Source organism: Chamaea fasciata, unplaced genomic scaffold (genome assembly GCF_029207755.1).
Source record: "Chamaea fasciata isolate MVZ Bird 193981 ecotype frontalis unplaced genomic scaffold, bChaFas1.0.hap1 SCAF_3, whole genome shotgun sequence".
Lineage (NCBI taxonomy): Eukaryota > Metazoa > Chordata > Aves > Passeriformes > Sylviidae > Chamaea > Chamaea fasciata.
Window position 1 is genome coordinate 18228016 of NW_027094088.1, and position 72089 is coordinate 18300104.

The window sequence follows — 72089 nt, forward strand, 5'->3', positions numbered from 1 at the left end:
CAAGGCTTTCCACCACCGTGGTTTGGTAGGCTTTCAAAAAGTGTCTCATTCTTTGAGAAAGCACTTCTGAGGTTGGTGAAAAACAGCTGCAATTGGGAAGTGTTGTAATTGCTGTGAGATGAAACATGTGAAAGGATGGCTTTGTGCTGAATACGTGATTTGCTGAAAATAGTCAAGTCTGTTCTGGTTGCCAGCACATCATCCTCTCTAGGTCACTGTATCTGCACAGAGTACCTTTGGGGGCCCAGAACTGAAACAGAGTCTAAGGGCTTGTCTGTGCTGGACCTTTGCTAGGGGATGAAATCAGGAAAACTTTGCATTGTGCCAGTAACCACACAGTCTTTTATGTGACCCACAAGTTGTCCTCCTCAGTCCTACCAAGTTAGAACCTTGTTCTTTAAGAGTCTATTTTGGAAAAATCATCCTATGACAATAATCATGTTTCTAGATGGAGATCATTTAAATACTTTTTTCTTTCCTTCCAAGTGCTCTGTTTAACTGTAGTGCCTCCTTGACACTGCAGAGCTCTGCAAAGTCACTTTTCTTACTGCTTTCCTAAGACAATTGCTGACACCATGGGAATGGCCACAGCCATCACTCACTGGTGTTTCAGTTGTGACTGTGCCTGCAAAAGACAGAATGCATCTAACACAGATTCACGTGACACATAAGGGGACTTCCTAATATTTTGGAGGCCAACATGTCTAGCTTTTAGGGACAGATGCAGCTGGAGAGCAAAAACGAGCATATAACAAAATGTTCTGATTTTACCCTTACAAGGGGAAAACAAAGCAGACGTTTACATCTGGAGGTCAAGCTACAAGCACAGCAATTCTCCAGCTGAGAAATATCTAACACTCCTATGGAGATTGGGAGAATGGCTTATAAATCGTGTCTTCAGAGTGACTTGACTCATCAACACAAAGCAGAAAGGCAAAGACTGACATAAGTGAGCATTCAAAACATGCTATTTTTCTCGGGGATGCTCTTCTGAGTGAGATGCACTAATATGGCCAACTGAGCAACCCATCTAAATTAGGCAATTTCCCTTCTATTCAGCGAGAGGAAGAAAGGGAGGAGGAAGAACAGAAGCCCTAAAAATAAGCCCCCACTGTAAACAACATTCAAAACGAATGTTACAGGTTTTATTATTATTTTAAGTGCCTAATTCCTTCCCTTTGCGAACAAACGCAAAGAAAATTCTTAACATAGGCAGAATTCCCTTTCCCTGCATTTCACTTTCTGCACATAAAAGGAAATCAGATGCTAAGAAAAATACATTCAGGATTTTATGACTAGCCTTTCCATAATGCAGTGAAGAACAAGGGATGGGGCAAGCCAGCAAAGAAGAAGAAGAAGGAAAAAAAAAAAAAAAAAAAAAGAAGTGAAAACCTGCATGCTGCTGTGGACACACTATCACAGCACACTACTGGCCCCTGTGCTCACAGCTCTGTGTCTGACCCGGGTCAAGTCACTGCAGCTGCCCAAAAGGACCAAAGAAGCACCAGAAAGCACACAGGCTTGGCTGAGGGGAACTGGGAAAAAGGCAGTAAATGATTCAGATGGCAGAACCGCCCCTTTGGGAATCACTGGAGGTGACAGTGGGCAGCAGCCGTGCCTGGGGAGGGGAAAGCGGGAGTTGCAGGGAGAAAGGACTTATCAAAACCTCCCTGGGGGAGACGAGTGAGCAGCTGCCACGTCCCGCTGCTGAATGTCACCTAAGGAAAGCAGGGCTCGCTGCCGGCCCCGGGCAGTGGCAAAGCCATCTGCGCCCGGTGACCGCTCTGGGCACGGCCCGTGCCCTGCCCGCTCCCCCGCCCGTCTGTGCCACCCGCCCGGCCCACATCCCCCGGCCTCTGCCGCCTGACTCGGAGGACAGCGTGGAAAAGGGGCTTCTCCGTGCCTGTGTGGGGCCTTGGTTCTGCCCACTAATGTTTCATCACTGTTCTCTGGTTCTGGAGGGTTGATGGAGCTCCTGTTCGTCCCTGGGTAGCACCGGGAGGTAACGCAGTGGCTCAGAGGTCATTTGGGGGGTGCTGTGCATCCTAATGTGCTTCAGCCGCTCAACAGCACCTTTCCACCTCTGCAAAGCGAGACAGAGCAGCCCCTGGGTTCACTCACAGGCAGGCATTTGGAAAACATAAAGAATCTCATTGGTCCTCTTTGAAGCAACAACTGAACTCCTTTCTTGTTGGCAAAATGCTTTCTCATGAACTTTCCTTCAAGTGTAGAGGAAGGTCCCTTTAAAGGTATTAAATAAAGGACAGAAAGTGTTCTTTATGCAAAACAGAACAAGGAACTTTACTAGGATCAAAAAAAAATTCCTCTTTGCTGTTTGTGTGAGCTATAAAGTCTCTTTTCTGGCTCTTGATAATCCATTTTCTTTTCACTGGTGTTTTTCATGTGGACTTAGAGAAATATTACAGTTATCTATGCATCCCACAAAGTCAGTTTATATTTATTCACTTTGCCTCCTTCCCCATCCTTTCTAGCAGAAACAGCACAGTAGCCACAGGGGAGAAAATTACCCAGGCAGATTCTCCATCTGTCTCTTTTTCTATTTCCCAGGGTTATTTGACTGTGCATATTTTTGTGAGTCTTGGTGGATCATATTTGAATGATGCAATTTGAAACAAAAGAACCCAAACCCACATCTTCATTTAGACAACTAACCAGATGGTCCTAACAAGGCTAACCTTGACTGTGGCTCTGTTGGGTTGCGTGCCACGGTTTGCTTTATCTGAGGGAAGACACCACAGGCTCTGACATTTTTTCCTCATGGTGTTTGAATTCCTGAGTGTGTCCCTTAGAGGTAGAATAGTACAGTAACCTGAGTTGAAAGGGATCCACAGGGATCAGAGTTGGCTCTGCACAGGACAGCCCCAAAACCCAAACCTTGTGCCTGAGAGCAATGTCCAAACGCTTCTTGAACTCTGGCAGACTTAATGCCATGACCAGAGCTTCCAGGTGATAACGTAACAGAAAAAATAGCATTGTGAGGAACCTGAGTAGACATTGGCCACAGAAATAAAGCAGGAAAATGCAAGATCATCCAGATTGAGGAAGACAGAAATTGGTGATACAAAAGTCAGAGAGTTTGCAGAAATTTGGAACAGAAAAATTCAGGTCAGGAAGACGTTATGCGAGGAGAAGGCAGAGAGATCTGAGAGACCACGCGTTTGAACACAATAAGGGACAGGAATGAAAAGAAAACCCCAAGTTGCAGGGTCTGTAAGGCTGCAGGACCCTTGCTTTTGGTGGCATTTTTTCCTGTAATGACTCTTACTTGCTTCATTATGTGAACTTCTGTGAAGTTTTGGCTTGGAAACAGTTTGCACAAAGCTCCACTCATGGCGCTGCAAGGGCTCTGGTTGGGCTGCTATTTCCCTCTCCCAGTTCATCAGTTTTACCTCTTCTCCTGGACTCTCATTGCCAAGGTCACAACAAGTTTGCCAGGCCCCACCCCAAATATCCAGTATCTTTTCCAGCTCAAAGCTCTTAGCTCCTCTGAGTCAGTGTGCGCCTGTAAAGAACAACCTGAAAGATATGGAAGCGCCCAAGTCACTGCCATAAATCATGGATGTCCTAATGCCATTTTCATCTCTGAGAGTGGTCTGCCCTTTGCATTATGTCCTGACAACATTCCAAGCGCTGGCCATTTGTTTGTAAAGTACGGACTCTCGAGACCCCACCCAACACCAGCGGTATTGTGTGTTCATACTGACAACCTGGCACAACTCATCTCTATTACTCCGTCCCTGCGAAAGAAAATGAGCCTGAAACTGAATCAAAGGGGTTGCAGTTTGCTGCTGGGGAATGCCACTTGAAATTTTACTCATGCTTGATGGTAGATACTTTTCTCTGGTTGCAGTTGCAGCATAATGCAGAGCTGATTAATTTGGCCACTGTGAGTGATACTCATAAATTTACCCTGTTTTTCTCTGGTTGAGCTGTGCATGAAATGGTCTGGGTTTCTTCAAATGTATTTGTTATTCATAAGGATTCTCAGAATAGTTTGGACCAATACTTTTCAGCTTGCAACAAGCTCAGGCTGATGATTTGCAATCCACTTTCCACTTTCCATGGTTTGTGATTTGTCTTCCAAGTCAAACGCCATTACCTCTGTTTGCCAGGGAGTGACAGAAGCTTTATAAATAGAATAGTAATAAGTATTGAATAATGATTTTGTTTTGTATGAGCTTTTGGCACAACTCTGTATAGATCTGGGCGTTCTAGAATACCTTTGTGAATACCTTATTTTCCCCATAGTACCAAGACAAGATCTGGTGTAAATTTGTAAAGCCAGCTGTCTCCAATCCACTTGTCCCTGGAGAATATCTTAATAGCGATGTACTGAATTATGACAAGTTGCCTTGGCCTGTGCCAGCTGCACGTTAATCACTGTTAATGTTTTATGTTCCAAAAGCTGAAAATATGTCAAAGGACAGAGCAAACTAAGACTTTCTGTATAGTTTGCCAACTTGAGACGTCAATTTTGCTTCCCTTCAATCTGATAGGATATTTCCCAAATCATCCCAAGGCTGGGTTCTTAGCTGACTCGTCTGGAAGGTGTTGTGACACCTCAGGACTTGAAAGGTTGTTTTTCTGTTTTAAGAGGTTAGCAAAGTAAATTTCCAATGTTATAACCCAGGCCAAATCCAGGCCATGCCTGGGGCTGCTGCACCATTCCTTTCTCCTGACCTGCAGCAGTGTGTTTGCGAGTCATTTCCCCCCCAGCCTCTTTCAATCCCTGTGACTCTGCAGGCACAAAGAATATATACATTTTAAAATAACTCAAAGCTGACGTGAGTGACTTTATTTAGATTGATATTGGGGTTTGCCATTATATTCCCTGGACTCCTCCCAGAGACATCTTAATTCTGTTCCCACTGACTGAAGGACATGACACATTTCTACATTTGTGGTTCCCGCATTCCTGGGAAAGTCCAGAAAGAGATGACCCCTGTCAAGAGTTTGAGAAAGAGAAAAGGGAAAAGAGGGATATGGCTCATTTTCCATAACCATGGCTTTCCCTAGTTCATTTCTTCGTGCACTTTCCATATGGAGCCAGTAGCAGAAGTCCATAGTCAGAAACAATGTTTTCTCTGGTGTGGTTGTTATTCTGCTTATTAAGTTGTTAGTGACATACAGAGAAAACAATGGGAGAAATCTGTGCAGGGGTAACCAGGGCTCTATCTACACTTCAGTGGCGTCAGATGTTGAATGAATTAATTGCTTGGGTTGAAAGATATTCTGTCTTTTGTTACTATTTTAATGGCATGAACTGGTGTAATAGAATAATTTGGCTGTAATGATGTGGCAAGCCCTTTTTGCTGAAACTCAGTCAGCTTTATAGGGTTCAATGAAAATATCTCCTTCTGACAAAGGACACCCTTTCTTTTGCAAGACCCCCTCTTTGTTTCAGCTGCCATGCTGTGGGTATTATTGGCATTCCTGTAGTATTTAAAGACCCCAGGTTTCTGTGTGGGTGCCGCATGCAAGGCATGTTGCTCACACAGTGCCACAGCTGAAGTGATAATGCCCTCCTGAAAGGACATGAAATGGCACCTCTGGAAAGTGTTGCACTCCCCCAGAGGACAGAAACAGCTTGCGTCTGGTCTAATCTGGAGTTCTCACCATCCTGGCTCTTTGTGGGGCATTAATATGCCTTCAGCATGACAAGGAATTCATGGATGTTATGGAACAGCATGGGACAGATGCAGAACAACTTTTTCTCTTCCTGGTACCACCTAACTGTGCTCAGGCAAATAATTTCCTTGTATTCCTTTCCTTAAAATGGAGGCTGAGATAACGCAGTCCTTTGGTGGAGTCCTTGAAGATGCTCTGGTGCTTGTTATTGATGCACTGGGTGGGGTTTTTTAACTAGTGGATCTGGCAGCATCAGTGTTAATTTTGCTTCAGCTTCTCTATGCATTGCTCCTGGCCACAGGAAGGTCCCTTGCTGCACCACTGTGTTTGTTCTTCTGCTGGAGTAATGCAGTTTTGAGATGGCTCTCAGATCAGAGTTTGCTGGTTAAGTTGCCTTACCCAGTCACTAAAGGCATTAGCTCCAACTTTCTGAAGTACTGTGAAATTACCATAGATTTTTCTTTGAACCTGCTGCAGTCAGAGAATGGGAGTCCTTTTCATCAAGAGCCTTTGGATATGCTCAGAATAATTCCAGCACAGCCGCAATTCATTACTCTTTTAAAAATAGTTTTTTAAAGTCTTTTTAAAATACTCTTTTAAACAGAATTTTTTTCAGTTTAAAATTATTTTAAAGTGGAGGAACCTTCTAAAAGATAAAATAGAGGCATTTCATTGTCCAGATTCTGCAATAAGGATAAATTATAAGTAATGATAGATAGACAAGTACTGCAATATTACACAACATGGATTCACAAGATTTTTCCATATATTTTGAAACTACCACTTTCTCTCCATGATTTAAGAACCAGCTATCTAAGAATATAATTGGGTTGTATTAGAGTTAATGTCAGGTATTTGGGTGAGTAACATGTGTGTTCATTCTAGAGTTTTCCCATTCTATGGCTAAGGCAGGCTGTTGCTGTGTTGGTACAATACCATGTGGTAAGACAGGAAAGATAGCAACCACTGGAAAGGAATGAAGTAACTTGGATGAAGCAGGAGGCAGCTCACTCTGGGACTTTCATTCAGTCGCAGTATTTTTCAAGGCTTAGGATCATCTTCTAGTTTCTATTTCATGTTAGTATCAAAGACATCGAGTCAAACAAATCATAGTTATAACAAAGCAGTTATAACTACTGCTTTCTACCTGGAGTCAGTCTGAAAATACAAATTTTAGATTATTTTGAATAGAATTGTCTCCCAAACCCTCTCTGACATCTTGTATCCAACCATTCCTAGGCTGACAAAGCTTAGAGTCACATATAGTTTTTACTGATCAAAGGTATTTCATTTGCCTGGTCAAATTACCATTTTCCCTGAATAAAGGTGTATCTTGCTTTGCTCAGAAACCCCCAAAATTCAGAAATCTTGCAAATCAGAGGATTTCCAAAACATTTTGATTGTCTACTGAAACTTGACATGGACTTGGTGAGTGACATGTGATATGCTCTTCCACGTATACTGCTACTTCCTTAAAAATTTCCTTCCACTTCTAAGAGTGAACTCAGAGGGAGAGAGAGAACGAACATGGCATGTGCCTTTAAATGCAAAGCAAGATACTCTCCAATGTATTTTCACCTCAGCAGAGGTGATAAGACCTCTGTGCCTTGCAAGGAAAACTTCACAGGGAGAGGAATGATGAGCAAGGAGAAGAGAAACTTCCTCATCAGGACCTTTAGTTTAGATTAACCTATTGCTCGAACTGGGAATAAATGACAATTTATCAAGATGGCTAACCAGGATTTAAAGCCTGAGTTTGGACATGCTGAGCTTATTATTCAGCTCTGGTCTGCTGTGCATGGCAAATGGTCTTCACCCTGCACTCCAACATGTTTTCCAAGGCAATCTGCTTGCTGGCATTCAGCCTCACAGAACCATCGTAAATGGCTCTGAGTTGTCATTGTGAATCGGGACAAAAGTGGTCCAGCTCCTGCACAGAAAATGGAGATGTGCATTTTGTCCTGATGCGTGTGTTAAGCTTTTCTTGGGCTCGGGCTCACAGTAGCTTTTATCCTTCAGACTGTTCATTATCAGTGTGCTGCAGCAAACTGAATGGGCAGGGATTATGCAACCACCACCGCCCATTATCTTTTCCCATCTTCTTCTATCCCTTCAGAAGCACTAGTGCAGAATTAATTATCATTCCTTTGAAAAGATATCTGAGAACATCATGTGGAACCTCCTTCTGCACAGCTTTCTTTCTAGTCAAAAGTGATTATGTAAAAACATAATTCCATTGTTTCAATTTTGATTGATTCAGACACACTAGGCTTACAGCAATTAAGCTAATATAATGAACAAATCATCAGCAGTTATATGGCAAGTTAACAGGCTATAGCCAAATTGTTAAACTGCAAATGCATAATGCTGAACTTTTTGCTTTTTGAGGACCTTCTGGTTTAAAATCATGCCTGAAACCAGATCACTTGTGCCCTTGCAACTGATTCAGTTCATGTCTCTTCATCCTGACACCATCCTGCCCCTCAGCTTTGAATACCAAGACAGAAAACCAGCCTGAGTGTGGATGGCTTTCCATCGGGCTTTGTTGGGGAGAACGTGTTCCTGGTACCCCCTCCTGATGGGGAGTGCTCAGGTTGCAAACTGATCTCCTGCCTTCCCATCCTTGTCACTGCCTCATCTGGAACAGAAACCAAAGCTCAGTCAAAGCACCCACAGGAGCACAATTCTGTGAGAGCACATGGGAACAGCTGAGCCTGAGGCTATGCTGAAGGCATAGGCATGAAGTGGTAAGCTTATAAATTTTGGCCTTTTGCCTTCAGACCATCAGGCAGGGCAGTCAAGCACAGACACATTTATATGTAACAGAACTAGGTAGAAATGCAGGTTCCTAAATTATAACCTTGACTTTTCCCAGCAACTACCTGGAGACACTTCCTAAATATATACTCTAGTGATGTAACTTCAAATGCTGGTGGACACAGTTGTTAACATTGGCTGCATCCATGTGAAGTTCTCTCCACACCTGCTAACAAAGGTGTTTTGTTACACCCACACATACATCAGCTGATCTTGACAAACAGATAACCTCAACAAACAGAGATACTGTCAAGCTTGAGCTCTTAATTTTGTATTTCATACTTGTTGGATGTTAGAAAAATACAGATGACAGCTGTAGATCAGAGACTTTTAGTTACCCTCTCAGGTTTCTTCCCTGGCAACTATTCCTCTTTTGGGATCTACCTCATTACTCACCAACACTCTCTAGATGCACTTTGGATTTTTGCTCAGATTTTGTCTACTCAGCTGTTCCTTTCCACCAGCTTCCTTTCATTTCTTGATAGTTCATGCCATTTTGCAGATGGGGGTGAGAGTCATTTTGAGGATCCGGAAAGGACTTATGCTTTCAGCTCCTCACTTCCAAAGGCACACTGGGGACACTCAGATGGAGCCAAAATATGTGTGTTTCAGTCCATCTCCTTTCCAGAAGAAGCTAGGCATTGTTTTCAGGAATTTGATAAAACTAGCTTCTATCCACAAACACTTAAGTCTCTAATGTTGTTAGGCACTTTGGCAAAGTTAGACATTTCCCTGGTCATGCTGGGTTTGTCCACAGTTTGTCTTGCAAGCAGAATCTCAAAGTGTAATGGGGTTTCCATCCTGTCTTAGCTCTCAGCTCAGTTGGTGCCATGCCATATCTGGCTGTACTTGGGAATCAGTGGATTTGTACTGGAAGATGCAGAGGACTCTGAAAGTGGTTGAATAACACCTTCATGCCTGATCAGTTTTCTTTTTCTTCTTTTTTTTTTTTTTTTCTTTTTTTAAAATGAAGAATAACATTTGGTGAACAATGAAACTATTGCCTACAATTGCTGTGGACTACACACAAGAATCAATGTGAACTTCTTTCCCTGCCCCATTACTCACTTTTGGGGAAAAAACTGTGAGTTTGATAAACAGCAGTGATGCTTCTGGGGTTGATGGCTTTGTGTCACTGCTCTGGATTCACGGGGCCACTGCACATGGAAGTTTAATGATCACATAAATTCCAGGTGCTGTCTCACACTTGCTACAGAACCCATCAAATAAATTCCTCTCAATCCTCTACTGTCTCCATAGGTATGCTGCAGGCTTTTCCATGCTGCTTTTTCCCCCCTCTCTTTTACTGCTTCATTTAAATCACTGCTCACACCCACGGCTGAGAAAGGGAGGTCATGCACCCGAGCACAAGTAACAAAAGGGGTTTGCTACCACTGGACACCAGAGTTTACTTTTACTGGGAGGGTGCTGTGGCACTAAACTGCTCCGGTGGAGGCACCCCATGCCAAGCTGCAGAAAGACTGCCTGGGCAAGCGTTGCAGTCCACTCCCACACTTGAGCAGGTGTTCCCATATTAGGAAAGGAGTTTAAGCCTCACCCCTGAACTTATAAAGAAAATGAACCAGAAACTTCTATGCTCTTATTGCCATAATTGGCCCAGTGCCAAGACAAAAGCACCTGTTGGACCATTGAGCTGCTCCTCAAGGAATGTAGCCCTTTTCTATTGGGCAGCATGCCAAAAAAATTTCCTAGATCGTGGAATACTTAAGAGAGAGCACTGAGATTCTTGGAGCATTTTCGGGGTGTCTGAGCAGGTGCAAGGGACCTCCCTGCACTGTGCATGGATTTTGTTCTTTTGTTTTGTATAGTTCCTTATTTTTGCTTTAATTAAAACCTTTTTGCCTTTTCAAAACACCTCCGTTCATGCTGTCCGGCTAATTATTCTTAAGCTATTTCTGGGAGGTTGCTGGCAGCCCTCAGAGTGTGATGAACCTTTATGGGGCTAATAACAGGCTAGCCTCACACAGATACTCATCAGGCATGGATGAGCAGGGTCTGTGATGTCCTTCCTTTCCTCTCCTTGCCTGGCTGCCACCATTTTGACAGCCTGCTTAAAAAGCATCAGCTGAGGATGTGAGCACCTGCTTAGTCACTTTAGGTGGAAAACATCCTAGAGCCTGATTTAAACAAAACCCAGTGGGCAAATTGACCTATTTCATGGTCAATGTTTAGGTCAGTGTGTGGAGTGTCCATGCTGCTCATCAGGTAGCAATTCCTACCATACATATATGTTTTTCCCAAACCTTGATCGATTCTGCTACACCTGACTGACCACTCTTTCCCTGGGCTGAGCCTCAGCCCTAGTGCAGAGCATAGCAGGAGACTCCCTGTTTCAGCACTTTGATAGAAAACAGAGGTGCACTAGACTGCAAGACAAGACCTGACACCCATGAAAACATCAGTGCTTTGTCTGGCCTTCCTTGTAGCAAAACCAAAACACTTCATTGGCCCACTCTGCTCCTTGTCCTGCCATTTGTAGCCAGTGCCTGAGGAGAGCAACACCCTGAGGACATACCCACCTCAGAAGAGACCCTCTGGATCTTCAATGGGATGTGTAGATGGATCAAATGGGGGAAATTAACATGTAAGACTGCATTGCAGCCCCCAGTGTGCAAGGGGGCTCTGAAGAGCCCTGGTTGTAGTTGGAAGGGCAGAAGCGACTTTGTAGTTGTGGTTAATGTTGTGTACCCTAGCCTTCTGTGGTCTGAGGACAGGTTTGCTTTACAAAGAAAACACTGCCTGCAAGTTCAGCAGCAGGAACTCAGTCACTGCAAAGCGTCAGAAAGCAGAGGGAAGAGGCAAGTGCTGCAACACAAGGGGATAAGCAGCATAAAGGTACATGGGAATAGTGAACAGGTTCAGGAAGCAGAATTCCTCCTTCCCAAGGTCAGGATGGGAGCATGACAGGAGGGAGTTGGTGACAGCAGAGCAAGGTCTGATCAGTTCTACTTTTAATGACTGTTGCTTTCAGCCCTCATGGCCTTGCAGTAGTGAGGACATGTGATCCCTCCTCTGCTCTGGGATCACAGCTCTTGTAAAAACTAGAATTGCCAGTAGTTTGTTTCTTAGGCTCATCCAGGACCATGTTGTTTGGGAATGTGGAACTCAGCGGTACAATGCCACCTCTTTCTCTTCAGGAGAAGGACATGTAAGAAAAAAATATTTTAAAATGGCACCTGAATGCCTGTGCTGGAGGGGAACTGCAGGGAACAGAGACAAAAGTCACAGAAACAGAGAGAGCAGATGAGAATTTGATGGACAAATCCTGTTTCTAGGACAGAAAAAAATGCATCAAAACTGACCATCTGTGCAGGAGTTTCTAACATTTGGTTTGCTGTGAAAGAAAGCAAAGTAACTGCCATCTTAAAAAAAAAAAATCCCACTATGCCTCTCTCATTGCAAACATTTTTTAATAGCTTTTACATAACCTCCAGACTTGGCCCATTCAAGCAGCCTTGGTTTCGTTGAGGGAAGGTAGTCAGGCACAAACTGTGCTCACTGAGTTGATGAACTGTGTAAAAGGCTCCTGAGACATTTTCACTCCTAACTGATCTCAGAAAGCTTCTGTGACATGTGTCACTATCCACCTTGAGGAGAGCTTGACCCAAGGGGAACGTGAAACAGCAAACTGTGTAGCCCCTTGAAAAATCAGTTTGCTTGGGGATAGCACAAAATCCTCAGCACTCCCCTCATGCTGCTCTCCCTCCTCACCTTTCTACCTCCCAAGTGCTTTGTAAGAGGAGACTGGAAGAAGAGCACAGGATCTCAAATGTAACTGAATTATTCAGAGGCTATGGAGCAAAAAGCTTTCTAGCTATATAACCATCCTAGAGGACTTTCACCAAATTCTTCCTGGTTGTTACAGGGCAGCTGCTCTGGTCTCAGCATGCAGCCACCTCTTGAGCATCCCTCTTGGTTTGAGTGGATCTTGGGCATTCTTTGAGAAATATGGGGTTATAGCCTTCATCAAGAGTCCCTGTGAATTCCTCTGTGCCTGACCTGTGTCCTTTTTCATCCTGATTTTTCGGAACTTGTTTTAATATTTCAGCTGGATAATTTTCCCATTGATTTACTATGATGTGAAAGGGGACATCAGCATTTTCCTATTGGTACTGGTAAAAGTCATGGTCATTCTTCTAGGAAGTCCTCACTAGCTGTGACAGTGCTGAGGAGCAGCAAGGGAAGAAGTAGATTTTCTTTTCTTTTTCCCCTCAGCATTCTGTTTTTCTCTCCTCCCTAGCTTTGGATGGTATTGATGGCACATCACTGCCCAGTGCTCATGTGCACCTGCAAGATGCACAAGAGCAGCTGCAGGTGCCAGACCTGCCTATTGCCATCTCAAAGAGAGAGGAGTGAGAGTCAGAAGAGGTGGGGAGAGGGAATGTTTGTTCATTTTGCTCAGTCTCACAGGGCCTCAGATGCAGGCATGTTTCTCTTTTTGACTGCTGAGATTAGTCTTGGGAGAGGACATCTGAAACAAAGACAGAAAAGCAGAAAATCTGAACTCTGCAGTGCACTTGGCAAAGGCTTTGAAACAGAAGGGGGAAAAAAAGAAAAGTATGGGAAAGGATTTTTCTTTTCTGTCTTGTTCCTTAATCCCTCCCTGTTTTTCTTTTATTTTGATTTTGTCCCTGTTTGCCATCTCAGTTTTTGTTATCACGCCCACAGAAGCAGGTTTTGGACAGAAGCCCTTCACAGCTCCTGCTTCACATCAAACTATCAGCATAAAAATGTGACCAAAGCCACCCAGCTTACTAAGGCATGGTCACAGCCCCATGTGTCTAATTCACTAAGGTCATGATGGGACTCCATCAGGAAGTTTCTGATGGATCATGGCCCCATTCAGGCACAGGAATAAGTTAGCTGCAGTAATGCCAAGCATTGGTACTCATTGCCAGAGCTTCAAAGAGTCACAGAATTGTGCTGTCCAAGGCCACCCTGCCATCAGCCAGCCAGCTCAGGTGTTAGGCATAGAAAAGCCTCTCTTCACCCCACAAATTCATGTGCAGTTCAAGTCCCATCCTCCAAGTCTGAGAACTTTCCTCCGTCATACCCTAGAACATGGACCCTGTGCTAAATAGGTGTCACAACCCCAAATCTCAGAAGATACTTGGGGAATGAGGGGAGACTTCAGCTCACCTTGATATTAAAGGAAAATAATCTACATACTGATGTTTTTCCTAGTGTTGTAACCAAGTGACATAGGAAGGGACCACTTCTGCTAAATAAACTAGATTTCTTTCTAATGTTTTCTCATCCTTTTGGGGGTCAGGGAGACCAATGCAGCGTCAACAATGCTGTGAGCTTATGATGTTGGCTATAGCCTCCTCCAGTGATAGGTGTTTTCCTTTTTCAGTGACAGAGTTTACCATTCTCAGCTTCCAAAGTGCCAATTCTTGGAGCTGGCTCCTTGAAGAAGATCAGGCTGTGCAAACAAGTATTTGCCAGGCAGTCTTAATAGATTGTGAATAAGTATGGACAACAGACCTCTCTAGAACTGATGTCCTTTATTTCACTCCTAAGGATGGGTAGCCTTTTTGATGCTACACCTTGCAAAAAACAGCTTTGAAAGCCTGTCTTTTGTTGCTGCTGGTTTGGAGCAGGATTTTGAAGCTTCGTCAAAGGCATCAAGGGGCCAGACCTCACCTTTCACTGCAATGTAATTAAATACACGGTATCTGCCTTCCAGATTTTACATATAACTGTCTCTGCTGTCAGCTTGTGCTTGATGAGCTGCCTCTAGAAGACCATGTTTGAGGTAAGTGCTGCCTTTCTGATAAAACACTGAGGTGCTTTGCCCCAGCAGAGGTACTTAAGCCAACTCAGTCTAGCACAAATGGTAGATGACTTCAAATGTCATCTCAGTAGCTGGTCAAGATGCACATGAAAATATTTCTTGGAACCCTGTTCTCCACTGGTTTTATGGAAATACATACCCACTCTAAAATAACTTTGTTTTTATTATGATCTGCTCCCCTGTTCCCAAATGCTTGTAACAGGTAGTACATCATTAAAGCTAGAAGCTGATAGAGCTTTCAAGTAATTACTAGTGACAAGTATAAATAGGTAAAATAGAATTTGGTTTCCAATACTGAAAGCTTACTTTCAAGAGGATTGCTAAGCAGCTCCTTTGTAGCTTTCTCCTCTGGCTGCAGAAAACCTTCTACTTTAAAGCTGATTATGCAGTCAGAAAGCAAGCCCCAGTTAGTGTGTAGCTGATGTTTAACTCAAGATGTGCTTTATATTCAAAGATATTAGCCTGGGAGGGATGTAGTGCCTGAGGAGAGTGATGTAACCACTGGTGGATGCACGGGGGAGAAAGTCGATGAGCAGCACAAAGGAATGAATGACAAATATGCCTCGTTGTTCCAGACTGCTCATTTCTCTGGCAATTGTAGTAGTAGAACTGCAAGGGAATGTTGGAAGAGGGCAGGTACGACACACACTGGGGAACTGGAGCGTGATTCAGAGATTGAAGGGAATGGTAGCTCCTGCTGAAGGCTCTCTCTCAGTAATGTACTGCTGGTAATTTCAGAAATGCCTTCCTTAGAAAGGTCCTTGTTGTAAACTCCGAGCTCTGTGAACAGGCTTGGGCAGCTTTGTTAATTTGTGTCTTTTACATGAAAAAGCTTTTAATTCCTTTTCCTTGAGGGAAAAAAGAAAGAGCACCATTTTGCACACAACATGTACCACATATTGTAGCAGGGTTTAGCAACTGTATACAGGGGAAAGAGGTTTTGATAGGAACTTTTGAAGTTTAATTGTGCAGTTTGGATTGTGCTTTTGCTGTGAATTCTTTGGAATTTCTTTATATGATATCTGGGACAAGTCAGTACATCCCAGACTGAATCAGCACTGGGAACTGCTGTGGGATCTGAAGGGGATCTGGTTTTGGCAGAGGGTTCAGCTGGGACCTGTGATTCCATGGAACTCCCCTCAGCTGAACAAGCCTATTCATGAGGTCTTCCCCGGTATCCCCTTCCAGCTCACCAGCATTTTTCCTCTAGCTTTCTCTTCATGACACTGCAGTTTGTTTGCAGCAGTGTGTGTATTAGTGTGACACATGGAGCCTCAAAATAGCTGTAAAAGTTCACATAGGGTAGAAAAGAAGGGGGAGTGCAAGGTCTCGTCTTCTTTCTTGGGGGAATCTGCTTGCAGATTGTGAAAGAGAGAGGATCTAGCAAAAGAGCAATAAAGGGCAGAAATCAGAGTTGCTGACTGCATTGTTGGCCTGGGACCTGTTTTATAACGCTTTCTCTGTCCATGGTATGTCCTTCCAGGGTGTTGTGAGACGGATGGGACCCACAAAATGTTTTATGTGTCTGTCTCAAGAGGCAACACTAAAGTTTCTCAGCACATGGTGACGGTTTCATGGATGTGACTTGTCAAATGGACTAGAGTATCAAATGAGAGGAAAAGGAAAGTGAGAGGAATGGTCTAGCTGACTTCTGCCTCTCCTGACCGTGTTGCACTCCTCATCTGCCCTTTGTGTAAAATTGAAATGGGGATTACTGCAATCTAAGTAAGTCCAAGAAAGAAGCATAGAGTATGTCTTTTCCTCACACTCATTAAGCTTTCAAGATATAATGAAATACAAAATAACAAACTGCAGGAATCTTGGGTAGAGAAACTGGGTGTGTGTTAATAAAGTAATGCAGCCAACCTGTAAATTTTTGTTACACTTGTAGCTTTGAGAATCCAGTCTGGTTTATGTTCAGTGTATGGGGAAGAAAGGAGAAAATAGACAGCTTTATTTATTTTATCAATAAAAGAAATGGTTTTGAGTGAGACTTATTATTGCTCAGACTAGAGTAAGGAGGAAATATCTTTAGTCCTATAGAAGTGAAGGAGTAAAATTTTCTAATTATGTTCTTATAGTATGCTGCAGAGACTTGCTGGAAGCAACCCAGAGACAAATAGGCTTCTTTAATAAGTCTGTTTTTCTATTTGCTCCAATCCATCACTCCAGAATTAGCACCAGTGTAGTAAGGATTTGTGACGCTTTTTAATCTGTTAATGCTGCAAGAAAACAAATGCTTTCCTGACTATCGTACTTCAGCTAGGAAAATGTGAATAAGTCAGTTTGGTTTCTCTTGTACCTCTCTCCTCCTTTCTTACCCATCTTTATTCATATTTTCTCTGATTCCCATGCTGGGGCATGTGCATTTCTATACATGCAGTGTGTTCCATGGTTTTTTGTCCAAAGGAAGGTGTTCCGTAATCCCCTCAGGTAATCTTTGAAAGAAGCTTGTGGAATAGCCTTGGGATAAGTGCTCATGAAGTCATGAAGTTCCTGAGTCATGACATTGCTGGACTACTGGAGACCTGCACCCTCGTACTGCTGGAGAGCAGGACTTGGGGACAACCCAGACACTGGTGCTGGCCATGGCAAGATTTTCCAAGGGGTGCTACAGTGCCTGTTTGCTTGGTGGTAGAAGCAAAGCTCTGAGGAAAGGAGAGGAGCTCTGTAAAACCTTCACGTGTCAGTCCTCAGCCATGGCATCAGCTACCCCAGTCCCCTTCTGGCTCTTCTGAGGTTGTCCTCAGCTTCTCTCTTCTCTTTCTGGTCTCTTCTAAACTTTCTTTTCATTGCATAGTTTGTTTGAATCCCACTTGGAGGAAACACTGGGGGAATTGGAACATATTGAAAATTAATACCTTGTGGCTGAGACTTCCTGTTGCCTTGGAATTTTTTTAACATTTTCTCAGGTAATTGCCTTAGTCAAATGCTGAAGGAGTGCTCCACCTCTAGGTAAGACAGTTTAGTGCACATATCTCCAGGCTCTTTGTCTTTCTGCTAAAGAATAAACTTCAGTCCATTCTGTCCAATGATTAGTTGTTATGTAAGGGTGGAGAAATGGAAGGATGCACAGCAAGCTTGCACAAATAGTACAGAATCTTCTCAGGTTCCCTGTGCATTGAGCAAGGAGCTACATGGTGTCAGGGTTTTCTCCTTTCCTCTCACAATACCATGCCCATTTCACTCTGAGCAGTGGGGCAAAAGAGGGAAGGAGTGAGAAGCTTCTTAGTTTAACTGCACCAAATGGGGCCTCTTCCGTGATTCAGTTCTTTAAGATGCAAAAGCTTCCACAGGGCATTAGGATGATGTAGACATTTCTATCTGTGCATACTCAGCTTCAGATATCCTACAGAAGTCAGTTTTTTAAAGGTTTCCAATCTTTTCTGTTCTACCAGGTAATCTCCATAAGGATGTCTCTGTGTGCACCCCAAAGTCACTGTGGGGAGCACAGACTGCCATTGTGCATTCCACAGCCTGTGCATAGCCAGGCCTTTCCCTTCAGAACACCTTTTCAACAGCATAGAAAGCTTGGACGTTTTTGTTTTGTAATCCAGAGGCTCCAGTCTGATGTTTAACAGAGACGTGTTAAAATCTTGTGGAAATTGCCTGGGAGTTATTGTTCCTTTTTTATTAAAAAAGGTAAACAAACCCTGAGAGATGTAAGTGAGGTAGCACCATGCGTGACTATTTAATAACAAGGCTTGTGAGGTTGTGATTCCCATGGTAGCACCTAGCTTCTGCCTGCTATTGGTGGTTAATTATAGCATCCACAGGGCTCCCAGCAGTGGAGCACAGGGACACAGCGTGGCCTCTTTCTGTTAGACTTTTCCCCTGCCTCAGCCTCCTCCTCCCCTTCTTCCTGGAAAATAAAGAAACAAATCCCAATTTAGTCATCAAGGTCTGAGACATGCAGTGAATAATTCAATTCCTCATCTTCACACATGGACTCAGCTGCATAAACAAACTCAGCTGTTTCTGCAAAGTGGACAAATACATTTCCCCTTGTTTTTTGGGAATGGGATATATTGCTGTGGTTGAAAGACGTGAGACTTACAGAGAGAAGGGTCAGGAAATCTGTGTTGGTGAAGCAGCAGGGTGAAAAGCCAGTGAGTCCAGGCTGCCAGACCTGGAACTGGAGCACCAGGAGACACCCAAGCTATCGATCAGGTAATCATGTCAGCAGGAGCTCTGAGCTGTGTGGCTGAGAGGCGCATATGGGACCTAGGGAAATGCTGACATTTACCTCCCACAAGTCTTCCTGACACTCTCTTCAATGTGTCTGCTTTGTAAAAGCCACCAGACCCCAAAAGGTGTGAAATTAGTCAGGTTTGTGGCGTGAAGGTACAGTTCCAAGAGCCTCATGGCCACAACAGAGGTTTCAGTACGTGTGAGAATGTTGCCGGACCCCTGAGTCAGCACAGCTGCAGAGTGGGGTCAGAACGATCTCTATTTCCAGTAAAGAAGACCAGCTCCAGTGTGCAAAGGCTGTCTGATCAGCAAGGGCAGTCACAGTGTCATTTACAGGCTGTTGGCTTACTCAGCTGCGACAGTGGGTGAGTGCAGAAATGCCTTGGCACTTCCCTGTGCCTCAGGAAGGGGGTCTTTGGGTGAGAGTGCTCTCTTTGTGGAATTAATTCTTTCCTATCTGCAGAATTGTCTGGGATGTGTGCACACACATGAATTTGGCTCTAACTCGGCCTCTGTTGAACCTTTTCTCTATTATTGCCATTCATCTGTTACGCACTAGTATGTGTGTCTTGATGCTGCCTACATTTATCAGATACTAAGTGCTGTGAATCATCTTCCACCTCCTGAAAGGAAAACTGCAATATTAATGGAGGGCAGCATCCCATGTGAAATCACAAGTGAGCTGGAAGGAATGACCATCCCATAGGTATCAGTCAGACACTGGAATTAAAATTTACACAGGCTAAGTACACATCTCCAGGCTCTGCTGGGGTTAACCTGCCAGCTCTTGTGGATTTTAAATTTAATCTTTATTCTGGACACTATGAGATTTCTTCTTGGCTTGAATTCTGCAGAACAATGTAACCAGCAAGATGAGCCAAGGCTTTGATACAAAAGGGAGATGCTGTCTCCCTCTACTTATTTTATTTCAAGAAGTAGGATTTGGTTCTTAATATCAATACACCCTGTGGGTCTTGCTACAAGGGTTTGAAAAAAAAATAATTATGCTCAGAATGTGTAATAATCAAAATTGGGAACAGTTTGAATTTCAGGCTGGGTAGGTTGCCACCTTTCCTGGCACGGGGTTTCCTTGTGCTGCCTTTTATTGCTTGTTGCAAAACATGTCAACTCATTGCCTGGCAGACACCAAGAGATGAGCTCTGTCAAAGCATTAGCCTACAAGGTAGGGAAGCCTCAACTAAAGGAGTTTATTTGCAGTGTTCAAACATGAAAGAACCAATTCCTAAGCAGAGATTATTTAAACAGACAATCAGTCACATCCAGAAATAGATCTCAGGCCTGGGGAGTGCAGTAGCAGAGAGGTTTGGTGGTGATGGAGGTGTATCTGCAGGAGAGCTGTGTCACACCGCTGAGGCAGTGAGCCCAGACAGGACAGTCATAACACCCAGTGGTCCTGAGCTATCAGAGGGTCACAGTTCAGAGTGGCTCCTCTGCCTGTCATTTCATGGGGCAGGTGTGTCCCATGGCATCCTTGCAGCATGCACAGCCTGGCTGCACCAGGCAGTAGGTTCAGTGAGCTCCTTAGCGTGCCCAGCTGTAGGGACAAGCTTCAACAGTCACCAACAGGGGACCTGTGGGAGCATCTCACACCTCCTTCCCTGCCTGTGCATCTTCCACAGGAGCTGGGAAAATCCAAAATGTGCAGTCAGACTGCAGCCAGCGCCTCAAGGCCCTTGTCACTAGTCCCACAGGTACCACCTGTGAGTGTCTCAGGGTATCTCCTGTATTTTCCACAGTATTTTCCTGCTCACTGCACTTCACAAAGGGGAATCCTTTGTGTCTGGCTGAAAATCACTCAGAGAACAAGTCCTCTGAAGGTGCTAAATAGGAGTCATCAGTGGATGCTGATAATCTCCCGGTTAATGTCCCAGGGGACAGAGGTCTGGGACAGGCACTTGAAATCTCCTGCGCTCGGTTAAATTGCTCTGAGCTTTGGGGGCCGAGAAACTGGGTTGGCTGTCCCCTGGGAAGTGTTTCACATTAGTGTCCTGTAATTGCTCTGGAAACAAAACTGGGTGTTTGCACAAGGCTAAGGCCAGGGGGGGCACGAATGGGTTAACTCACAGCAGCTCAAAAGTCGTTCCAGTTTCAAAAAAGTTGTGAGTACACAATTCAATTTCCAGGAGCCATTCAGCCCACCCAGCAACAACAGATTTACTCCTGGCTTCCTTGTGGGCCGTTCTCTCACATGATGAAACACCTACCCTTTTGATATACAGCCTGCACCTTTCTCACACCTCTCTGTGAAGGCTCTGCTTATTGGGCTGCTCCTGCTGCTGTGCACTTTGCTCCAAGGTTTTACCTCAAGCTCAGTGTCTCCCTGTGTGTGGCAAAAGCCTTTGCTGTGTATAGTGCACGTAAAGGTAAAAGCCACCCACCCAGCTGAAAGGCAAATGTCATCTGGTGTTAGGTGTTCATTGCACAAAATAAGACAGAGTCCTTATATGCCTGGTGTCTCCCTCTGAAATAAATGTCTTTCTTCTCCTCTCTCCTTAAACTGAAGGAAGGTGTATGGTTTGCTCTTTGCCTGTGTATTGGGAGAGACAATAGATGAAAGAGGGCTCTCACATTAGTGCTGGGTCATGCTTGGGCAAGGTTTTCCTTCTCCTTACTAACTGGAAGACTAGAGAAATAGAGCAACCTGATAGTCATTCACTTACTCTTGCCTCCCCCCCCCCCCCCCCTTTCATGTTCTGTGGGCCGAATTTGTCCCTTCTTGCCCCAGTTTCTCCACTCCTTGTGGGCCTTACAGCCAGCATGGGAAGGCAGGGCTGAGCCACTGTTTGCTGTATGATGGGGGCACCCTCCCCCACATCACCTGGCACAGGATTTCACTGCTGGGTCTCCCAGCCCTGCTTCTTTCTGGTGACTTGGAAGTATTTGCTAACAGCAGTGACAAAATTCCTGATCCAACCCCAAGCACTACTTCCCAAACAATTATTCAGCACCATATCAGCTCTTCACAGCCCTGATTTTCCTGACTGAGAGACAGCTAATTAAAGCAACAGGCACAACATAATTTGTTGCTGAACAGGTAAAACTTAATAAACAGCAATGACATTGATTCATTACTATCTCCCTCTGTTATGTTCCTCTTTTCTTCCCTGAAACAAGGGGGAACTGGCAAGAAAGACTGAAGAGAAGGGAATTAAAGAGACAAGGAAGCCATTCAAAGCAGGTGGGATACTCGCCCTGTGGAGGTGGTAGCTCAGTTGAACCAAGGAGCTGCAGCAGCCTCCCAATCGTGTGGCTCCTGATGATGCTCAGCTGTGGCCCCGAAGCAGTGGGAGCTGGCAGTTGCAGCCATTGCCTTCCCCACTTCTTCCTGCATCCTCTGCCCACCCCTCCAAGGAAAGAGCTGCTGCTTTTTCATCCCTGGAGCCAGCCCGGGATGTAGGTAGATGGAAACTGCCCAGAGAAAGAGGTGTGTGGGCTGTGAGCCCTGCCCACGCCGTGGGCTGCCTGGAGCCAGTGACCCGTTTGGTGGCTCCGAGTGCGAGCTGGCTGTGGCAGGCAGGGGAGCGACCTTTTCCCACACAGAGTTCTGCCCTGCATTTTTGTCTCCTTCCCTCATCCCGGCTGTCATCACCTTCCTCTGCAGAAAGGAACATCTTGTTGTAAGCAGGATTTTCCTCCTTCCCGCACCAGCAGGCAGGATTGCTGAGACTTTTTCAAAGGTCTTGTGCCACATCTGCTCCCTTGGAGGATATTCATCCTTGTATCGGAGCCCTTCACCTACCACATCACCCATGAAAGTCTGGGATTCCTGATCTCTTCTTCAGGAAGCTGAAGGGCCATAATCTCCATGTGTGGGTAGCCCAGAGATGTTCCTGCCTACCTAAATCCATTTGCATGAATAATTATTTCTGTGGAAGTGTGAACAATGTCAAGAGACTGATCTCCAGAACCAGAGGAGAGGTGTCTGACCAGGTCAGAGAGCTCAAGATGAGCAAATTTTGAATGGCAAATTTTTAGTGTGAAAAGGGTGTAAGTTCATGTCCCACTCTCAGCTAATGAGCTCCAAGAGAGCAGGGACAGTGGTGTTCAAGGGGGCATCTCAGACACCTTTGGCCAAGCTTCCCCGCAAGTGTTCTATCCCAGGGATACCACACCCGCATTTTTGGGCAGGATACTGCTTTCAGGCTTTGTTTCCCATCCCATCATAAGGAAAATAACTCTTGTTTCAGGAAGGAAAAGAGAAGCATATGGGGTCCTAGCAGCCCAGGAGAAAAGTCTGCCAATACCGAATGGAGGCACAGTGTGTTTGTAGGGACAGGCAGTGCATGTACAGAGATAACCCAATGCCTTTCTCACAAGTCTCACAGCTTAACTGTTACCAACACACAGTAGTGTGGGGAACACTTGTTTTTTTTCAAATAGCTTTAGTGGGAGGGTAGTTAAGGGATCATTTTGTTCCTAAGAAAGTCATCCAACACCTGCTGTGCTATCAGAGAGATGTTTCTCATGGAGAGGGAAGAAGACCCATTCCATAGGTACAATCAGGAAAAAGCTCAAGATAGAGAAGTATGCTGTTTGGAGAGGGAAGCCAGCTGGATTTTATGATATGGGTCACAAGACAGAGATAGGTGTGTCCTAAACAAAACACCTGAGAGAAAATTGATGCTATATGAGGATGGCTGGTTGCTGCTGTTTCTTTTTCACTGCTGTTCAGGAGGTTTTTCAGGCTCCTGAGATTCAAAGAGTTGGTCTCCTGTGTCTTTCTTTGGAGAAGCTGTTCCTGACTGTAGAGTTTGGAGGAGTACTCTTTATCAGGTTTGGCTCTTACTGGAGAAGTTGTACGTTAGGGTGGAGTACAATGTAATAATCTGCCTCATTTTATAGACTATGATTAGGATTCATCTTGTTTTTTCTGCTGTTATAAAGGGAAATTATTAAGTTACTTCCAATCCAAGAGAGTGTTAACTTGACTTTTATACCCAAAAGGTATTAGGTGGTGGCAGGAAGGAGGGGTTGCTATCAAATCAAGCTGTTCAGGGTAACTTTGGGATCAATGTGTATGGGCTAGAAGAGTACCCCTGTGGCTCTTTCTGGCGGGCTAATAGTAACCAGAGCTCAGGCAGAGTTTAGGCAAGTTAAAAGTGGAAACTTTTTAACTTGTATTATGCAGGGGGTCATGGAAGGCTGTGACAGTTCATACTAATGCTCCTCTCTAGTCTTGAAATACAGTCTCAAAGTTGTTAATAACAAGCTGATCTTGGTAAAGTTAAAAAAAGGCTGTGTTGTTTTCAAGCTCCCCAAGAATGTGAGTAAAGGAATATAGAACTTATGAAAAATTCAGCAAAACTATTGAGATGACATCTCTAATGTACTTGTACTCTCCATTTATTGATGTGGACAAATATAAAACAGTCTGAAAACACAGAAACGTGTACTGGCATTAGTCTTCTCTTGGATATTTTTTTAAAAGCATACTAGATTCCTAGAAAGGACGTAGAAACCTCCAAGGAAACTGTTTTGACTGCCACTAATGATAATAGTATTAAAGAAAATCATCCACAGGCATTGCCAAGACAAGTGAAAGGGTTTAAACACAGTATCAGCAGTCAGTGTGCAAAACATGGCCAGTTTGGGGGTTCTGGAGCACTAATACTCACTTACTGTCCTTCACTGGACCCTGAGCTGCTCCTTGAGTTATTCTGAATGTATTCCAATGCAGCAATACTTTTCTGAGGGTTGAGACAGGTTTGTGACCTCCACTTCTTTAAAAATCGCAGGGGGAACCTATCCAGTAGAGAAGAAAGTGATCTTCCTCTGTGGGGGATCCTCATGAGGTTGAGGAGCCTGTAAACCCTTTGAGACGAGGTAAGAACTTGTGTTTGGGCAGGTTCCTGCTTGTCTGATGTTTCAGGTGGTGACTTGTGCCACAGCAAAACCTGCAAACCAGCAAATCCTGATGAAGATGCTGCTTCTACCACTGCACCGAGCAGTGCTACATGGCTGCATGAGCAATGTTCTTGATCTAATTATAGTTTTGGGACCAGAAAGAGGTGTTCCCACGTGTATTCACACAGCCCTTGCTTGCTTGTCTAACACAGCAGCTCGTCAGGGAAGATCGTTTCAGTGGCTGTTTTTTGCCAACTCAGTAGTTCTTGAGTTATTAAATAGTAAATAATTTCAATCAATAATGACACAAATAAGAGAAATCTAAAGACAAGAAAAGAAAAGGCCACGAATTTGTACCATCTGTCCCTGGAAATGGAAAATGGTAGGGGCAGATACAAAGCCATCTAATTTACTCCAAGGAAAAATTTATATCTTTTATGGTCTTAAGCATGTATGAAAAATGATAAAAATTAGTTTTGCTTCAGTGCACAGCATTTTCTGCTTGGTTCAGAGACTGGTTCTTCAAAATGAGAGCAGAAAACTAACCATATCGACATGAATATTTCTCAGTAGCTTTTGTTTTTTTCCTTTAATAAAGCTCTTTTCAAGTACTGGAATAGCTGGGTCCCGCTCAGGTGCAAATCGCGGCTGTCCAGGGGCTGTAGTGACAAAATTTTAATAAACACTGTCACCTTCTGGGCACGCCGCTGCAGTGCAGCTTCCAACCAGCTATCCTGCATGTAAGGCAATTTCTCCCCGCCCGAGAGAGTCACTGATTCTCCTGACTTGGAAACTTTTCTGTTATTCTGCCAAGCCTAGATCCCTAGGTTTGATCACTCTAGAAAAAAAGAGCTTTGTGTCTTCGGGTGAACTTAGTACTGAGGGACTTTTGTTTCTGTTTGTTTGCAGTTTCATGCTTAGAAACCCTGTATGAGTGGGAATTGCACAAAATCTTTTTTTTTTTTCTTTTTTCTTTTTTTTTTTTTTTTTTTTTTTTCTTTTTTTTTTTTTTTTTTTCACTTCTTGGTACATTTTTCTACTTCAAAATATAAGCAATATGTGGTGCCCAGTGTGTTGAGCTCACAGCTAATCCTACAGCCTGCCTTGATCATGCAACCTGAGCAGGAAGATCTGTTGTTTCAGCCCCACTGCACCTACTGGAGATGCTTGGGGTGCAGTGGCAGGGTAGCCTTCTGCTATGGGAGGACACCTCCCATCAGTCCTGTCAGTGCCATATATAGTTGAGCTTGGTCATGGGTCAGAGCTGGTTAAAAAAGCCCACTAGAATTCAGTTTTTATTCTCCTCCCTCACCTAAGCTAGAATTTGGAGGTTTAGCAGAGGCTAACTATTCATTTATAAGTCTTGTGAACATCTGGTTTCTCAGTGGCTGGTTGGTGAACAAACAGGATATCAGCATGCTGGGCATTCCCTCCATGGAGCAGAGCTCCTTGGTATCTGTAGCTCTGCAGCCATTGCTAGTTTATAAATAATTCTTTATATTGTGGTTGACTTCCCCAGCCTTGTGTTGTCTAAAGCCAAGCCAAAAGGGCAAGTGGGAGGAACAGCTGTCCTCCTCCTTGGGCTAAAGGGAGTTGCTGAATGCTCTTTTGTTTTGTAATATTCACAATAATAGAGCTTGGTGCTCAAGAGGTGGACCTTCAAGACCTGGCTGACCAAGAAAGGCCTTGCTGGGACTCCTGGGATGAGTGAATGGCAGGACACTCTCCGTGGTATCTATTCTGAGGGAATGGCAGCAGTAGTCAACAGCTAAGAGAGGATAAGGAGGGGAAATGGTGTGGCAATGCGTGTGGGTTTGTCTCTCATTCTTTTGATTCTTGGTTTGTCAAACTTTATGCTTGCTTACAAAGACACAGCATTTGCAAATCTGACATTATCCTCCTGATTGGAAGAGCCCCCCCAGTGTTTTGAATTTAGGCTGACTGCTGACTCCTGACTCCAGCAGGGATAGGAGAGGACAGAAAGAAACTGGTCAGGGAAACTGGTCTTGCCTCTGTGCTGCTCCAGGTATTTGATTTGTGTCTTTACTCAGCATGCTTTTCCTTGTGCAGGGATTTTTTGCCTGTGTTCCTGTGGTGGCTGGTGTTTATCACCAGCTATGCTGCAGCGGTACAGGGGGAAAGGTCTGGATCTTCTGTATGAGCACCTATTTCCATGGAACAGTGCCTCTGGCAAGAATGTTGAGCCCATTCCAGCAATGTTATGTTTTTCCTCTCCTTTTCCAACAATGCTTTATTTAAATCATGGCTACTTTTGAAAGATATGTAGAAGACATTCTCGATTTTGTAAGGATTCTAGCTGAAAGCCAGTTTACAGCACTTAAAAGCCTCATTTTCCACGACTGTATGAAGCCTCACAGGACTACTCAAACTCATGGGCTCCTCCTATTTAGAAACACTAGAAACAGCTCCTGGCCCAAAGTAGTACTTCACAGAAAACTTGCGTGTGGTTTTTTTCCTCCTTGTCCCCACAAAGATTATTTTGCCTGCTCTAAGAGCCCAGACCAAGCAGCCACCCCTCTGTGTGGGGCTACCTCCCCCTGTGACCACCCAGCACCAGGCTGATTATGTTTGGCAATTTAAATGGCTATAAACCCCCTCCAGGAGTAGAAGAGGTGTGATGGGCAGCAAAGCTGCCAGATTTGGGGGTTGACATCTGGGAGCCTTGAGGAGCTATTTTATGGACACAGTTTGGATCTGAGTAAGTGAATTTTGGCCATCTTTGCTGTACTGGGGGCGCTGCAGTGGAACCAGGTGGTGTGACCCCACACCTGCCTGTCCCTCCCCTGCCCAGCAGTGGTCCTTCATCTTTGTCCTTTGCCAGTCTGGAGCAATCCCTCCTGGTCTTGTGGAGCAATCCTGCTGTCCAGTGCTCACTCTGTGGCCAAATCATAAGGTATTTTTCCACCTCTAGAGGACACTGTGTCCTTCCATATGCTCACTTCTCTGCTGCGCTCTGGAGGCAGCCCTGATCAGTGGCAGCCTGCCAGCGGTTGCACAAGTTTCTAGTGGGCTGGGACCATCATTCCCAAGTTGGGAAGGCTGGTCATGAAGGCTTGAGTGGCTCTGTCACCAGCTGCTGTGTGTTGGGGGCACTTATCCCTCTTCACCTGCTCTGTCCATAGTTCTATGAACCCAGCAGGCCCTGCTGGCTTCTGGGCTTGGACCAGGTAAGGCAGGGACTTGGAAGGGCTTTGTAGGTGTGGGAAAACATTTTCTTGCTCTCAGCACACATCTGTCCAGAGGTCACCTGGATTTTGCCTTTTCAGTGCCTCGTGGGGACCTTCATCCATAGGGAACCTTCTTCAATATGGGTCTGTGATTTTGATCCCACTGCTGTTCCCCACACCCAGGATAGCTGGCAAATGAGGAGCTGTCAGGCAGAAAGCAAGCCTAGGGAGGTTGTCTCTTACTGGAAGACTACACAGGTTTTCATCTGCTTTCTTGTCTGTTCCTAAGACTTGCTGGCTTAGACTTGACTTTTTCTTTTTTCCCACTCTTCTCTCATTCCGGTATTTTGCATTACAGTAGGGAAACTACATCATAAAGATGCCTTGTGCTAGTCAAAAAACTTATGGAGTACATTAACAGAATGACTTTTAAAATGTATTGGTGGTTGATCAAGAGGTGATAGTTTACTTGGAAGTAGCCAGTGAAGTGTGTCATAATACAGCTGCAGTGCTGCTGAGGGAGGTGCTAAACAGCTTCAAGTTTTTGATGCCATAGGTCTCATGCAGTCACATTGCTCGTGCTTGCAAGTCCCTTCCAGATGTTTTGTTCTGTCAGACTCCTCTGAAGGACTCACCAGCAGAGCCAGACTGTGATGTTCTGGGCTGGGCACACTGGGGTGCCCTTGGAAGACCCCTCTGCCATGATGATAAGCTCCAGTGGCAGTTTTGGACATAGCAGTGGTCCCCTCTCAGGTGTATAAGCACCATTAGATGCCCAGATGCATGGTTCATGTTTTTGAGTCCTGTGGAGCCTATTGCAGCTGAAGACATGTCCTGGCATTGAATCTGAAGACACAACATAGCTGACAGGAGAGCAAGGTTGTTTCATTTTAATTGAACCAGAAATTAGGCCATTTTGGAGGAGGATTCCTCCTCCAATCCAAAGTTTGGGGATGGTTTGTGTATCCATGGATAAAAAAGGGCTGGGTTCTTCCTGCCAACTGTCCTTCCCATGAAATACATTTCCATCTTTAAGTCAAATATGAACTATTTTGGGTCTTTCACAGAAATCCACTGAAACCTGCCCCTGAGAGGAAAATCAGACAAGATTCAAAAGTTGAATCCTGATAGGCCCTCAGGTTGCTACTGAATTTTGTGTTTGACATGTTGCTGGTGTCAATCCATGGGTTGCAGAGCAGGGAACTAGATGGGGGTTTGGGGGTGAGAAGTCATACAAAGGGAATGATTTTTTTTACATGCAAGGGAGGATGAAAATTTTCTTCAAATCATCCAGCTTTTCTTTCTGGGAGAAAATGGGAAGAGGCGAATGTGCAAAGCAATGGATTACTGTGCAAAACTGCTTTTTGTAGTTACCGAAGTTGGGCAAATTTTTATTTTCCTAGCATTTTATGAGGAGCAGGAGTGTAAAAACTGTGCAAGTGGTAAACCTGTGCAAGACAGCAGTGGTGAAAGCAGAAACTGATTGTATTGCTCCAGCTTTGGAACCACAAAAGCCATCTGCAGAAGTCCTTATGGAGCAGGAAGGGATGGGGGTCACTGTTTCCTACTAAATGAAGACGCTCAGATGTATTAGTGTGTTGTCACAGACATACCCAGTTTTCCAGTGCTACTTTGCTCTCCTGTGCCTCTGATCCAGCTCCTTTCTGCCTCCCAGGGAGGTGGACGTGGCGTGGAGGCAGCAGCCTCGGTGTGTAACGCAGGCACTGACCTTTCCCACAAACACTTTTCTCCGCAGCCCTCGGGACATCTGCTGGCCCTGGAGAGCCTTGAAACAATGCGGGTTTCCTGGCCCTCTGTGTGGTTTTTCCTCTTATAGGAAAATATATGCTAGAGTATTCGTTTTCCAGTGGGTTTTTTTCCCCAGTGTTAGCATGTGTGCGTTGTCTGCAAGGGTGCCTGCAAGGCTGGAAAGTCATGGTGAAAATAAGACCATTCAGATAGGGATTTGTGGGGACAAGCTCTCTTGTTTCAAGGGCAATGCCCTGCATGGAGGGAGTCCCTACACAGCAGGAATTTGCCCAGCTGTGCTTCTCACAGGAGATGGGCAGGTTTCTCTCACCAGTGGGATTCCTCAGGGTGTTTTTTTTCCTTCTCTTGCTGTTCTCTGCCCTTGTACCATACCCCATTCAATAGCACTCCTAGTCTGACTTGCTGCAGACCCACTGCCTTTCATCCACATCTTTTCCTGAGCTCAATAACTTATTTGGGGAAACCATATCTCTGAGACAGACATCTGTTTTGAAAATGATACTGGCTGAGCTATTTCTTTGCTTGCTAGCCTGTGCCCATCATGGTATACCCCTGAGTCAGCCTGACTTGAGTGTCATGGGTAATTTTTCACTGCTGTTCATCACATTTTTTAGACCACTTTCCTCCTGTGAAGACATACGTATTCTGTGATCTTGTTACTTCTTACTGAAATAAGCAAATAAAACACTTTAAATTCCACTATAAGGCAGCTGCTGAAACACATTTGTGGGTTGTGGGGTTTTTTTTTTACACCCTCTCCATTTTTTTTCAGTAGCTTTTTCTTTTTTTACAAGTGTAAACCAGGACTGGACAAAACCTTTCAGTATTTTGACTTGCCAAAACTGTGTACAGAGTCAAACTAATGATGGGATATTTTAAAATTGTTTTTAACACTCACGGCTTATGAATGGTAACACTTAGCATTCTTTTTAGTATGGTTCCTTCTCCCAGCTCAAGTGTACTGACTAAATCCTTTCCCCTAAAATATTATTGCCTAAGGTTTGATTAAAGCTGTGAGGAATGTGTGTGAAAGCGCTTCTGGTAAGTCATTGTTCATGGGAGCTGGGAATCATCACTGTTTACATTTTTTAAAATTTTCCCAAAAGATCTGAGGTGCAGTATGGAGAACTTTAGTTTCTACAGGAGCCAGTTGAGTCAAGCAGCTGTGGGGAGGAGGGACAGCCTGGAGTTTTGGAGCAGTGTTCTCTAGAACTGCAAGAGGGAATATTTTTAAAGGCAGACGCTTGTCCGTGCACTGATGCTCCCCGACACAAGTAAGAGAGGTTAAACGCAGCCACGCTGTTTCTTTGTGGCTGCTGTCTCACGGGGCATCCTCTGGCTGGCATTTGATTGACTGGGAGGAAGCAGGATTTCGTGTTCACTGCTACAAGCCCATTTCATTTGGTAACACTATCTGTGGTCCTCTTTGAAATCCCCCAAGCAACTGTTAATAGCTGGGTCCCAGGAAAAGCGATCTGGCAGGACGGCCTGTGGGGAGGCCAGTTGCCTAGCGCTGGGCTCAGTGTTGTGAAACAGTTGGCCGAGCCATCAGACTGGCTCAGCTAAATGAATTAAGTAATTGCACAGCCCTGCAGAGAATATCAGTGAGGAATTTCCATATTGCAGCTCTTGATATTCCCGCCTCACAGCCCTGTTACCACAAGTGCGAGGCCTTGGCTGAGCAGGCAGTAATTTGATATTAAATGAGGTTCTTATTAAGCAGATGCAATGAAATAGGGCAGAGTTTTATGTTGCGTTAGTCATCTAAATGCTTTTTATTAGCATTCATTAGGATGAGGCATAACTGAGTGCAGGGTATCCTTTAGCCAAAGCCTGACCCCTTCGGAAGGAGGGTAATTAAGGAACTAAGAGCTTGGGAATAGGAGCTAGGCCACACACAGTAAGTGTGCATCGGCTCAATCTCTCCCTCTTCTGGGAACCGCCTCTGCAAAAGAGGTCGTGAGGAAACTTGGGGCATGGCCCACTCTGCCTGGGGATGAAACTCCTCCTTGTCTCATTCTCCAGGTGTTAATTTGACAAATCACAAAGCCCTCTTGGAAAGCAAACCATCTGCACAGGCACACGTTGCTCTTTCCTTTCGACTGAGTGTATCAGGCCGTGGGAATAATGTTGGGGGGTTTGTTGGTTTATTTTTAGAGGATCATGGAGCTTCATAGGAAAGCTGGTATAAAGCTCTGACTCTTAATTCTGACCACTTCAGAAATGTGTACAAACATATGTGACTGTCAGAGCTGGCTCACCAAGGTGGCAGTAGCCATGTTGGTGGCTTCCCTACAGGGATGCCTTTGCTTCATCAGGGAAATGGATCCTCAAATTAGTGGAAAAGCCACCCATAAGTCAGCAGTACCTCTCTGCAGGCCCAGGCTCATTTTGTAAACTGTGGGCTGTGTTGTCCAGCTTGCTTTTGTCCTGTTTAGGTTTCTCTGTTTTAGGCTTTGTCTCCATTTCTCCTTAGCCTGTGCACTGTGATCAATGAATTATTCTGCCTCCTCTCTGCACACTTTAGTCCTCTCTCTGTATTAAATGCCTTAGGCATTTTACTCATGAGATGGTCCTTCAAGCTGCATTTTTTCTCTTGGTTTTCTATCATCTGGCAGGATTCAGCAATAAGTAAAGTGATAATTTTATTAGAATTCCCAGTGCTTGGTGTTCATGTGAGTTTGTGGTGGATGGCTTATGTCTTGTTTGCAGTGAACTGAGCACTTGTGCCCTCTGTCCTGAACATGCTCTGGTCCTCTTGGGTTTGAAAACATCCCCAAAGCCTAATTGGTTTGGATGGGATAGAATTTGGCCAGTGCTGAGGCCTTGGCAAAGCTCCCCTCCTAAATAAATGTGGTGATAAGTGACCACTGCAAGCTCTTGTGAGTCATCATGAAGACTCAGAGGTACCCTCTTGTCCAGACCACTCCCTAGCTCTGTGAAGCCAGCCCACAGGCAGACATTTGGGTCCTCTGTCTCTCCAAAACTGAAGAGTGGGTTTCACCTACGAAAGGAGACTAGAGATCTGGGTATATTCCCTTTTTTGTAAAAGGAGAAATGAAGGGTTTGAGTCGAGCAAACTGCACTAACAAGCTGTCAGTTCTGCCTGCAACACTGGTTCTTGCAACAGCATCCACAAGGCAGCTGTCACTTTGGGGGAGGAAAGGAATCAGAGGGAAGAAATCATTCAGTGGGAGGTGCCTTTTTGGTTGGAGTAGAAGCAGCCCATTCTTTCCCCAAACTATGGGAAAGGAAATGTCTTGATTTTTGAAGATGAAAAAGGCTGCACCTGCAGCGGAGATGTGAGAGGAGTTGAGGGGGGTCAAAACAAAACAACCCCCTCAGCAACCTTGGCCCCGGAAGAGTCCCTGGGCTTTATTTGGCACTTCTGCTTCTCATAAACCACTTGCAGTTGCTGGGACATGGCAGTGGTGGCTGCCTGCATCCCGACAGCCAGCATGTGAGAATCTGGAGGAGACCTGGCTTTCTCACAGCCCTGGTACTGCCTGGCCTTCCAGCAGTGTGTGTAGGACTGGCTGTGTCTCTCTGGCACCGAATGTACAGACACTGATCTGGGAACACAGATATTTGAAGACTGTTTCCTTGAGGGAAAGGGTTTCTTTATTTTTTCTGCTCTAATACACTAATGAAAATCAAACTTCGCTGTACTTACAGGGGGAGCTTGGAGTGTGCACAAAGATCTGAAGGTAGGTGTGAGAGAGGCAATGAACCAAATCCAAGCATGGAAAACTTAGTCTTCAGGGGTAAATTACTGAAACCATACAGTATGCTGGCTGCAAGGGTTTTCTTGGATTGCAGTAGTCTTAGTTCTGGCAAATGCAAGGAGCTGTTCAAGTATTTCCTTTTTATTCCTCTTCAGCAATTGTTCTTCAAGCCCTGGCTTGTTCAAAGTCTCTTAGTACCACTGTTGTCTTTGGATAAAATAAACAAGTTTTATTCAATGCAAGGTGTTTTCTATTAGATATTTATGTTTGAGCTGTGTTGGTTGCCTCGTTGTCGGTGACATGTGGCCAGTTGTCTTCATTTTGGACCATATAACCCGTAATCAGTGTAATTCTCGCAATCAGGAGGTACTTGAAGACACTGAGCCTTTCCAAAGGGAAAGGAGAAAAAAATAGCAGACGAACCTGGAAAGATAATCTTGAAAAACAAATGGGGAAAAGTATTACTTAAGCCATGGAGCTTTTGTAGGTGATGAGCATTCCTAGGAAACTTGGGCATATGGTTACTATCTTATAGCTAAATAAATTAGGATAATTTCAATTTAATGTTCGGTTGTGGGCAACTCTCTGTGAAGCTTTAGACAGATTGATTTTATCTGCCTGAGACCTCTGATTTCCCATCATCCTCCTTTTCATTGCTTAAAAAATTTATCGATCTCAAAGCAGCCACGGACAGTTTCAAGTGCTATCATAGCAAATAGCACAGAGCAGAAACATATTTGGCAAACCCCATGAGTAAGGTTCCCATTACAAACTTGTGCGATATGTTTCATTTGGTCCAGAGCTGAAAGACTCCTTATCAAACTTTAAAATAAATAAAATTTAAAAATACCATCTTTCTGGCATCAGTACTCCAGAACAGGAGGTTAAAGTTCTTTTTCCCCCGTTATGCGTGCCAACGAATATTTGATTTCTGAAAGTTCTTAGAGAGTGAAAACCAAAGGGTCAAGATCACATCTGAACTGAATTCTGTCTTAAAGGTGGATGGTTATCCATGGAAATAAGTTTGTGGTATTTTTCTAGCTGCTAGAATAATAATAATAAAAAGTCTTAAATTCATCATCAATTTGCTTTTTAATATTTCTCTTTCTGCACGTGATTTCTCTACTGCCTTTCTCCTTGGTACCTCTCCTAAAGCTTTGTCCTCATCTGTGACAGTGGTGCTTAAATACCGAGGTGACAAAACTGGACAGCCCTTGGTTTTCCACTTCCAAGTGCTCTCTGTGGGTAGTGCAGCCTGTGGCATTGCCTGTTTGGATAGCTGTTAGATCACATTACCTGTCTATCCTCTGGCATTGTAGCAGTAACCTGGCACGGCAGCTATTTCAGTGCTATTTCCCTTCGCTACCTGGCACCAGTCATACAACATTTTTATATACTGAATTATTTATGGACTCATAATTATTTAGCATCAATATGTCAATGTTACAATGCCCCTGTTGGCCATAAAGGAGCAAAATCTTTCTTTAATTAAAATTACATGGTCTGTGTCAGCTTTCCTTGGACCTAACTTTTTAAAACTGAGTTGGGAGTTTGAATTCCATCCTACCAAATACCTGTGTTTTAAGCAAAGACTACATACAGAGCTTTCTTTCAGTGAGACTGGTCTTGGAAGCCAATAATTTTATGTGTTTTAGGGAGGTTTATGTTATACTGGGGAGTTTACAATGGACTTCATTGAACTGTAGACCACAGTGGCAGTATTTTTTTTATAAGTAACTTCTAATAAGGAGGAAGCAGTGTATAATTCAGACTGTCAGTGCTCCTGTCTAAAGACAAAAGCTTAAGATACCTCAATGATGGTTTGAAAATCTCCTGAATATCGAGGGCAAACTGGTAATAAAGATAATCAATTGGTTTGTTTTAAATAATGTAGAGCTGTTCTCTTTGAAAAAATATTGCATCATTTGGCATTGTAGAAACACACCGAACCACCACGTAATTTAATTACACGACCACCCTGCAAGCTCCATGAGCCATACTCAGTCCTGGCATAAGCGGGTGCAAATCCCTCTGGGAATTGCACCCGCTTATGCCAAAGCTAAATTTGATCCAGTGTTGTTTTCCCTCTTCCCTGAAAGCTGGAAGGAATGGAGATCCACTTCATACTGTGCTGTTCTTGGAGGTATTAGCTTTTTTCTGCACACAGAGCAAGTCTATACCTGATGTTGAACTGACTTTCGCTCTAATTGTCAGAAGAAAACCAAAAAAGGTTCCTGAACGCAGTGTACAAAAGCAGTTGTTGAGTGTTTGAAGTTATCATAACCAGAAAGCAAACTCCATCATTTTCTAAGTCACATCTGCCATGGAAACAGCACTGACCCTTTGTAGAGAGGGACCAGAATAGAGCAACCATTACATGCTTATCAAGACTGCTCCCTTGATGACATGCCTGTGATACACAGCTTTCATCTGATGCTCAAAGAAGTAATTAATTCTGTATTTGTCGAGTATCTTTGCTTCATTCAAGGTGTGAGGCTGCCACTCTCACTTCAAGCTGGCTTTTACTTCTTGAGCAGTCTCCTCTGACAGAGTGAAAAATGTTTTGTAAGAAACGTTCCACGTGCTCCATGCCTGTGCCACACAGCTACCCCAGCAACTTTTTTCTTCCTACCTTGTAATACCTGCAGGTTAATTAACACTTTTAGATTTATCTTGAAATCCAGAGACCTTCTTTCCAGATGGAGAAAAAGACATCTCAGAATGGATAAGAATCTTGGGAGATGGCTCTTCTGAGGGGGAATACTTTTCTTGACTTTACTTCAAAATAAAACCCTCTACCTGCTCCAAGTTAACCTCTTGCTGTACACATGTGGTGTCTGAAGCTCCATGGAGCCCAGAGGTGGCACAGAGTAGTGTAGAAAGTACAGGGAAGATGGTTCAAAGTATTCAGTCTTGCAGGACATCTTGAATAGCTTTGGCTCACTCCAGTCAGCCACAGTCAGCCAACATGTGCATGCCAGGCAGAGGGACATGGCCCTGGACCTTTTCATTTCTAGGACTTGATTTTAAACATTTGGTTGAGATGGAAATCAAGCAAGAATTCCATATGATGTATTCTGTGAGGAATAGCTAGTGTCAGGAGAAGCCTTGTTCTTTCCAAACACTGAGAAACAAGAATCTCTATGGAGTACAGAGACAATGAAAGGCAAAAAACACATCAAACAAGTAGCCCAAGTTTATGAAATAGGCACGTAGTCATGACCTTCCTCCAGTTACAAAGACATGTGCACACACACACACCAGCCTTTAACTTCAAGAGGAGTTGCTCACATGTGTCTTTGGACAGATCTTGTCCCTAAACTGATTTATGGCCAAAGGAAACTTGGGCTCTGATTCAGGTTCAAGTCAGGTTCAGCGTGGAAAATCTTGAACTTGGAGTCAGACCCTAAAGCAGCCCTTTAGAGAGGCAAACAAACAGCTCAGACCAGTTTTTCTCCCTAGCTGGAGCTCTAGCCTTGTGCTCGGGTCTAGCACGCCCTTCTGCCTCCCTCCTCACTGAAACACAATTATTTTTAAGGGGATCTTTATTCCACCCAGGAGAATACAGCACAGGCAATTGGCTAGCAATGGTGCCTTGGAGCTCAGCCACCTGGGGCAAGTGTGAGACTGCGCATGGAGGGAAAAGGAGAGAGCAGCAAGTGACAGAGAGACCCTTTTGCTGCAAGAGCCTGGGAGATTCAACCCAGAGACTCCCAGAGGCTCAAATCTCATCTCCTTAAAGGGGCCAATACCATGATGTTTAAACTAAACAGGCTGCTGTTGCTGTTTAATTTGGGGGTTTTTTGTTTATTTTGTTTTGCTATTTTTAACACGAGTAGATGTCATCATGCACTTATTTCTGTATTGTCTCTTGCTGACAGTGAGGAATGGATTTCTGCGATGATTGTGCATGACTGGGCAAAGATTGGACTTTGACCTTTTATTCCCAAACAATGGTGACCTGTCCTTTTCCTGACAAAACAAGGAAGGTACTTAAATTAGATTTATCTGCTTCTCTTCCTACAACATGTTGCTCACTCTTGGTGAAAGCTTCTAAGTAACCAAATTAAAATGCAGTATGCTGCTACAACTAAGGACATCCAGTTAAAATTCACTCTAGAGTAAATCCCAGCCCAATCAATTTAGGGGTGGAACCAAATATCTGTAAGCAGTCCATCCCACTGCCTGTCATTGAGAAGTAGTGGGCATCCCGAACCTGGATTCACAGAGTTTCTCTTGTGTTTCAGAGCCCGCCCTGCTCCAGCACAACCACCAGACTGATATCCCCACCAAGGTATTGGCAAATGCAATCTCATTTTGGATAATATATTTTCATATTTATTGAGCAAAATCTTGTACGGCTCCTATTGAACTGTTTGCTGGGGCTTTGTTTTGTTTTGATTTGGTTTTGTTTTTTTCATTTTTACTTCTCTTTATAAGCACTGTGCAGGCTTAAAAACACTTTTGGGAACTCAACCAAAAAGTTCTTTCTTTTCTACAGATTTGAATTCCCATCAAATACAGATGTGTATCTCATTTGGGAGCATATCCCTCCTGTACTTCTCAATGCAGGTAGAATCACTCTATCGCTTGATTTCCAAACACTTGCACCCCTCAAAACTGACCTGTTTTCAAAGAGGACAACCACCTGTAATGCTTATTTGGCAACAGGTCTGGAATGATTTCTTATGACCAAACTGCTTTTCCCAGCTGCTACCAATGCCATGGAGCCAAATATTTGTTAAAGATCACTCTTTCTAACATAGTCGTGTTTTTTAAAAGGCTCTCAGTTCATCTGTGAAAAGCATATGAGCAGCTTGACTAAGTATTACTCCCGAACTTTCCATGTTCCTGTCATGTTCCTGTCATTGAATTCAAACCCAACAAACTCCTTTGTTGGGTTTCCATGTCTCTATACCCCTATTTAAGCTAAAATCTGATCACCACCTATTATGCAGGAATGAATTCAGTTGTCTCCTCAATAGGAAGTATTTTATTCTTGCACATCTTACTCTATACTTCTTGATTTCAAGGAGTAGGTGACCATTAAAATTTTTGAAGTGAGTTTACTTTTGCTTCCTGTGCTTTCAGGAAGTTGCTCGGTTTTGTTTTTCTTTTATTTCCTCTCTGCTCACTCTGCAAATAAAGCCCAGAAGTTGCAGGAGGAAAACAAGCATATGAGTATATAGACTGTGCAATAGATAGCACCATTGTAATCTGTCCCAAGAAAGAGTTACCTATTGCTGTGTTTCTGCAGGCCCTGCCCTGCTTATTTTCCTCTGCCAGGAACTAACATAACTGAGGTTCTTGCTATGTCCTGGCTTGGACCAGAGTTGTAACTTGTTTGCAACTTCTTTTGAGCAAATCACTTTCAGAGTTTTACAAATGGCTGTATATCAACCCTGAATACTTGCTGTCATGAAAAAAGTTGAAGATATGAGATCAAGGAAGAAAGGTGAACTCAACTTAATAGGAAAAGCTTCCTGTGGATATGTGATAGTTTGAGAATATGCTTGTTTCTTGTTGATTTTCTGCCTGGCCTCCCCATTATCCCCACCATATTCCCTTTCTCTGTTTCCTGTTCTGAGCCTTGCTTGTTGCCTCCTTTTGAGTCAACCCCAAAGGTTTTTGAAGAACAAGGTGGTGAGTTAACACAGCACTTTTTGTAGCATTCAGAGACATGTCAGGTGTCATAATTTCCAAATAAATTTTTTAGACTCGCAGGACAACTGACTTTACTGCAGTACCTGTGAGCTTCAGTGTCTAGAGGTGATAGAGTAAGGGGAAATCTTGTTATCCCTCTGGCTCAGGCATGGACCTTTCTTCAGGGAGATACTGCCAGAAAGGTACTAATGAGAGCCAATTGTGTGGGATAGAGTTGTGTTGCTGGTGTCCACCCGTCAGGAATGATGACAGTTCCATCAACTTGTCTTATTTTAGTCATTAACAGGAAGAGCGCCTTCTTTAAATAGCCTTATAGTAGCAATTAAAACTATTGCCTAAATCAAAAGCGATTGCCCAAGTGTTTATTTATACAGCTGGAATGCTCAGTGTCAGTGCTGCATAGCTGTGTAATTACCAAACTTTATCTTTAATTGGCGGGTTAGCGGGAATGACTTGGTAAAAATAGTAGGGCAAACTCAAGCTGTAGACTAGCAGAAGATCATTAGTTTCATTGGGTCAAGCAGTCAGTGTCTTCAACTGAAACTGTTTGTTTTAACTTCACTGGGTTTAAATCTTGGTGTCTTCGGCTGAAAATCATTTGTGTACTGTAACAATCATTTTCATTATCCTGGAGCCTTGTCTACTGGCTGCCTTTTACTGCTGTGGTTGGATTCACCTAAAAACAGAGTTCTGCCAAGGCTGGTGTTGTCCAAAAGTGTAAGAAGGTGTTATCCTGAAGCCTAAGTTCTCGCAGTCCAAATATTTGGCATGGAAATGAGAGGTAAATAGTCCTTCTGCAGGTAATGCCCAGCAAAAAGCAGGGCTAGGGGCAAGCTGTAACCTTTGACTCCCAATCCTGTGTCCTATCCGCTTGTACAGTCAGCTCCCAAGGCAATGTGCTACTTTTTCTTAAGAACTACTGCAAGGATGGCCAAGTGTCCAAATAAAAAAAGGCTCATTCCCATTTAAGAGCAAGGGGAAGAGAGGAAAAGAAACATTAGGCATTTGCAGCCAACCCATGGGAAGTTCTGGGCAACATGGAGAAAAAGGATCTTGGGGCTGGTTCTAGACCTTTTGGCAAGATATCCTCTAAGAGAGGATGTGCGGAAGTCTTCTGGTAGCTGCCCACACATGGTGCAAAGCTGTCTCAGCCTGAGAGCATGCCCAGAAAAGTGTGTGGATGCAGACACAGGAGCTCCTGGCACCGCTTTTAGTCTTAAACATTTAACCAGGGCGCCACTTTGCCTGAGCAGCGTAAAGGGGCTGGACCTGTGAACTGGTTCATAAAGGAGAAGAGGTTTTCAAAAGCACTAAGGGGCATTTAAGTTGTTACCTTTCAGCAACACCTCTGAAAAATCTCTCTTAAGTAAACCCTAACTTCACAAAAGCACAAGGTGATTTTCAGTTTGGGATCTGCCCCCCACTCAGCAGCAAAGGGTGTTTGCTAAAAAGCCACCCACCATTCCAGGCGTAATACTGCAACCTCTCAGCTTGATGAATAATATTTAACAGTGTGAATTTTATTATTTTGGCTTTGAGGGCCCCACAAGGCTCCAAGTTCATAGACAAAACCTCCCAAAATACCCAGGGAAAGAGCAAAACCAGAATTATCTTTGCATTCAGTGCACCCCTGAAATTTACTGGCTGTTTATATTGCTAGCTGCTACTGCCGGGAGAAGTCCTATAAATAACCTGGACAATGTGTGGGTTTTAGGAAGAAAAGCATTGTGTAGATAATGATCCATTTGTAGCCTAGAGGCTATGTGAGATCTCTGCTTTCTATTTCTTCCTGTGTTTATCCAGGAGAAACTACCTCTGACAGCTGGGTAAAAGACGGTGGGGTATCTTCTTGCTAATGTTGAAGTGAAGGATGGTCAATTGTTTTTTCTTATATAGGCAAGGGTTGAATGTAAATAAATTTTATGTAAATAAATAATGAATGCAAATAAATCATCCAAGTCAGCAAACTTCACTTCTAAAACCCTGGAAGATTATTTGTGCCATTTTGGAGGAATACAGGGCAGAGAGGGACACCAATTTATCCATGTACAGTAGATCCTTCACTCCAGCAGCTCACATAGTTCCCTGAAATAGTCCCATGTGGTTTTGACTATACTTGTGTTACTTCTGGTTAAAGACTCGCTTGTCAACATGACCAGGCCACCTCAAACAGATCTTATTGAAATTTTTTTTTCTGGTAAGAGAGGCAGCCAAGGGAGAAAAAAGATGATACAGAGGAATACTGTGGGTTTTTTGAGGTTTTTTGCTTTACCTTTGAGAAAAGAGACCAGAGTAAGGAAGACAACTTGAAGTTAAAATAAAATACAGATGGAAAATTAAAGGATTCCCTACTGAATTTACATATTTTTAACTGCTTAAAAAAACCCCAAAAAAACCCCAACATAAAGTCCATGTTCTTGTTCGCTCACTTGGTTCAATATTCAGTCTTTTTTTAGTGGCACTTCATTAATCTCCCTTTCTCAAACCAGAATTATTATTAATTTTTTTTCATCTGGCACAAAATACTTTTTTTAACCTTCTTAGCAGAACTATTAGTGATGTGGTATAGCAAGCTTTTGTACTCCTGATGTCTCAGGATCTGCAAGCGTGACCTCAGTGAACACTGAAGCGGGATGAGTGACCTGAAGGTGCAGTCATGAAATAAGCATATGCCCATAGTGCCACAATATCTCTTGGGGTTTAGTTGGTTCACTTTGCACTGGGGTTTAGTTGCAGACATTTCCAGCTGTTTCCCAGGGTTAATCTCCATTAATGAGTTATTTCTATGTAGAAAAGTTGCTTGGAAACATTTTTTTCCAATAAAACAGCTCCCTCTAACCACAAACATGTAATATGATGGCTTACAAGAGCTGAGCCAAACAATGTGTTTATCCCTTTTCTTTCACGTGCTTCCAGTGATCTCCTGTCTTTTTCCAGATTCTTCTTTGTTTATGGAAATGGACTCAAGGAACCCAACTTGCCTAGAATACTGTTGTGACTGCAGTTATAGGCCACCTTTTGATTTTTCAGATCCAGTATCAGTCAGCTTTTCACCCCTTGAAACACTGCAGACAGAGATAACTTGCTCATCAAATCCTGCCCAGTGCTAATAGGAGAAGTGACTGCTCAAAAGGGCAGGGGGACCTTTTGCACCCCTACAGCCACACGGTCAGTTTTGTCTGATGGGGAGAGGAGGGGCATGCACATGGGAACAAAACACTATTGACCCTAATTCACCTTCTGGCTCCATCACAGTGTATGGAGCACCTGTGAAGCTGCCTGCTAAGTTCCGGCTGTGTATTCTCCCTTTCTGTGCAGTTGACAAAGAGTTGGGCAGTGCTCAGCAGATCTTTGCTGGAAACTGCCCTGATGCTGTGGGTAGCCACTGAACAGCACAAAATGAACAGCTGACTGGCCGTGGGTGTTCTGGCCTCTGAATCACACGCACACGATGGAACTGGAGGGTCCCAAAATGTAGGGGATGGTCTGCCTTTAAATGTTGAGCAACCACTGAGAAGCCATCACACACTGGCCTGTCTTATTTCTTTCTGCTGCTGAAATAGGAGTGCTTATTACAGTCCAGGCTCTGGATCCACTGGGAAGCCTGGGAAGGATCCCAGAGCCTGGGAAGCTGGATGTTGAACATCTTCACCGCCTAACTCCTATTTTAAGCTACTTCCTTTTTATAGCATTATTTCCAGGTGGGGGGGATGTATTTCTGTGCATTGAGTCTCCTGTTTTTCTTCCTTGATAGGAGTTTTAAATAGCATGCAAGAATTGTCAGGGAGTAGGTCTTTTAACTATTTAGAAGTTATTTTTTGCATAACTTGCAGAATTTGTGACCTTTTTGCACCTGGTGGGATCATAGGCTGAGATGGGTAGTGACACTTGGTCACAGCCCCATGGTGGTCCCCCAGTCCCTTGCTGTCACCTTGTTCTAATGCCATGTCCCCATGCTTTCCCAAGCTGGAAGGAGTTGCGTTCTTCAAGGGTGGTCTCATGGGTATAATCAAGCAAACCTGAGCAGAAGGCTGGGCCCTTGCAACGCCCCATGAGAACAATAGTGATCTTTACCCTATCTCTTGTTTTCAAAACATTAAAAAGGACTGGGAGTTTACGAGAGCTGTGCTAAGGCAAAAGACAATCTGTATGGTTGGATTAAATCCTTTCTTTACTCCTCTTTGGAAAGGAGAACTTGTAGTGTGTTATTTCAGCTTAGACTTCAACACCGTCAGGTCTTTACAAAGAAGTAAAGCTGCGATGGAAAATAGGCTGGGCTCTGAATTTGGCCTGATGCAGACCGTATCATCTCCCTCGGGCTGTTGAGGTGATGGTGTCATTTGACTTGGATATATGCTGTGTCTCACTGTTGCCTCCATCAGTCCATCCATCTCTTAATCATCACCACCTTTTCTGTCTTGGAATGATTTTTATCTAATGACACTGTCAGCCAAAGCTCATCCCTTCTTCTGCCGTATCCACCCAGAGGCCTTGCACAAACAGGCAAGTAATGTCTTTTTTCTTTCTCTCTGTTTTTATTCTTACCCAAACATGCCTTTTCTTTTTTCCGTTTCACTGCAGATGGGCAAATCAGTGGCAGAGTTGTTTCAGAAGGTCTTTGCTCTGCTCTAGTTATTGGCTACTTTGGACAGTGTCCTTATTATTTAGACTCTTTTTCAAGATGTATTCCACACTGCATCCCAGTCCAACAGTTGATTTAATTGTTGAGGGGTTTTTTTAAATTTTTGACTGGTTTTTTTTGACACACATTTCCTTTTCCAGCTTTCAACAAAGATGTCATAGGTATTTCATAGAATCATGGAACCATCTAATATTTGGGTCGGAAGCGACCTTAAAGATCTTCTAATTCCAACCTCTGCCATGGGCAGAGATTTCTGTGTTTCTCTATGTTTTCAGCTGTGTGTTGGTTCCCCGTTTGACTGGCTATACTTCAACCCAAAAGTTGTAACTTTTGCACAAACTTAATTTGTGAAGTCAGCATGGAAAGCAGCCCTGAACTTGGTCTTTGCTGAGGAACAGATTCTCATGGTATTCTTTTCTTTATTTGCCAAAGACAACCACAAGATCTGTGCCTGCAGTGTGTTTCCCCCTTCCCCCCTCTCTTTTCAGCTCCACAGTGAGACTTTTGTGAGCCAAAAACTTCTGGTAAGAGTAGCTCAGCTGAACATTTTAATGAGAAATGTCGTTTGCCCTGACAAGTACTAATGAAACAGATTAAGCATGATCAGTTGCCAGAAAAGCACTGGAGATAGTGGTGGTTCTTTGTACAGGTGGCACATCAGAAAACGTCCTCTGCCATGCAAAGTAGGTTACATTCTGCTGTAGACCTACAGGGCTAGAGGTTGAGTATTCGTGGACCATTACGGAGCTCAAGTTGTATGTCATTTATCTGGGATGTTGTCCTGGGTAATTTTGCTTTGGTAGAAGCAGAGAAGCTGATTATGTGCTTTGCATTTGTTGTGGGGGCGATGTGCTTATTGTGCACACGTGAATTGTGCCAAAGAGGGACACTGGATATCTTGGAATTAGTTGTTGCTACTTGTCTTTGAACTACAGGTTTATAAACTGGTGCTGAAAAAGTCCTAGCATGTGTGGGTGTCTGGGAGTCATAAAGCAGCTTTTCTGTTCTTGAGTGCACCCTCTTCTTGGCATCTTTTTGCAATGTGCTGAGGAACTACTCTACACTATCCGGTAATGTGCTTGTCAGTACTACCAGTTGGGATGGGGGAAGAGAAGTTAGCTGCAAGCCCAAGAGCCTTGTGTTTGAAGCCCTTTCATTTTGCATCTTCTGAACCACCAGCTGACCCTACGTGCCCTGGCAAGTTGGTCTTCCAGGAGACCTAAGTGACAATCATGATCAGCTAGAAAGGAGAGAGAAAGGGCAATTCTGGCTTTCAAATAGGACCTAAGTGGGACAAGGACACAGAAGTATCCCTCCTGGAGAGCTGAGCCAAACTCACCATGTAGCTGTGAGGTGGGCAGCCACCCTCTTCCCTCTCTTCCCTCCCTAGACTGTGAAGAAGAGGGTGGTGGCAGCTCTGGGTGTTTTCATCTCCCAACTTTTGGCCACCCAAAAGTCGGGGGATGAAAAGCCAGACCTGCTTGTGAGCAAGGCCATGAGGAATACTCCTGTCTCCTGCCTTTTGTGAGATGTGGAGGTGGGAGCTCTCAGTGCCTGCTTTGCATCTGCAGGACTTCTTCATCCCATTGGACATATAATGGCCCCAGTCCCTGAGGTTTTGCATGGGAAGGTAAATTGTTCCTTTCAGTTTCTGCCTTGCCCAGATGAAGGGTGTGGACAGCCCATCACTGGGCACAGGAGGCATGCAGAGAAGATGCTTTTTCCCTCTGGCCAGCTCTGTGTGGCTCCATAGGGAGATGGTGCTGGGATACCATGCCCAGGATTCTGTGAGTGCTTTGATCAGACCCCAGGCAGTGGGGTGATGGTGGGAAGATCTCCTAGCAGGATCCATGTGGACATTGCTGGCTTTGATTTAATGTCAGTGAGGATGGGTCAGGGCCTGAGTGTCACTGTGATCTGTGATGTTGGTATGGGTTATGTCTTGCAGTAGAGACATTTCATGTGATTTTATTCAGGCTCTACCCTCAGGGTCTCATTCGTCTCGGTGCTGTGTGTAGAAACTCTCTTCTTTACTTTGAAGCCATGAAAACAGGAATCAAATACTACCAACCAAATTTCTCAGTTCAAAATATCTTTAATCCAGGACACTATATATATATATATATATATATATATATATATATAAATCTTATTTTAGACTACTTCTCTTGGGAAGAGAAAGATGAAGGTTTTATTGTGGGTTTTCCACTTTTATGTCTGAGGAATTAAAATAATATTATAGAGACTTTCTATAAAGAATACGAAAAAGTCTGAGAGTGGAAAATACCAATTGCTGGACCAGGACAGGGGATATGGAAGGAAAAATTGCAAATATAGTACTCTGACTATTTCTTTGAAGTCTGACCCATATCTATGACAAAGAATGATCGCAGGAAAATATTTCAGCTGTATAAAAGTAGCCGTGCAAGAAAAGAAATGCAGCAGACAAGACTTATTGCTTGGAATATGGAAGAAACTGCCAAAGTCATAAAGCCAAGAAAGGTACATGAATTCTGCAGGGGTTGAAAAATTCTTTTATGGTAGAATTAGCAAACTCTAGGTAGGGTCATATTTCCTGAGTGTGCCTGTGCAGGTCCTGTAGGTGATGTGGTTTTTCCTTTGAGCTAGGCAGAGAGGAGATTTCTTGTCCTGCAAAACTTTGAGATTTCAGAATATGCTCCTTTTCTACCCAAGGAAAAAAGCTGTAACTTTCCATGTGCTTCGTTGAGGATAAAAATAAAAGAGAGATGGAGATAGAGAGAAAAGAGATAAATGGTCTGCGATCTCATGTCTTCCCCACCAACCCTTTTTAAGGACTTCCAACAGTACCACAAGAATACCTTGTGCTTGCAGGGTCTCAAACCTGCCCCTTCCCTGCCTTTCTTCCACATTTATGGGAATTTCTCAAAATGCTGCTTGATTCTTCAACAGCAAGTCTCTCATTGAGGTGGAGCTTAAAGGCAGCCCCTTCTGTCCCTGGTTAGTGCCCAAAACCTCAGTTCTCTTCTTTTGACTTGCTGTTTCACTCCTGGAAATAAGATGGTTTTGCTGCCAAAATTGATTGAAACTGCTACTTAGATGTAAAAATGTTAAGGTTTCAATCATTTGCCTTTTTTCTTAAAAAAAAATTAAAAATCACCTTTTAAAATAAATATCTGGACCTGTTTCAATTTTTTTTTCTCTTTTCTGATGTTTCCCTCTGTACCTTTTCTTGAGTGGCCCACATGAAAAGAGATTCCAAATGTGTGTGGTCCACTTTCAGCAAGAGTAGTTTTTTAGTTGAAGGAGTCAAGGACAGGTCATAAATGAATTCTTGCCATGTAGATGTGATTTATACCTTTTATACCTCTTGAGCCAAGCTTGCTTTTGTGCTGTGTAGCAATACACAACAAAACCACCACCCCTTCCTTCCTTCCTTCCTTCCTTCCTTCCTTCCTTCCTTCCTTCCTTCCTTCCTTCCTTCCTTCCTTCCTTCCTTCCTTCCTTCCTTCCTTCCTTCCTTCCTTCCTTCCTTCCTTCCTTCCTTCCTTCCTTCCTTCCTTCCTTCCTTCCTTCCTTCCTTCCTTCCTTCCTTCCTTCCTTCCTTCCTTCCTTCCTTCCTTCCTTCCTTCCTTCCTTCCTTCCTTCCTTCCTTCCTTCCTTCCTTCCTTCCTTCCTTCCTTCCTTCCTTCCTTCCTTCCTTCCTTCCTTCCTTCCTTCCTTCCTTCCTTCCTTCCTTCCTTCCTTCCTTCCTTCCTTCCTTCCTTCCTTCCTTCCTTCCTTCCTTCCTTCCTTCCTTCCTTCCTTCCTTCCTTCCTTCCTTCCTTCCTTCCTTCCTTTTTTTTGAGTGCTAAATCTCACGGTCTGGTGGCCAAGTGCAGAAACCAGTCTAAGGCATCAAGACAACCTGTGGCAAGTAGTTTTTTGGATCAAGAGCCACCAGTCTGGTGTTGCATTGGTTCTGGTGACATCTTATAATCCTCTGGTTTCTTCTAAGCTTTTACTATGACCTTGCTGCTGTGTCCTTATTTCTCAGAGCTGTGGGCTTTTTGCAGTCACAGAGGCTCTTCTGTACAGGTGGATGAGTGTGTGATCACAGGCTGGCCACCAGAGCCCTGCCCAGGGAACACCTCTGTATGACTTTTTGCCTATGATCCCAAGGGTTTTTTCTTCTCATGTCACTGTCTTCTCATCTCCTTGAGTTCTCCTTCTCTACGTACAGTTTTGGGTTGGGTTTTTTGCCATGGGAAATACTGGGAGTGGTAAAGATTCACAATTTGGTTAGCAGCCACTTGAATTTCACTACAGGCTAGTGTGCAGCTATGTTTTAAAGAGGTATTGCTTTTCTTAACATTGCAACCTGCTTATCCCACTTTATATCCTGTTACATGACCCTGCTCCAATATTCTTCCCCCTGAAAAGAGGAGACAGTATAGAACATAAATTGAGGGAATGTTTTCTCTTTGCCATATTTAATGTTGAACTTACATGTCTAGGTGTGAGGTTCCTGCACAGCCTTAGAGAAAGGCATGTATTTGCTCAAGAAATCTTCTTTCTTCTCCATGGAATTTTCTAGATTACTCTAATCAGAGATGACTGTAGAAGAAGGGACAGATCATCTGCCTGAAATGCTGCCCAGGTGATGGTGCTGGGGTGTGCAGAAGAGTAATGGCATCCATAGGAAACTGCTGTAGTTGTATGCCAGGGTTTGAATCATTTCTTACAAGTCATTCCCGCTGGTCAGGAGGAGGGAGGACCACAGGAGGAATGATTAGCTAGGGGGGACAGGGTGTTTGAGGGCAGGCTTTGAAGACTGGTCTTAATGGATGGTTTAAGTGGTTTTAATGGATGTTGAGGATTTGCTTCAGAGGAGAAGGATTACAAGTGACATTAACTGTGAGTCCAACCGTGTGTTTGGTATGGCTCATTTAGGGGAGTCATTGAGGAGTTTTATTTAAGTATGTAAATATAGGGAAGTGTCAAGAAGGGAGACATTTGCCATAGGTCCATCATATAAATATTTGCACTGAGAGGATGAACTTCACTAGCTGCTGTGTAAATGATGACATTCACTGCTGCAAGAGCACTCTGATAACTGATTTTGGCACTGGGCTCGGGCTGCAAACACTGCTTTCTCTGCTTTACACTGACTTGGTAGCAAAGACCTGGGAGTGTTGGACAGGGTGCCAAAGCAGGCTGGCCTCTGTGAGTGCATGAAACCAAGGGGAGTTTTCACTGGTGATGCTTGGGCTATGTGCTGCTTGTTGCTGGTGACTGCACATGGCTTCTTAAGCATCCTCTTCTGGCATGTCTTGGGGCATTTCATTGCACCATGCCTGGTTTTTGTGCTGCCCTGGGTACAGCTGGTGAGAGGCATGGTCAGGGAGGTGCCTGTGCAGATGAAGTGGACACCTCTGTACCATCTCTGCCTATGGATACTCTGATGTGCATCAGCAGCTGGATGATCACAGCACCAGGAGATCCCAAAAGGCAGCACAGAGGATGGGAGAGGAGCTTCTAGAGGGAGAGAGGACTCTGTCTTATGCAGACACCAGGTCACTTGTGGTCACCTCAGGCAAAGATGGCACAAGGGTGACACCTGGGCCACCATCAGGCACAGTGTGAGCCAAGCTGCTCGGGTGTCCAGCCTCATGACCCTGCTGCAAGCAGGGGGCAGTGGTCACACCAGTGGGGGGGACATCCCAGTGCCACCAGCCCATGGACAAACAGAAGTGTCACTGCAGGCACCCAGAGAAGCCAGGCAGTGAGGGCACAGCACATGAGGGAATCGCAAATAAAACAGCTGGGGCTGCTGGGAAGCAGTGGCTGCTGCTGTCATTCCTCTGCTGAATATGAAATTTGAATTCTGGTCCTTGTGTGACAAATGACCGTGAAGACTCTGACTGTCACAACACTTGTGGTGCAGATGGGGGGAGCAGTCACATAGTAAAACTTCCTTGAATTCATTCATACTCTTTCTTTTAGTAGCTATTTCATAAACAGATTTAGGTTAAGGCTTTCCTTTTTATTAAGCTTTAAAATTGTAGTTTTCTTTTAAATACTGTTTCATGTTATCATTTGAGTAAATTAGGGTTACTTTTGGAAACACCTGAACTTCTACAGTGAAGAGTCATAACCCCCAGGAGGACACCCTGACTTTTTCTGAATGGTGGCCAGACACATGGTGGCTTACCTGGTTTTGTCAGCAGATGGCCACAAGATGAGATGATTTGTGTCCACAGGAAATTTTAGCCTCCTCTGGGCATAAATCGCCAAACTACTGACCAAAAGTCAACATGTTCTTTTAGTGATAAATGGATTGTCATGAAGCTGGACTGACAGTCAGTCTGAATGCTGCCACAAGCCTCCTCCTGGCTTCCCCAGGAAGCTCCCTGGTAGGCTGAAGAAGTCAAATATTGTGAGTTAACACTCTAGTTGCAATAGCTTTTCAAGCAGAGATGGGAAAGACTGTTTATTCATCACATTTAATCCCTCAAAAATGTGCTGGCCTCTGAAATAAAGGAACAGTATCCATGACATTGCATTATTCTTCCACTAATTTGTACCTTTACCTACTCCAAGAGAGACAAGTTTAAGTCATGACTTGCATTTTTTCCTTTTTTTTCCCCCCTACTTCTGCAAATATAACATGAGTAGTTCATTGCTCAGAGTAATGAAAATAATATCACTAATCATCTGACACTGAATATTTTTTTCCCTAAAGACTTGGCTAGTCTGTGCTTAAGAATATCCTGTAGATCATTTCTGATTCAGTCCCTGCATGTTTTCCATTGTGGTGCTGTAAATGCAAGCAGAACTCTGATGAGCAAATCAGCAGGAAAAAGTCAGACTGTCTGAAAGGAAGCAGAATTGAGGAGTGCAGGCATTAAGCTTCAGAAAAGTCTGTCAGGCACGTGCAGTGTGTCTTGTTCCAAATGCATTTCATAACAATTTTATTACTCACCTAATTCAGGAGACATATGAGTGACTTGCTAAGCTATAAAACCACCACCCTTTGTTTTTTTCCTAATACCTGCAAGAGAAAACCTGTGCATTATTGATGTGATAAATCAAAGGTACTTCCATCAGATTTCTACGTATTTCTCCTTTTTTCATGTATTCCTTTAGGAACCTATGTTGCTCTGATGCTGTGTAACAAATTACTCTTTTCTGGGCAAGCAAGTAATGGGTATAAGCATGAAAAGAGGACACAGTATAGAATATAAAGTGAGGGAATGTTTTCTCTTTGCCATATTTAATGTTGGACTTAGATGTTTAGGTGTAAGGTTCCTGCATAGCCTTAGAGAAAGGCATATGTTTGCTCAAGTGAAAAAAAAGAAGCCATCATGGATAACTTAGGTATCCAGAAAAACATGTTTTTTCTCTTTCTGCTTGTAAATGGAAGATTTTTCCTCTGCTATTGTCTCATGCAGGTAAACAGAGCAGGCTTTTGCTGAGCTGGGTCATCCTTTAACAAGGTGTCTGGATCTGTTCATCCCGTTTCTATACCTCATAGTGCTGTGCAGAGTCCGCCCAAAATGTCCTGTATTGCTTCAGTGGATGATGTAGTATTTCTGGAATACCTAAAGCTGAACAGAACAGCCAGTCCCATCCTGAGCACGTGCAGAGCAGCCATAGAGCCAGCAATTACTTTGTTTTCCTGCTCCAGCAACCTCTGCCTGTAATGCTTTCACAAAGGGCCAGCTGTGAAAATGAGATTCTTTGATAAATTATGCTATTTGTCTCTTTTTTTCTTGACAACTGGTTAACTGGGTGTCTTTTTTGCCCTAAACTTTTCCACTGGAGAAGGCTTTGCCAGGGCACAGGAAGGTGCTCTTGGCTTGGTGTCAGAAGTGTGAGCAAACTTCCCTGCAGACTTTTTCTTCTCGCTGAACTTCTTAGTATTTAGATGCATCACTCTTTCATTTATCCTCTGCTTTGTGGCAAAGTCTGGAAATACATTAAAGCAACCGATTTTTTTCTGGGAAATTATTAGTTCTGGAATGAATGTGACAGATTTCATCATGTGTTTGGCTGAACTCTGCCTGAGTGACTAACTGCTCTGGGAGAATTTTCCAATTGTCCCTCGTGAAAGTCAACCTCCTTGAATTAATTCAGCATCCTCTATTTTGATTAAGTATGTGTCAGCTCATTGTTAGTGTGACAGAGATATGGGGCTGCTTGTTTTCCTTTTATTATTATACAAACAAACTAATTATGAGTCACACACAATACGTGCCCTCAGGGCATGATAAGGGACATGAATGATAAAGCATTAGCTGCTCTATGTGCAGGTTTCTCTGGTGAGTTAAACAAACAGGGAATGAGTAAATGAAAGACAATACTTTCTTTCTCTAACATCTTAACAATTCCTCCCTTCCAAGGAAAACTGTGGTCTTTCAAACCTCATGTTATACTGAAATAGCAGGTGAAAGAGAAAGATGAATCCTCTGTGCAGTAGGCATCACAAGCTCAGTCTGTTATCTCATCCTGACTCTGATGTCTTCTTATAGATTCCCTGTTTTCAATTTGTTTGCAGTGTGGTTCCTTCCTGTCTTCAGTACTAAGATTTATTTGACAGCACTTGGAACAAATGTGTATTCATGCTATCCTACCACCCTGAAACATGCTGCCATGGCTCTTTCTAATGGGCCAGAAGTTAAGCCTTTCCTGCTGTACCCTCGTAAAAGGGAAAACATCAAGACGCACGATAAGCAGAATATCTTGGGAGCCACAAAAGCATATGTTGTCTGTTCTGGAAAAAGTGTTGTTACTTGGTGCTAATTTCTCTGCTTTTTCTTGCATCTGTTGGACAAACACTTTGTCCATGGCAATCCGTGTAAGATAACAAACTCACTGCAGGGTGTCTGAGTATATGGAAGAAAAATAACACAGGAACTTGCAGAAAGAACAACCAGGTGCAGATGGAGCTGAAGCAGAAATATTGGTGACAGATGTTCTTCCTGGCCCGCTGGAGGAGTATGCACCAGACAGCATCTTCATCATGCTGTGTGACATCTCCTGCCTCGGAGAAGTGAGATGTTACATGATGACTTTTACAACTGCCTCACGCTGCCAGAGGAGGGGAAGTGCTGCAGCACCTCTGCCTGTAAACACCTTCTCTTGAGCCACTTGGTGACAGAGGGACCATAAAGGGAGGGAAGGCCCTTGGGAGAAAACAAGCACCAACAGATTATGTTGTTGACTTGTGAAGCTTGGCAATGCCTTCCTTACAAACACCTCTACAGGGTGGAGCACTGTAAATAATGGAGGAACCCATGGTTTTTTGACCGGAGTGGAAAATGAGACAGATGTCCACACCTGCAAGAAAGGAGCTCTTCTATTTCACATGAGGTTGTGGAAGGTGTGCTTTACCTTCCTAGAGAGTCAGGACTTGATGAGTTTGTCCACACCTTCATTAGTAAATAGTGTAAATGCCTTAAGAAATGGTTAAAACGGGTGACATGCACCTTTTTAAACTCACAAACCTTTCTTCCTCACTTCCAACTGTCTCTGGAGGAGAAGGCAAGAGAAGGAAAGCCTTAGGCTCTAAGAAACTTTTGCTGCCCTAACTGCTCTAGATTTTTCTATTCCCTGTAAAGTTATTGCAGGATATGTACAGAATCGTTTGGTGGGTGCTGAAGACAAAACAAAGATTTTTTTTTTTTAATTATTTTTTTCGGTATAAAAAAAAAGAGTCTGACTTTACAGATTGAAAGTTAGCATTTTGAGCATTTGTAGCATGTAGCCCTCTGTTCTTTTGTGGATCTCAATATTAGATGAAATCTTTCCAAAGGATGATTGTAAATTTATATTTGCATAGCAATCAAGAGGCAGAGCTCCGTTCTACATGCAGTTTCTTTTCTGGCCTCAAAACTCCTCTTACTGTTGGAAAATCTCCTTTCACTAATGACCCCTCAGTTCTTTTGCAGGGAACAGACTGCAGAATGGGTGGACTCTCTCTAAAAAAAAAAAAAAAAAAAAAAAAAGAGTAAGAAGTAAAAAATCAAGGTTAAATTTACAAAAGTTGGCAATGGAGAGGGCAACATGATTCAGACTGCCTTTGCTTGGAGCTGGAGCTGAGAACTAAACAAGAAGTTGATGCTTCCACCTCTTCCTATTGCTATTTCAGAACAGGAAAGCCTTTATCAGTGTGCAGCCCTTTGCAGAGCAGCCTTCACCACAAAGACTGTGTTTGGAGTTTTCATTTTTCATTGGGATTTTCCCTTTTTAATGAATTTTCAAATTTTAAAAATACTAAGAAAGCAGGCTTCATGCATCTAAAAATATGACATAAGGTGTTGAGGGCTTTCTTACGCTTTTCAGCAATGTTATTTAAAAATCTAACAGTAGTTTTTATAAGTAAATATTAACAGGATTGTGAGAAATTGACAAAACATTTATTAAATGTCAGAGAAAAACATGAAACAGATTGTCACAGGTGTTGGACAATTTTGCAAAACTGCTTCTCTAGACCAAGCAACCTCTGGTAAGGTGAAAGCTCCTTGGTTGTTAAAGAATGAAAAACAATTTTCCTTGCTCCAAAACAAAAACATTATGATAATCAAAATGTTGCCATTTCACCTCACTGTTAAAAAGGTCACAGTTTTGGCTGGAGGCCATGCTGCAAAGCAATCTGCTTTGTCACTTGAATAGGTTGGCTTGGATCATGAAAAATCCTAAACTGGGACAGTAGAGAGAAAAAGGGAAAGAGCATTGCTGCCTGAGGAAGGAACAGAGATTTAATAACACTCATTGCTCATTTGTACAGCATTAGGGCAAGAAGGAGAAAACAAAGCCCCTTCCAGGATCCCCACAATAGTTTCAAAGGCCTTTTGAAGGGGCTGATTGTTCTTTTTCATATCACCAGTTGTGACCAGCGTGAACCATGTGGCAATGGCGTCACCCTCGCTTGCCAAGAACAACGGAAGGGATGTGCAACACCACACTAAAATTTACACCAGGCTGGCAGGCACATTCATGCTTGGCTGTTCTTTGGGGGCTGTTCGTGCAGTTTAATTTGTCTCATTGTTTTACCAAAAAAACCCCAAACAACCTAAAACACAAAATGAACTCTTTGGCAGGTGAAGGGAGGTGTCAGGAGCATAGAGCAAGAAATGTGTGTATGAATATCAGTGTGTGTGGAGCAGAAGGGGATAATCTCTGGTGTGCTTAGTGATATGTAGCTGCAACTGAGGGAGGAGGACAGTGTTATTTCCGAGTTGGAAGCTGCTGGGATTTGTGTTGCAGATGACTTTACCTGCCACTGTTGGTGGTGGTGACAGAGCTAGGTCTGGGTCATGACAGAGCCACATGGAGTTCAACTCACCTCCACCTTTTTGGGAAAGAGAATGAGAGGCTGTGCCTCCTCTGACAAGGAGAGGTGTGCCAGAGGAGGGAGAGTGACCCAGATCTCCTGGTAGATGAGCAGGGTGCACTGTCATCCAGATAATTTCTTCATATGTGAACTCTGAGCTGGGGAACAACAACAACAGATAGCAACTGGCCTGAGAGAAGTGCTGAGAAAAATTGGGACTGCAAGAAAGAAGGAAGATTTGCACTGTCATGGTTGTGCGAGGCTCTCTCTTGGTGCTCTGGTTCAATCAGCACCAGTTTTTTCTTGAGCCAGTAGTACTGTCCTGAGTAAGGAAACTTGTGCTTGAAAGGGGGCTCCAAAACACCAGAGCTGAGGGGACTGATCAGGGAATGTACAAGGACTGGGAACAATGTGGCCCCTCCAGCTGGGAGTCGTCAGGTGGGAGCAAGGGGAAAAGGACAGATCTGCACGTGAGGGGAAGAGAGAAAGAATAGACCAAGAGCTGGGGGCTGCAGGTGGCAGAAGGAGTTCTGATAGTGGGACTCAAAGGTGTAAGTAGTTCTCATGTCAACTCTTTTTTAAGGGCATTGCATTTTCTTGGACACATTTGTTCAAGAAATTTGTTCCCATTCTTTTCGTAGGGATCTCCTAGCTGTTCTGTAGTCCAAGCAGATCCGGAAAGTTGGTGGGGTTGTTTTACCTGGTAAAGAGAGACCTTTCTTGGGTTTTACCTTTATGTCTGTCTTCAGGGAAAATACAAGGGTTTTTTTCTTTGCATTCCTCCTCTGAAATGTACTAAGCTTTTCCTCCTGTTCTCTAAGCAGCTGCCCCTTGGGATAGAAAAAGGAAATTAAACAGCTAATGGTTATACTTTAATTAGGCTTTATTGGAGTTAACACAGCTTATGTTCTGCATATGTGCTGCAGAGAGTTAGACACTTAAAAAATCCTGTCTTTGCTATTATGAGTTTATGAGAAAGGAAGGCCAAGGAAGATCAATACATCCTCTGTGTAGATTACAAATGGCTCATGACGTATGTCCACAGGAGCTGTTTTTAGTGAGGGTAGTCTAGTTATTATGGATTTGACATGAACTTGGCCTGGTGCCCTGAGGGAATGCAATGTAGGCATAATTTGGTCTTCCTGTAATTGTCTATTTAACTTGGCAATCCAGAGTAATTTTTTCCTGTGAAATGAGACCGAGACGTCACTAAAGCGGCGCTCAGATTAATTAATGAGACATAATAATGCTCCTAATAAAAGCTCATGAGCTGAGTCCTCCTCCCTCCCCTTTCCTGTCCTTCCCTGCTATCCTCCCCCTGCTGAGAATGCAGCTTCCCAGGAATCCATGAGTCACACTTCGTAAAGGAGTTTCTTCTTTAGTTGACGCAAACAATACAGCGGAGAAAAATAATAAGTGCAGAACCATCTGTTTGATGAAGTCCTTGACATTTTATTTCATTTCCCCCTATTGCATATTAAAGGAAGTAAATAGAAAAACATTTGCTAATTATACCACTGTTTACTGATTGCTGGGGCGGCTTTTATCATATTTATCAGAAGCAATAGCTTGTTGTGCAGTCCCAGCTTCAGCATTCTACTTTCTGCTTTGGGCAAGAGCAGTACAACAGGAGTCGTGGGTGCTCAGCCAGGTTTTTGAGCCCTTCACCTCTGAGCAGTTCACAAAGGGGTGGAAATGTGCTGCTTCCCTGCAGGTTGGAAACCTGGGAAAAGTAGTGGGACCTGCTGGTTTGAGGTAATTTGCTGAGTTAATGAAAGAGCCTGAAGCCAAAACTTTGCCTCTGAGGTTGGATATTGGGAGGGAATGGTTGCCACTTCCTTTCTTGGGCCCGGGATTTTGTGCTCAGTGCCTTGGCTTTGTGTTAGTGCTCAGTAAAACTTGCCAGGGAGGCCAAATGGCAGCCCTTTGCTGTGACTTTGGTAGGGTGAGCAGCAGCTGCCATCTGATGTTATGAAGGAGATTTCCTGAACATGTCGCTCCCCTGATCTCCTTCCCAATATGTTTGATCACGCTCTTGTTACTCCATCTGGGTCCCTTTGTAAGGTATAGTCTTATGGCTGAAGAGTGGTCCATGGACAATACAAGGTTTGAACAGTGAAATACAGAGCCTCATCTCTCCTTCAGATTGGGATTTGGATTTGGCCAATGGACAAAGCAAGCCAGCACTCTTTGAAAACAAAGTGGTGGCCAATGGCCAGTTATACTAGGCAGCTATTTCCTTTGCAAAATGTGAGCTATTAGTGCTCATTAAAAGTGACAACAATGAATCAAATGTCTGTGATCTAAAGCACTTTTTCTCCCACCACACCATGTAAGGCCAGCAGAAGAGCTGCTTGGCCTAGCCTGTTGCTAGGAAGGGAAAAATTGCAGCGCCAAGGAGGACATGATGACCTTATCTAGGGATGAGGACACCAGGAATTTCAAAACCACCACTTTGCCTTTGGATGAGAATTCAGAGATGATGAAAGAATCTATTTCTGTATTTTTCCTTGGGTACAACAGACTTGATGAATTTTCCAGTCCACCATTTGGACTGATTTAGGGGATTTTTAAACTTATAATTCCATGAAGATTCTATCAGTAGTGCTGGTCATCTTGATGGGCTGGATGTTTTGACTCTCCTCTCTAACATCCACCCATTCAGACAGGTTTATATTCCCAGTGCTGTAAAACTCTCAGTTCAGAGGACAAACAGTGGAAGATAGATTTCTCCATGGCTCCAACCCATGGTAGCACATATGCTAACTTGGCTCTGAGGGGTGTGTGTTGTGTGTTGGCATGGCCTCTCAAATGTCATTGTGAAAGGAGTTATTTTAAAGCTAGAGGAAGATGGCTGTCTGATCATGAAGGAGAAATCAGGATTCACACCACTGCTTGAAGCAACCAGCACATAAAAATTGTTTGCTGTAGGAGGCTGCAAGAGTCATCCAATCTCCAGGGTAACAAATCTAGGAAAGCTCAAAATTGGCCCACTGGCTGGAATTAATTTGTTGTATTGATAATTGACTACATGAAATAATGTATCTTATATGGATAACTTCAGAAAACACTTATAGTCTTCAAAGAAGTAGAATTCTGCAGTACTGTGAGGCCTATGGTTCCCTGTTCATCTTATTTGCAGAAATCTTGGTGTTTGCAGTTAGGCCTTAGCTGTTAGGAAAAAAAAGTGCTTGTGTGTCTCTTCATTTGTGGCATCCCTCACTTGTCTGGTGATCTTTGCACCCTTCTGTCTGCAAATCTGCCACAATAACCCCCTGCAGTGCTACAGGCAGGGGGTAGAGTGGCTGGAAAGCTGCCTAGTGGAAAAGGATGTGGTTGACAGTGGCTGAACATGTGCTAGCATGTGCCCAGGAGGCCACTCTGAGCAATAGTTTGTCCAGAAGGACCAGGGCAGACTTATGACAGCAAGGGTGGATGAGACAGATGATACCTTCTTTTTGTCACCCATCGCTTACTGTTCTAGTAATGAAAGAGCTGTGTGTCTGTGGCTGACCATCAGCTTAGTCAAAGGCAAGATTTTGTAGAGAGGAGCACAAGGCTGAGGTGCAGCCCTGGGTTGTGGGACAGGCAGGGCTGAAGGGGCTGCAGGAGAGGCGAGGAGGACACGCTGACAGCTTCCCCACCACCTGTTTGGTGATGCTGGCACATTTCAGAGAAGGCCAGCTCCTGTGCCCAGTGGAGGAGATCCACAGTCGCTCCCAGCAGAAGGAAGAGGAGGGAGGAAGGGGGCTTTATTCAGTCACAGTAACTCCTCAGGCGCTCTGCACACCAGCTGGATCCCACTCGCCGATGGAGAAGGGCTATATCATTCCTGCAAAAAATGCTTCGCTTGCATGGGCTTGACTTGGATGCATTGGTGTAATTCCTGGGTTTGACATTCCTCTGTTTAGGAGCTAACATAAGCAAATACACTCTTTTGATCCTCCGTGCAGCTTTGTGATACTATACATGCAGCTCCATGCTTTCTTTCACAGATGTCAGATTCAGCTGCCACATGGGATCTCCGGGAGAAACTGTATTGTGTGTTTTTAAAGGAAAATTACCCAATTATTTTGATGGAGTTAATGTGGAGATGGTGACCTTTACATTCAAAGCTGTTATGCTGCAAATGTTCCAAATACATTATGTGCTCTGCTAACACTGCTGACAGGTTCTGCATGATTAATAGTGTTTATAAAGCGTGTACAAGAGTTTGGGAAGCCTAGGATGGAAGACCTGGTATGGGATTTATTTTGCACTGAACATGATAAATATACAGTTGGCCTTGGAATATTTTTTTTCTTTCTAGAAATTACTCAATGATGGAAGAGAAAATCACTAATTCACTACATGAACTGCTTAATTTTTCTTGTAAGAAAAACAAAAGCAAAGCATTGGTAATGGCTGGTCCAATATGTACATTTAGATTGATCACTTTCAAAGGAAGACTGATGTTTTTAATACATGTTTTTTGCTACAAGACTGGCCTGGTTCCTGGTTCTCTGGAAGGAACACTTCTGTCAACTGCACCATGTTGTGGTGCTGCCAGGGGCCACACACAGCTTGGAGGAAATTTCAAGGTGAGCCTGACATGTAGGTAATAGTAGCAGGTGTTTAAATAGAGAGAAAAGGTGTAACATTTCCCATTTGTGCTACTGTAGGGATGTTACTCAACAAATAGACAACAAGCTGCTCTGCCTCAAGAGACATCTAGGAAAGACTTAGCTTGATTTTCTAACAAAACATCACGGCTTATTCTTGAGCTGCCTTTTATTCTCTCAGCACACCTAAGCACAGGATTCTCCTTTTCCCTACCTGGTGCTCTGGCAGGGCTCCTTGCCGTCCCACACATGCCATGCTGTTCTGCACAAAGCCATGGCCCTCATCATGGTTCCAGTTTAAAAAAGCTATGTAACTCAGAAGATTGCTGAGGAGCCTTTTCTCATTCCCAGCAGCATGAGCTGAACCCATAGGGCAGTGCAGAGAGAGAGGGGGGCTCTGAGTTCCCATGCAGGCATCCACTGAGCTCCACGTGGAGGGCTTCTGCATGGGTGGATGGACTGATGCACTGGTTGGACTTTAAATTGTGATAATGTCATGTTTACATCTGCAAATTTTCAGGTCAGGAAGCCAGATAATTTCTACATCACTTTGAGGCTTATAGTGCAGCAGCATGGATACAGTTAATTGAATCCGACGATTTCTTATTTACAGACTGAGAAAGTGACTAACACTAAAGATCCTTTATGCCAAAGGAAATGGTTGGTCAGGAAAAAGTGCAAATTCAGAGGACTCTGGATAGGTGTTAGGGGTGGTTGTGGTGGTGCTGGGTTGACAGTTGAACTAGAAGATCTGGAAAGCCTCTTCCAAGCTCTACCAAGTGCAGGCATAGTCAGGATGTGGTCTTCAATTTAACCTCATTTCTTTTCCTTCTGAAACAAGAATTTCCCATGAAGCACCCTGTTCATTGCCTTACTGGAATGGGATCCATAGTATGAACATGCAGATGTTATGTGTGATCCGGGCTCTCCCCCCTGAGTCAGCAGCTAGAAGTATTCCTTGGAGCAGGGATTCAGTGTGTGCTAAGAACATCAGGGAATAGATGATGTTTTCTCTTCTTGTCAGTGGAACTAGATGCTCAGTTGGGTTCTGCAGGTCCTGTTAAATGAAATGCTCCAAAAGGCTGTTTCTCAAAACAAGGATAGGATGGTTTTGTTTCCAATGCTGATACTCTTCAGGAACACTGGGAGACAAGGGAATGGAGGCAAGGGATTTGAAAGCCTTTGTGTCTGCTGGAACTCCCTTTCAGTGCACCTCTTTGGAACATGGCATGGCGGTTTTACTGGAGTTCCTGTGTTTCCTCTGTGCTGGAATAACCTTCCATGCTCATGGAAGTCACTGTTTTAAAAACCCAATGCTGTGTACCCAAAACCCCAACATTATCTGCATTCCCAGAGAGCAGGAAAAGGGACCCAGTGCTTGTGCAGCCCTTTTCATGCCTTTGGTAGAGGCCTGCAGCAAAGCAGAAATAGGAGCTCCGTTTTGTGTCTGGTGTCTGTCAGATATCATAGCGAAAAGAAGAATTGTAGGCAACAAAAAAAAAAGGAGCAGAGATAAAATAATGGGAAGGATCAGAGGAAAAAAAATATTTGGAAAAGAATAGGAGCTGGAAATCTAGCAGTTACCTATAGTCTCACTAGATAAGACCCTGTTAATACCTGTAAGGTCTCTAATATCATAAGAAAGGGCTTTGTGCTTTTAACTTGGTTGTCTGGCTTTATAATAGGTACTGCCAACCCAGAATGGACCCAAACCTTCCTCTCTGTGTTTAGCCTTACTTCTTTCTACTTCACCATCAAGGGAGCCAAAAAGAAACCTGTTAGGAAAAAGTGCAAATTTTCTTCATGTTCACTGTGTTGTTTCTTAGAGCTGTTGGAGTAGGATGAAGGGACTTTTATGTAAATTAGTAAGGGATGACCATTAATCTTGTTATTTCATTTTACCACACACATTAAAAATAATAATAGTCCACAAATGTTTTCTGCTTCAGCTTTTCACTGAGTCAGAACTTGCCAGAAGTACTCAATACTTTGACTGTTAGCTCTGCATTAGCTGCCATACTGATTTTAGAAGGCTCAGGGGAAAAACAAAAGCATCTATAAAGGCATTCTAATTTTTAACATAAGCTTGGGCTTTGATTGTAAAATGTATCTCATTTGGTCATCTTGTTTTTTAAACTTCATACCATTCCCTAAATTCATCACTTGCTGCAGCTGCTCAGCAGTTAGCACCTGTACATTTACCCCTGAGAGACTCCAGACTGAACCAGAAGATTTTATTGGTGTTGAGGCTAATGGCTAAACTTTCAAGATTTGTTTTTCAAATAAATGCACTTTTTTTCCACATTATACTTTCAGCAAGCTGAAATGGTTAAGAGGTTGCTTATGAGAAACCCACCATAAGGCCTTTTAACATAGGAATCTAAAGAGAACCAGATTGAATTCCCTTTACAGAGTGAGAGTTTTTAAAGAACAAAAATTTAATGAGTATCTCATTTCTGCATTAAATACTGAGGGTCTTTTGACTGATCTTAATGAAGAAAGTGAGGGAGGGGTTCCTCTTTACTTTGTGCTGTACTGCAAAAATATGGAAACTGAATTTGTCTCTGTGATTGTTTTTTATTTTTCAGGGCATTTGAAATTCACGTTTTTCCTCTCTGTATGCACTGTTTTTATAAACCTTCTTATCCTTAGAGTCTAGGAGAGTTTAGATTCTACTCTGGCATGTACACAGATATTCTGCTTATGCTTTGAGTGTATAGTTATTGTTATTAATAAAGCAAGAGCCAATAAAGGAACAGAATGCCAGTGTGGAACACTGCCTGTTCCAAGTGTTAAGAGCAGTTTGAGCATAGATCTGGAGCAGAAGCTCTGTGGCCCTGATGTGGGTGAAGAGCTGGATCCCAAATGTCTGTATAGGATGAAACATGGCTGGATGCCTGGGCCCCAATGATGTTTTTATCCCTCTTGACTCTCTGCCTTGGCAGCTCACTGAAGAAGGAGGGGAGAAATGTGGTGGAGGTTTCCCTGGCTCTCTAAACACAAGCAAGGGTGGCCTAAATGTCACATCCAAATGACTGAAGTCTGGTAACATGGGACCTGCCACTCTTACAGTCTTCGTAGTGTTCAGCACCTGCCAACATCAAGGCAAATTGATATTTCTTTGTGGTGGGACTCTAAACTAGAAGTATAGATCCCAAACATTTTTCAGATGTACTTCTGCAAGGAAAAGTTTACAGGGTAGATATTTTCCAGCTAACCAAAATCCTGCTCACATGAAAAATCACATGTCAGGAACAAGCAGAATCAGAGCTAATAACTATTCAGTCTCTTGGGTAGTATGCAGGTATGGCTTTAGAATCTATCCAGTTTTAAACAGCTGCACTTTAGCCATAATATAAGCAGCGGTAATAATTTTTCACCAATTATGTGACATTTGTATTTGATTTTCCAGATCTGATCAAACCTGTCATTACTTGCTCAAATGGTAACACCATTTAGTGAGTTTCCTTGTCTTGTTTGACTAAAATCTGATACAAGATAAAGACTATATGCCTAAAGCTTTATATATTACCTTTCAGATGTTACTACATGCAGCTGAAATAAATAGTAATTTCTCCACAATACAAATTTTTAATCTATGATGTTTTATTATTTACAGCCTTTTTCCCCCTCTGGTTTCAATAATTTTCACTATATATATCTTTTTCTGCAGAGAACAGTACTTATGAAATATTGACATATTTATTATTTATGTTATTAGGTCCTTCTTGCATTTGAGCTGGAACAATAAACAGTACTAACATCTTTGACTGTTACTTAGAGATTGTTGGATGACTTCATCATGTAGTATGAATTCATCATGAATCACCTCAACTGAAGGGAGCACGAGGGAAGAGGAAACTATTATTAGGCAATATATTATCAAATGAACTGTAACCATTTCCAAGATCTCTTTAGAGAATATTCTGCCTGAACAGTACTTTTCTCTCAAAGACTTATGATAACCAATTTTTTTTTTTTGTGGTCACACAGTGTGATAATAAAGCATTGCTGTAATATTTTATTGAAAAGTACTATTAGTCTTTATTTTTGGTATAGCGGAAAATCTGCTCTCTTAGCTTTTCTTCCAGGTGGAAAGCATCTCCCTCTGTCTTGATGTGACTGTGAGATGACCTATTCCAAATTCACCCCATTTCAAGACTTCTGGACACGTTTGTTCAGTAGAGCTATATTTGAATTTCCTTCTCATCTCCCAGAGTGGCTGCCATCCTCTGAGGGAAATACTTTAGCTGTCTTTCTCACAGAAAACCATACATGTTTTGGCTTCCTCTAAACACAGAAAGTGCTTAGCATACTTGTGGAAAATAAGTGCAGGTTAGGGATGTGTGTGCAAGATTAGATAACAAGACACACTGCCTCCCAGGGGAATTCATTAAAGAATGCTCCATAACAAGTGCATTAGTCATCATTAGTCCCACCTCAATCCCAGCACCAAGTATTGCTTCTTTTCTTAAGTCTTTGTGTTTACCCAGCTGATGTGAATATGGAAAGGCCTTTAAATTCTGTGTGAGATGCTTAATTTATTGATGTTGTGTATCCTGTATTCAGGATCCTGTAATAGATTTTTCTCAACTGCTATCCACAAGAGAGCTCATCTGGAAATATTTTTAATCCTTCCTTACTGGTGGACTATTCACTCAAGACTGCTGTAGGGAGATTTCTGTGAAGCAAGGAAAAACACTTTTCTAGTGTAAGGAAAAAGCAGATTGTGTAGTGGCTCAGAGAGAGACAGTTTTTATGGGATATAAGGACTCACTTGGAAGATGTCTTGGATTCTTACTCAGGTGATTGCCTTTTCTTGCATACTGAGAAACAAAAATCTCAAATCATTAAATCAGCTTACCTTTTACTAAGATTTTGCAAGGCTGGTTTTTTTTGGTGTGTTGTTTTGTTCTGTTTTTTTAGGTCAGTACAGATGAGGTCTGATGTGAGTGAAGTCAACTGAATGTACCTCAGTGCAAAACTGGTGCAAATGGGAGTTTGACAGTGTTTTACTCCTGAGGCATCCTTGTTCCCTACGGAATTGGCCAATACTTTTAGAAAGAAATCTGTTCTCACTGTGAATGGAAAAAGAAGGCAGAAGACAGCTGCCAAAAGCTGTGAAATCCTATCCCACACTTCCCACTACCCCGCTTCTAAAAGATCTCTTAAATACTCTGTTTTAGAAGAAACAGCAAACATTCACTTTTTTTTTTTTTTTTTTTCTCTCTTTCTTTCTGTCTGTAACAACAAACTTTTCCAGGGCAAGACCTGAATCCTCTTTGACCTCTCCCATCTTCAGATTCCACATTTCAGTGGTGTTTTGAATTTTGGGTCTGAATGTTTTTATTTTCCCTCCCTGGAATCCACTTTTTAATGATGACCTAGTGTTGGGTTTTTTCTTTTTTTATCTTTAGTTGATAGAAATGAGAGTTTAAATCTTTATTTGGAGTTTTTGGCTGTTTTCTCTCCTCTCCCGTCTTAATTTTTTGGAGACACTTGGTTGTGTCTGCAAGTGGGTTCTTTGCATGTGCTTCACTCTCTCTTTGGTGCTGAATTTTAAAATTATATGCTAAGTACTAAAGTACTCAAGGACCTTATAGAAGGTAGTAATTCAAGTTAGGGCCCCTTCAGACCAGGACACTAACTTAAGCAAAGGATTCATGTGCGGCACATGAATAGTACTCTGTGAATGGGGCAAGAGATATTTCTCTTATGGGAAGACTTTGATTACATGTGAATTAATAACATGATGCAAACTCTGAGGCTGCACCTGCAGTGCTGGCAGGTTGTCAGGATCCTCTGTGCTACAGCCTGCTGTTAAATTATGGCTGTGCTATTGCCAGGCTACCACCTTAATTCATCCACTTACTGCCTAGATGCTGCAAATGTTCTCCTGCCAATGCTCTTCTGGTGGCATCCTCTAGGAATCAGCAGTAAATCTCCTTAGTCCTGTTTGCTCTGTCACTTTTCTGTTTCAAAGTATTCCCCTGCTGTCCCCTGACTTTCTGGGTGTCCTTTGGCAAAGGAGTTTTCCTTGCTCATTTCTCCTCACGCCTTCTGCTGCCTTGTATTGGGAGCTTGCAGAGCTCTACTTGCACCTTCCCAAATCAAAACCAGGGCCAGCTTGGACCAACCCAGGCATTAAAACAGCCACTCTGGATTCTGGGGCACTGTTTTTACCACAGGTAATTACCTGGAGGAGATGTTTATCTTTCAGGAGTCTTGGCACTACATTCCTCTTCATCAATAAATTAGGCTTGTGCCTTAAAAACTTTGAACCACTCCACAAATAGAAAAATCATAAGCTGTGTTTTGCAGGTATTTTAGTTTAATGAAAGTTGCTGATGGAATGAATGTTGTTTTCTTGCTACATGTGGTTTTTGGGATGGGATTTTTCAGTGGTTCATTGTAGGACAGGCTGTATCCTCTTTTCATGCTGTCAGACTTCATCAGGATGAAGTATCACTCTTCTCCATTTGACTTTCATGGTAAATTCATTATTAGGCTACTCACAACAAGAAAAGCTAAGGGAAAGGTCTATCATAATCTCTGTAAAATGAGTGCTGCCTCTATTTTGCAGTCTTTGGCAATCTGACAAAGGGAGATTGATTATTACCTTTTTTTTTCTTTCATGTTTCATATTCAGGTGATGAGCCCAAAGCTGAGGAAACTCAAATACTGCTATGGTACACAAACTCAGATATACCTCTTGCATGCAACAGGACTTTGTAAGCACATTATGATTTCACTGCTGTTTTCTGGAATAGATAGATTAATATGTTTTTAGGTTGCAGGAAACCCTTGTGATTACCTAGTCTGATCCATTTTATTACAAAAGCCAGAGATTTCAAGCAGTGATTCTGGCCTTTAGCCCAATAAATTGTTTTCAATCAGAAATTTCAAACTGGAAATGTGTTTGCTAATCAGTTAGAGACTCCAACAAATGGAGAATTTCTCAGTGTAATACATTCCAAGGAATTTATTCACACAAATAAAGGCTTACAGTTTACCTTCCATTGAAAGGTTTGCAAACACCCAAATTCCAACCAGTGGATCTTCACTTTCAACTATTGAAGAAGGGGCTTGTATTAGCTCTCTTTTCTTCACAGAGGTCTTGGTGCAAGGCAGACAGCAAAATATCTCTTAGCCTCTTCTTTCCAATGCCCCATATATTGACTTCTTTGTAGTTCTCATGGTAAAGGTGGGTTTAAATTGTGACTGCCTTGCAGATGGACATGGAGGTGTCAGACTTCCAGCCTAGTCGTCTGGGCAGGGCACAGCCCATAATATGCTGTGCATGGGCCTGCAAAGCTGGGAAATACGTGGCCTGGGCTGAGTTCCATGGTTTCATGGCTGCACCAGTGGCCCAAGCTGAACCCAGTAGGTTTTCAAGAAATGCCTTTGATAGAAGCGAAGACAAAATCTCATTCTTGTGACTCTTTCCGCTTTGTATTGTGGAGAGGCTTTGTAAAGCACGAGCACCTCTCTTCTGCAGGCAGGCAGGACTGAAGCTGTACTGCAGCAATCCTCATCCTTGCCAGCTTAGATGTGTACTTCTGTGCCTCTGGCAAATCAGGGGGGCCAGCACCACTGGGAAGGTGACCTCCTTTGCTAAATGAGGGGGCTGAAAGGGACAGTGTCCCTGCAGCATCCTATGGGGAGCAGGGAAAAAAATATGGCCTTTTATGCCTGGGAGTTGACTCATGAGCCAGCTGCGCTTTGAAGCAGAGCAGTGATGAGGTACAGCATGGATCTGGAGAGAAATGGATTGTTGTGATGAGAAGGGGAGCAGGAAATCAAGTGGTTTGTGTATTCCAGAAAGTGGGTGCAGAGTGTGGAGCTGATGGCAGGGTGGAAAACTGGGAAGACAAGGGTTGTAGGTCTTGAGAAAAGAGAATACTAATGGGGAAAAAGAAAAAGCAAAAAGAAAGAAGATAAGGGAAAGCCTGCACAATTACTGAGACCACCATGAGGTTCAGCAGATGGTGCTGCTGGTGGGTCTCTGTCACGTCTTAACAGAATGGAGGTTTTGTCCACCCTGCTATGTTTTCTTTTAATTGAAAGGCTACCTACCACCATGTCCTGCATAAACAATGGCATGTTACCAGGAAAATATCCTTTCATATGGCTTTCACCTCTCCCATCTAAGCTGCCATGTGTGTTTGATGCACAAGTTAGCAGGTCTCTCCCCAGAAGTAGCTCCATTTTGGGAATGGGCAAAGTGGTTTTGGTATAGGGCCTCACTGCCCCTTCGCAGTGCTTTGGCAACCCTCAAGATAAAAGGCAGTGTGTATGAGTAAAATGAGTATGAAAGCTTGCTTTCTGCATGGGCTATTGGCTGGCTACAGCATGTGCAGAGGCATGCTCACCATTTCTCTTGCTGTCTCACTTACTTTGACATAAAGCACAGATAGACTCTGCTTTAAGGACTTACAGAGAGCTGTTAGGTGATCTGGCATTTTCAATTCCTTCTGAGTGCCAAGAACCCTGTTCCAAGTTGCTTAAGATAACCAGATGTTTAAGTGACCCAAACGCTTTTATAAGTGGTACTGTAGTTTGTTCAGAGCTGTGTGACGTTTTGGGTGTCCTTTATTCTGCTTTGGCTCATTTCCCCAGAGATTTCCCATGAACTTCAAAAAAAAAAAAGACCTGGTCAAGTTCCATTTGAAAATTTAAGTCTTATTCCTTAACCTAATAAATGGAAGGCTGATTGACCGGTGTGATTGATGGTAATTTATTTTCCAGTCAGCACTTCCCAGCTTTTTTGTATGTGACTCAATGGCATACTCTTCTTGATAAAATGTTTTGGGCAAAGATAAATAAGAAGGGGATAGGAGGGAGGGAGGGAAGGTGCTTGCAAAGTGCTAGAAGATTTGGAGAAATTCCTCTGTGGGGAAAAACAACAAAGGAAGGTACCAGGAAACCAAGTATTAATTTCCCGCAACACCATTAGCCTGACACCTGTTAGCCCTGACCATTACCCAGAGCTGAGGGGGAAAAGGCTAATCTCTACCACATTTATATCAACAAACTCAAACAAAAAGGCTGCCCAATTATCCCATTGAACCTGTGTCAGCTTTAAGGCCAGATCGGTTTCCCAGGCTGGCTGCCTGCCAGGACCAGCAAGCTGGGGTTCATAAGCTGCATGCTAATGACAACGTCCTTTCATTCCAGCAGCAGCATAATTGCCAAAAGCAGTTTACAGGCTCATTATTTTTATGGTCATATTTCAGAATATGAAGTCAAAGGTCAGCCCAGGGTTTACTTGGCAATGCATTGGAAATAGTTGGTTTAGCAGGGGTTGCATCTCAGTGATAACTGTGGGACACCTAAAATAGCTGCCAGTTTTTTTCCGAGCTGTTAAGGAGAGGATAACTGAGGAAGGAAGGAAAAATGACTAAGATGGACAAATTAATATGGCTAAATGACAAAGAACATGGCTAAATATCTAATGGCTCTGCTATGCCTGTTTTGTTTCTGCTGTGGTGTTTGCTTCTCAGTAGTCAGCCTGACTTGATGCTATGACACTCAAAGCCAAAGAATTCCTTTGTTTATTGTGGAGAAGACATGAAGATGAAGTTTCACAGTTGGCATGCAAGATGCAAAGTTAAATTCATAGATTTTGGTCTGAAGATTAATTTCACCCAAGCATTTCAGCAGAAAGGAGTGAGAGGAATGATTCTTGCAGGGTTTTATCTTCCTTTTTTGCAGGAGATTGATATTTGGCTTTGAATTTTCCTGCACCCAAAACTTCTCTGAGTTTTGATTTTTTGCGCCCACATTGATAGAACCGGTTTCAGTGGCAGACATTGGGTTTGGACCAGAGCTTTCCTGCAATAGCACTGACTGCTCAGATCAACTGTCTTTGTTCAAAACAAAGTCAGCTCAGTTTCCTCTGGTCATGCATTGCACTGGCAATAAATGACATCAAGTACAATTAAAAATAAAATAAATAACTCCCACTTGTCTTTGTTAATTTAAAAAAAAAAAAGTCAATAATGGGATGTATTTCAAATCTTTATTTTTTTGGCCAGTGATAAAATTTGGTAGTGACAGCTTTAGGGAGAAATAGTGAAACAGGTAAGTAAACCCTCAGCTTTCATCCAGATGCCTTTGGAGCAGTGCACAAGGAATTAAGGACAGCTTGGATTTCTGGCTGTTTGTGCCAGGATTTCTTTGCCAAGTTGTGAATGTTTGAGTAGGAAACCCAAGCAGACTATCTCCCATGCTACAGAGGACATGTTCTGTGGCAGGATGAAGAGTGTGTGCTGTCTGTGGTGCTCCTGTGCACAGCTGAGAACTGCTGCTGGAGAACAGGGAGACCCAACATGTGATACTAAACTTTGGTGAATCTTTTAAATGCTCACGCTAATGCACCGGCTTGAATGAGTGTCATGGGCCTGGGTTTTATTGTAGTATTCCTTGGCCGCAGGGGCTGACTACTGAGATGTATATTCACATGTAAAGCAGTAAGAATACAATTAACAATGACGCATGGAGAAAATCACTGTCAGTTGGCATTAGTTTGATGATTAATGTGATTTTTTTTTAAAATTAACATGTTTTCTCCCCATCCATGCTGGAGCTGTGTCATCCTAGCCTCTGGGACTAGGAAAGTAGGATCTACATATTTTTCTGTTTCTGTGGTTTCTATGACTGTCAGTCTGGCACCAGCACATAATTCTCAGAGAATACCATGCTGTTGCTCTCTGGGTGGGTGGAAAGGAAAGAAAGAAGCACGGAGGGAAAGAGCTAAGCTGCGTGTACAAATATAACACCATAAGGAAAACCAGGCATCCCTTACAGCTCACCCTTCTGTCTCTAAGTATGCTGATTTCCAGATGGACCAAATGACCACTACCCAGCACTATATACCTCTCATACAGAAACTTTAGAATGAGAATTGGGCAAAATACCATGCATTTCAAGTGCAGAAACCATCACATCTGTCTGAATGTGGAATCCAAATGTTGTCACTCTTCTCTGTCTCAACTATCAAACTCTTGTATTTGCAAAAAACACTGAAAACAACTTCCCATTTCACAGAAAGCACAAACAAAATGCAAAATAGTCAAAAAGAGAAACCATATATTCAAACACAAAGTTAGGGAAAAAGCAAATGACAGGCACAGAAGAAGTGTTACAAAAGCACTTCTTCCAACTTTACTGTGTGTATTAAAAAAAGAAAATGAAAACAACATCTCTCTTTAAACTACGGTTGAATTGTATTTACTACAGTAAAACTGCAGCAACTTGGTGCATTATATAATAAAAAAGCCAGTTTATTAAGTCGAATAGTAAAACTATAGTCAGTCTTCGCTCTAACACAGTAATGTGGCAAACCATGCTGACTGCAGCTTTATAGTTTCTTTAGCATCTGCAGTTAGTTACAGCAGTTTTACTATCTACATTTCAATATACTCTTCTGATTAAAACTCCTCATAGTTTTTTTTTATTAGGTTTTCGGTCTACATGTGTTTGATTTACCGCGACATTGTGAAATAGAGAATGTTGCTTTGAAAGTTCCCTTGATGTTTTGAATTGTGGGTAAAACACAGAAATAGGAATAGGACAACGTGAGGAAGTGAAAATCCTCTTGAACCTCTACTGTAGTATATATCAGCCTGTGGGGGCAACTTATGGTAGATTCCATGGCCATGGTAGAAACCAGTTTTCCTCCCAGGCAGCTGGGTCTGGTCACTGTGAGACAAAGAAGCCAGACAAGGCTTGGCGGAGGCCAGCTGGATAATTCTTGTACCTTGGTGTTGCAACTTGCACAGTCCTGTGAGTGTTGTAAGAAGATATGGAGCAATTCTGTTGGGATTAATGGCTAGAAAATTCTACTGATTTCTCTGTCAAGACAGTTGACTTATGCTTGAGCTGAACAAGGAATTCTGGCTCAAAAACTAGAGGCATGGGTTAGCCCAGGAGATAAGGGACCAAAAATATCTAGACTTTTTAGATCCCTTGGCTACAGCATTGGAGATTCCAGTGAGGATCATTCATCTCTTCCAAAGTCAATATAGGGACCTCAGTGCTGCACTGTCTGTACATCAGGTAAGGCTTTGAGAAGGGGGAGCCAGTGGACATTAGGAACCTATTACTGTGCTTATTAAATTCCAATTTCCTGCCTTTTATCATGTTTTCCCTTCTCTTGCCTGCTGACTAGCTGTCCTCATCCATAACATATTTAATGTTCCTGTTTAAGTGCTCCCCCACTAAAAAAGGAAAGGCCTTGGCTTCAGAGAAGTAAGTGGAAATATCCTGTAGATGTGGCGTGGGGAAAGAAATGAGCCAAATATCAGCTTGTAAAGATGTTGTCTATGAAATGGTGCTGACAGTGAAGCTTCCTGGGGTTCATGGAGATTGCCATGGCTGGAAGACACAGAAGGGGCTACACAACAGCAGTGTCACAAAGTCATATTTTGGGAGCAGGGATCATCATGAAGGGATACCATCCCAGCTTTCATGTGAATTTCCCTCCCACAGGACAGCACAAAAGCCCAGAAGCAGAGGCCAGTCATCTCTGCTGCCAGAGACCCTTCAGGACTGGGTGTTGCATGCCAGGTTTACAGCCTTTCGCTTGATCCACATGAACTGTATGCATTCCTCACTGCCCAGCAGGGAACTGCAATTTTGGGGCCCTCCTCTGCTTTGTATTTCCTTCCATGTCACAGATGCTCCCCCAGGGTGGCTGAAAGGCGATGAGACACCTTCTGTCTGTCAGCCCTCTGCTAACGGACACCACAAAGGGCACAGGAAGCCCTTTTGAGGAGCAGGATATGGACAATACATTTCAGCAGACACAAGCACCTGAACGCCATCCACCTGGAGGAGGGGATACAGCCAAACTGAAAACT

General features: G+C 43.3%; 1 long non-coding RNA gene across 1 annotated transcript; it reads left to right on the top strand.

Annotated features, from left to right (window-relative positions):
• The first annotated feature begins 23173 nt into the window (after positions 1-23173).
• LOC136287619 (uncharacterized) lies at positions 23174-37006 on the top strand. The gene is made up of 3 exons (XR_010720209.1): positions 23174-23269; positions 24232-24319; positions 36905-37006. It is a non-coding gene; the product is annotated as an uncharacterized lncRNA (long non-coding RNA).
• The last annotated feature ends 35083 nt before the right edge of the window (positions 37007-72089 follow it).